At 40.2% G+C, this 72,089-nt stretch overlaps 2 protein-coding genes across 4 annotated transcripts; both read right to left on the reverse strand.

The window, feature by feature from the left end:
- Positions 1-8,944: 8,944 nt before the first annotated feature.
- On the reverse strand, positions 8,945-21,636 carry LOC148028754 (uncharacterized). Of its 2 annotated transcripts, none has more exons than XM_087688606.1 (4): positions 21,312-21,636; positions 19,034-19,118; positions 18,850-18,931; positions 8,945-9,142 (listed from the first exon to the last, which is right to left on the reverse strand). In XM_087688606.1, the coding sequence occupies exons 1-4, from the start codon at positions 21,361-21,363 to the stop codon at positions 9,023-9,025; spliced, it is 339 nt and encodes a 112-aa protein (XP_087544732.1). In that variant the 5' UTR covers positions 21,364-21,636; the 3' UTR covers positions 8,945-9,022. The 2 variants fall into 2 exon arrangements, with proteins under 2 accessions (XP_087544732.1, XP_087544733.1); XM_087688607.1 differs by having other exon boundaries at positions 19,034-19,617.
- Positions 21,637-46,778: 25,142 nt separating this feature from the next.
- Positions 46,779-52,288, reverse strand: LOC148028755 (uncharacterized). Of its 2 annotated transcripts, XM_087688609.1 has the most exons (4): positions 51,964-52,288; positions 49,686-50,269; positions 49,502-49,583; positions 46,779-46,979 (listed from the first exon to the last, which is right to left on the reverse strand). In XM_087688609.1, the coding sequence occupies exons 2-4, from the start codon at positions 49,763-49,765 to the stop codon at positions 46,860-46,862; spliced, it is 282 nt and encodes a 93-aa protein (XP_087544735.1). In that variant the 5' UTR covers positions 49,766-50,269; positions 51,964-52,288; the 3' UTR covers positions 46,779-46,859. The 2 variants fall into 2 exon arrangements, with proteins under 2 accessions (XP_087544735.1, XP_087544734.1); XM_087688608.1 differs by having other exon boundaries at positions 49,686-52,288.
- Between the last annotated feature and the right edge of the window lie 19,801 nt (positions 52,289-72,089).

A 72,089-nucleotide genomic window follows, 5' to 3' on the forward strand; every position in this document is an offset into this window, starting at 1 on the left:
AAGGAAAAAGCAGAGCTATCACTAATACATGACCAATTGCAACTACCACAAAGAAAATACATCTAATAGTGAGTGAAAAAGAGTAATGGGCACCAAGAAGTGTCAACCAAGCAGGGTTTCAAACACGAAACATCTCATAGACATAAAAGTCATGCATGTAACAAGTCTTGGGGTAACAATAAAAGAGACCAAGCATAGGCATAACTAATAGCGTAGGACAAGTAAAGCTCAATACAAAGCCATTGAAGATGCATACATAATTGACAACACCATGACAGAGATAGGTGCCTGCCCAAGAGTAGGGTCAGATCATCCCACTAAGCATGAACTTCATACATGAAGCATGTACATCCAAATCGGCCAAAATCTCCCACGTGAAGGAAAGTCAGATGTAGACATGGAGCAAGCAGTGCTCAAATACATCAAGTACATATAATCAAACATTCAGCATCCAAGTAGGGTACATCTGGAGCATAAATCCCAAAGTAGCTCAAGTCTGTAAAGCATAAAGCATTGAAGCTTCCAAAGTTGAGTAGTTGGCAATGAAATGGAGTATCCAAGATCTCCGAAATTCTCAAATGCAATCACATATGAAGCCCCAAATGTTGGTCAGACATAGACATTCCAAGTAGCATCCATTTCTAACATAAGCATCAAAGCATGAAGCCTAGATGTCAAGCACAGACAATAGGCATAAACTATCAGAAAGAATGCCAACTGTAGTCCAATACTAGTTAGTGTAGACCAAAAAAAGAGCTTAATCACTGCTCAAAAGCATTCCAAAACCAAAACAACCTCCATATATATCTGTATGGTCAAATGAATTACCCGGGAAGCACCGGTAGCAATAGGTATAGTATACACTAACCAAATAGGCTTTAGTCTTGGTTATTACAACAATAAATTCACTATCAAAACTCAATAAATCAGTCTCCAAATCAAGCTCAAAGCCACCTCAAATCATGGGCATATGTTATATCAGTGTACTAGCATCAATGGTACACATCAGTAGTGCATATAGAACACCCAAATCATCGCCAGGAGCAATAGACATATAAAATCCTTGTTAAAAAAGGTTCAACCCTACTATATATAGCAATGAATACACTATCAAATGAATCTATTTCAATATCAAAATTAGTTCCAAATCTAACCCATAACATGGGCATAGCATTCCCCTACATGTAGACATCACCCTAGCATAACCAAGCATCATAAGACCAACAAAGCTGACCACCATAGACACATGTTTTATGTCAATTTATGGACTATTATAACAACCCAAAATTGAAACTTAACACTCAAATCGAATGCCAAGAGTGGAAGGATCAATGCAAAGCATCAAAATCAAGTGTATACGTGCTTGTATAGCTACCCACCAATGAAGAAGATATGTTGTAGGAGATGAAAAACGTAACCTGCTGCTAACCAGCAAGGTGAGGGACATGGGAGGCCAAGACTTGCTCAAGAAGGCTCAAAGAGTTCCCAAGAAGAATGCAACCAATAAGAAGCTCGAATGGAGTGGCTATGGCTGCCAACAAAGAGATGACTATTGTAGGTATTTGAATGGAAGTTGAGATTCTGTTGAACTAAGCTTGAGCTTGCAAAAGAAGAAGGCTCTAATACCAATTGAAGGGAGGTGAGCCTTGAAGTGGAAGCACGAGAAAGAGCAAGAGCAATGGTGGAAGGAGGAGGAGTAGCAGTAGCAGTAGCAGTAGCAGTAGCAGTAGCAGTAGCAGTAGCAGTAGCAGTAGCAGTAGCAGTAGCAGTAGCAGTAGTAGTAGAAGAGAGAGAGAGAGAGAGTCCAAATGTGGGAACTTCAATAGTCACAAAGTGTGGTTGGCCTTTCCTTTATTCAAATGTCATTTAAATAATAAAGAATGAAGTGATAGTGATGAGTGCCCATTGTGCCTACAGTGTGCAGGCGTAGGTGCTATCCGTGTATTAATACACGAGAAACTAGATAGAGGTGCCTTACCCCCATCAGCAGGATCATCAGCAGATAACATAGAGCCAAGTTTTAAAAGGTACGGATCATTGGGAGTTCCAAGATCTAGCTCTATCACATCAGCATCACAAATCTTATCCTTTTTCTCTATTGGCTCATTTAAACATACTTGATAAACCTTCCCAAGAGTAGAACCCTCTTTAGGATAATTGGAACTTGAGGTTCCAATAGCTGAGGTTCTCTTGAGTGCCTCCCATTCTATAGTGGGAGGTAATGCGCTTTCATTCAGTGGGTGCTCAGGTATGCATCTAGAACTATTCTCTTTAACCCACATCCAAAAATCAATCGACCAACTAGGATATCCACCAAACATTCGAAATGTAATACCTACATATATCCAAGAAACAACTAATCGCTTGGTCTCCTATCAAATTGGATAACATGGAAGTCAAGGATGCACTCAATATTAGAAACCGTCACATGTACTTGTGCTATCATTCCTTTTGATTACCTTAGGTTATCATTAGCCATTTTCAGCCATTTTCAGCCTTTTGACTTCCTCTACAAAGTTTGATGCAGAGGGCTCATATTCAGTGGCTTTAGGAGCTACCCCCACTAGGTTGCACAACTTGAAAAGGGGTTGCTACCTATACTGACCTTTGGTTTACAAAAGGAGTCTAGGGTGAGCTCAATTATGGATTCTTGGGTCATCCATTGTTCTTTACTTTGGATGTTGAATTTGAGCTTAATGTAGTAGTAGTACAAGATGACACCTTCACAAGCTAGAAAGTGGATGGGGCTAGGCATGGCTTTGAGATAAGTTCCTAGTTCACATTTTGATATTAGTTCTCTAAGTGGCTCATTTTTCACCAGTTTCTCAATGTTGCTTGTGACCTGAAATTGGACATAACTCATTTTATACATGTTTATACTATTCCAAATTTGTCACACTATTGGATATTAATTTGGTTTTACCCTTGTTAAGGGTATCTTTGACAAGGATTGACTTGTTCTCGGTTTGTGGTGGTTTTTTAGACTCTTACAAGGTTAAGGAAAGTCTCATGAGTTCTTAAAAAATGCTTGAAATATCATTTCTTATTTGAAGCCCTTCAAAAACTCAACTTCCCAATCATTTTTATAATTGGATAGCATTGCATGATGAAATCTACAACTCTTACTTATCTTCTTACCATCATTAAAATAATTTGTTACTTGGTTGGGAATCATAGTTGTTGGTCTTGGCAAGTTTCTTTCTTGGTCAGGAACTTGATCTTTAGAGGTTGCAAAGATCTTGAGAACTTAGTATATTTAGTCTACCACCCTCCCCTAAAAAATAGGAGCAAGCTTCCTAGCTTAGAAGAGAAGGTGGAAGTGTGTGCAAAATGTTCTTATTTTGCAAAGTTTATAGTTTTATTGTTATGCACAATTGAAGGAGTGGCTTATTTATGTATAATAGGAGAAGGGTCTAGAATCCACCAATCATAAAAGTTGAGATTTTACTCTAGGTTGGTAAGATAATCTAGATTAGTCGGTTGGACAAGTAACTCACAAAAGATATAACGTGAGGTCATCTAAGAGTGAAGGTTTGTTGAATTGATTGATGACGTGTAGCTCTTTCTCGATCAAAAAATTGTTGAAGAGTGAGTGATGCAACAACTCTTTTGGAGGCATGAGCATATGGGATTCAATGATTGCCCATAATGAAGAGGTCTCATAGGATGTCAAGTCATGTTTCAAGAAACTGACAATCATTTTATATTTGGTGGTGGTAAAAATGCTTTGCTTCCTAACATGGTAGCTTCATGGTGAAGTGTGTATCATTTTTTTAGGATGCAAACAATTGATCTATAAAGTTATTGTAAGCTATTGATGATGTAGGAGTCGTTGAAGATTTGCAATTGGTATATAAGAAGGAAGGATTCAACATGCTTCTAACTACTTTTATGGTATCTCTTGAGCTAGTTGGTCCAAGACCATGGACTTTTTTGGAAAAAGTTCTCATGTTCCTCCCATGCAGGGTGCAATTGGGAAGCGAGCAACAATAGATTGGTGTCGACCAATCCTAAATCTATATTACAGATAGTTTCACAAAGCTACCAAATGTGGAGTCCAATTGTAGAAAGCAAATCGTGGTGGGCTTTTTAGCAAGCGTAGATAGATCCTCATCCATTTTGTAAATAGAGTTGCACTATTGCGGCACTCTTCAGGTAGCTGAGGAATGAGGTTTATGCTTGCTTGTTCTATAGGGGGAAGTTTGTAGGCATTAGCAATGATATCATTTTCCCTTAGTAGATGGCCATTGTTGGAGAACTAGGAGGTGGATTTATCTAGAATGGGTAGAGAAGGGGAGATAGGGGTGTTAGGGAGAGATGACATGGAGAAAGAGCCCCTGCTCCTAGTTATGAGTTTGGAGCATGGACTCAATGCGAAACTAGTAGCTAGTACTCATGGTGACTTTAGTTGTTGTGGATGTAATCGAAACTATCAATTGTGGGCAATCATGGATAGTTTAGGAAGACAAAGTTGGCAAGAGCCTTCAAAATAACCTTGGGCTTTTAGAAGTTTTTTTAGAATCCTTCCCGACATAATAGATGTTTTGCAATATGAGGATATTGGAATCATTGTGGTTGCCTTTGCTCATGTTTCCTTGGTGCACATTGTGGAGCAATGAGGGAAGAGGCTTTAGATTTCCACTGCCTTTGGGATGGAATGTTGACAGGGGACCTCTTGTGGGCTTAATCTATCAAAAGGTGGGCCAACAATGGTAGTGTTTCAAAAAAGATACTAATTATTCATGTGTTTGCCAAATGCATAGAGGAATGTGGTTATCAATATAATTGACATTACAATTGGTCTGGAATTTGAAAGTATGCCCTACGAGACTTTTAGTAGTAACTCCTTGAGTATTCAAGAGAACATAGAATAGGAGGGAGATGCTCTTAGTCTCAATTGTGACTGTTAATTCACATCAGCCCAACAAGGAATAAGATCGTCCTCTATAGGGGTTCAACTTTACTTTAGGGGGTTGCAATTGTGGCTAGCCTAGATTATGCTAGTAGCAATAAGGAAGGGTGTTGTTGTTTGATCCTTCATTGTATAAGAGTGTCTGTGACCATTGACTTGGTAGTAGTGAGGCAAATGCAAAGGTATGCAATTGAGATCAAGGGCTCATTCTAGTTCTATGTTGCTAATGCTAACAACTCTAATAGCTATGACTGCCTCACGAGATCTAGGAAGTGGTAGCATAGGGTGTTGATGGTGTTGGTAGGTTTGTTCCACACATAGCATGGGGCTATCTATATTTACCGTGGCATGTGAGGGATGTCTAAGTGGATAGTATTTCTTAATCCTACTTCCAACATTGAAGTAGCCAATGGGTTGGCCATCTAAGGTTTCCAATTCCATGTTCCTTATTCTATTGATTACATGGATGCAAAAGGGTCTAACGCCTCTTAGTTTCAATTTTTGTTTATGGGCTTCTATAGAATAGATAAGAACAAGGTCCTCCTTATAAAAGGAGGCTTGGAATTCCTTGGTCCATGCATAGGTAATGAGTAGCTTATAAAGTGGTCAAGCAATAGCCACATAGTTAAGTGCAAAGCAATGATAATACCCAGTATGGACAACGAAGCACTGCAACCCCTTTGAGTTGGTAGGTGGAGAGAGATTGATTATGACCTTGACCTTAGTCATATCCATTGCAATTTTATTTCTAGATATCACACGGCCCGAGTTGATGCTATCCTCTACCCAAATTTTGCATTTTAAAGGATTTGGGGACAAGTTATACTACTCACATCCATCAAAGATAAGTTGGAGTTTCTGAAGGTGCTCTTCCAAACTCGAATGGATGCAAAGGTCATTTACAAACATCTCAAGCCTTTTTCATAACATGTCATCAAAGATGGTACACATGAATCTTTGGAAGATTGTGAGAGCATTAGTCAGTCCAAAGGGTATGAGAAATTATGCAAACACTCCCCATTCAGTGGCAAAGATAGTTATTGGTTTATAACCCGGATGAACTTATATGTGATTGTAACCTGAGAATCATCTAAGAAGCCATAAGCTTCTTTTCCTACTACTCATTTAATCATATGATCAATGTAAGGTGGAGGATAATGGTCTCTCTTAGTAGTGGCATTTAGTTTCCTATAATTGATGCAAACTCAAGTCTTTTCATTCTTCTTGAGCTCCACAACAATTGGTGATACCTAGTCAGTATGCTCAATTACATATATGATCACACTTTTTGTAACTTTTTTATCTCTTTCTTAACATAGTGAGAATAATGAGGATTTATGGGATTGGCTCTCTAGTTCACAATCTTAGCAGCAAGCTTGATTGGAATTGTGTGTGTAAGGTCTTGCGGGGTATATCCTTAAGGTCTAAGTAGTTCCAAGCGAAGACATCTTGATATCCCTTTAGCAAGTCCACAAGCTCAGTTTCATCATCTGTGTCAATGGAGCAGCCAACTAAAGAAACCCCTAAGCAAAAGGAAGCATATAAAACCATCGTTGAGAAGTTGAAGGCACAACCACATATAAGGTAACTAACTTCCCTCTTTTACAGAAACTTGTAGTAGAAGAAGAGCAAGGAAACCCTTAATGGAAATGAACTGTCTATGTTCATGCTAAATACACACTATCTGTATGACAATTCTTAGAAATGAAGTTGATTTTACACCTTTGTGAGAATGCAAAGTGTCAAGTACTTATTATGGGCAGCAAAGTGGACATTTTAGTGACCCTTGATGAATTCATGAAATGAGTTCAAGTGTGAAATCTCTTTAGGCTACCCCTATGATCTGCACCACAAAAAGTGGGCTAAATAGGCACCTACTATTGATGGGCATGAGACATGGAAAAAGCATTGTGCTACATGCTGAACACAAGGTGAAAGCAAGGGAAAAGATTGAAGAAGAAACATGGTAAAAGCATTGGATGTGTAGAAGAGGATTGATGCAAGATCTTTGTGACTATTGCGGATTGTTCTAAACAATTAATATAGGTAATCTAGTACTGTTCACAAAGAGATTTCTTTAAACTACCTTGAATTTGTGTTTAACTCTTGGTTACCCCAATTAAACGCATATTAAGAAAAAATTTGAGGTTTCTTGAGCTACTATTGTAGTACGTTGAGGGATTGAAACTTTGGGATGAAAGAAGGATATTTTGAAGCTCCAAAATAGGGTATTATTGATTTGTATGAGCTGTAAGTTTTTGAACTGTGACTAGTCACTTGGCCAAAAAGAGGGTAGGAATGCCCAAGGGGGATGGGAAATTTTGAACCTTAAAAATTTATATGAAAAATATGAATTCAAGTGGAATAAGCTATTCTTGGGGGTGCTAGCTTTTGGTTCTTACATTCTTGCTTTTATCTTGCGGGAAAGAGAGTGCGGGAGAGAGGTTGAGATTGAGGGAAAGAGAGTGTGAGTGTGAGTGGTGAGGGACTAACAATGAAGCCTCCATCTCTTCTTTTGTACTCTTTGATGACTTATCTATGCTCTCCTCTTGTATGATAAATGTTGTAGAGGGTTTGACATCCTAAGGAGTGCACCTTGGATTGTGGGGTGTGTGAGAGCATGGAGATATGCCTTGCACATTCGTTATAATTGGATGTTGATTCATATGCAAGAGACTATGTGAGAGGTAGTCATCGATGTACTAGTTGAACCTCTTGAATCAATAAGGGGGTGTCCAAAGTCCCAACATTAAGCACTCGGTGCCCAACAACATTATCATTGTAGCAAAAGGGACATAAAATAAACAATTTGGTGCTAAGAAATAATCAGTGATGAATGTGTAATAGAGTAAATACAAAGATGTATGGGTGCTTTCATGGTGGCATCCAAGCACCCTTAACCATCTCATCCTATAATCTCAAGTTGCATATTCTACACATAACACCACAATATTTATGAGATATTTATGTATTCCATCTTCACAAATCTCATCAATCTAGAAGGTGTGGGAACCAACTAAAGTTGCAATATAGATATCCCATGACTTACAATGACTCTTTTATTTTAAGGTATTGTAGATTTATGAATTGTTGCCATAGATTTGGTACTTTCCCAATTATTCATGAAATTAGTTGGCATGTTTTAGATTTGAGCAATAAGTATCATGAGAAATAAAGAAATTGATCTACATCTCATGCAAAAAATTCATTATGCACTGTCATCAAAGAGAGAGAGAGAGAGAGAGAGAGAGAGAGAGAGGGAGGGAGGGAGTGAAACTCCTTAAAGGACCTATTTCTGAGTCCAAATTTTTCCTATTGGTACTAAAAATGTTGAGAGAGAAATAAAAAATTTAAATTTTCAACCCCTTAAAAATTTTAGATTTTAAAAGGAATACTACAATATCACCATATTTGCTACTACAAAATGGTCTTTACAAACAATGTTGAACTATTAATACATCTTTATGTTGGATTTTTAACCCAAACACCTCCTTTAAGGTTATCATTAATAGAAAAATCAAATCCTCTAACATAAGATAAATTCAAACATTAACAAATATTCCACATTCCTTTGATCTTCTTTTCTTCCACCAACAAGAAGAGATGCACTCTAAAAACTAGCCCAGTTCAAATATGCTATGGATAGCCTTGCATTCGAAAACAATGATTTATTACAAAATAAAAAGGAATACTTCAATAAATGACCTTCATACCAATACAATAACATGCTATAACTACAATTGAATGAGATTGCTTAAAGAATTTTGCAATATAAGCACTTCCAAGATAGGTGAATTGAGGCTGTTGGTTAACATTATGTGCTAAATGTAGACTTCAATTACTATGTGCACATGGGGCAAGTGGATAGGTGGGGAGGGGGTTGTGTGGGGGAGTGTAACATAAAAATAGGAACAATAACATATGAACTCAACAAAAGGGGTTTATAATTCATTTATACTTATCGACAATAACCATCTATAAGAGAATTTTCATTTGAAAATAAGAAATCCCATATAATGAAGATGTCTTTATCACCGTAATTGCTCAAATCTCACATCATATATAGGGGTTTCAAGAACATCAATAAAACAAAGGTGGTATTTAGCTCTTCTATGTGTTGATCCCGTCAAGCTTCAATTTTGTATTATTAATATTTTTCTCTTGGAATGCCTCACACATTTTGATGGAGAAAATGTTTAGAACTTCTCCATCATCTCCAATTTTTATTACCTGCAAAACCATTACAATAATAGGCATTATTTATCATTTGGAGAATTATTTGAATAATGTAAGGTAATTGAACATTTGATTAGGTAATAAGTTAAAATGTATTGCAAGACTTATTATACTTCAAGGTGCATGTTTGATATATTATCTACTATATTTCAATAGCCTATAACTAAATACTATTTGTGTAATTTTAACACATGCTTATTATGCATCTATTTTTCCTTATATTAAGCTATGTGAGAGTGTTTCATAATCACTATGTATAATAGTCCCTCAATAATCACAACTGTGGGCCTTCTCAATCTATGCGCAAGAATCCAACATCCAGTCCTTGTATGAAGTAAACATATCCACACCATTTTGAGAAGAAAGGGTTTTGAGTAGTTAATAATCGATGATCCATTGAAAATGAATACTTAAGAAGTATTTTCTTATGCAAGCATTTATGTTCAAGCTATTGTACAATTGATGAAAAGGAACCACGTAAGAGGTATATCCTTATGCAAGCATCCACGTTCAAGATACAACACATGGTGTATGATATTGTACAATGGATAAAAAGGAACCACATACGAAGTATGTCCTTATGCAAGCATCCATGTCCAAGATACAATCAATGCTCTATGATATACAAAAAAGACCTTTCATCTTAATTTAGAAATATCAATAATGAAATTGACACATCCACTTAGCATTGACATAATGAAATATGCCTTAGGAAGAAGTTTACATGTCTAGTGAGGGAATTGTATATAAAGGCATGCTAAGTATATAAGTTTCATATGGCCTAGTATCATTAAGCTTTTGTCTTTACTATGCCTTTAGTGTAGCATCAAAACTCACCCAATGATACCTCTAGTATGACAAATAGTAACTTAAAATACTTGCCTTTTGTATAGATACATCAAATAGTAAAAAACAATCTCACCCACCCAACTACATGCCATAGGGTATACCTTGGTACACCAAACAAGTTACAAACCATTGTAGAGGTTCACATAAAAATAAAAATGGCTTATCATTAGAAAAGTTTCACATATTTTAAAATAAAAAGACCAGTAATGTCCCCCACTTCAAGGTCTATTTGAAACAATTTCAAAATATCCCAATATTTTATTTGATTGCCATATGATGTAGATAGTTTGACCACTAAAATCGTTGATCAAACTCACTTGGAAAAGGATGATATAATAGGGGGACATTATATGAAACTCTATTGGCCCCTTTACCCTAGGATTAATGCAATGTTTTTTTAGTGGGTGTGCATGATACCATTTCCTAAATTTGTTGACTTTTTAGCTATGAAGACCCTTTACAGTAGCAATGGGTTTCACGTATCAAAATAATGGTACTCTAAGGAAGGATTATTGGTTTTCAACTTACATGCCCAATGTTGACTTAATGCATTACTTAATTGTGCATTCATTTATCCATTGGGATAAGTAGATCCATGTCTTTGGAACAGAGATGACTAACACTAATACAAAAATTAATAGCAAAATAGAAGAACCTAAAAATTTTGTGTGAGTTTTGGTTTGCCTTTTATATGTATGTTTGTACATATATCTATGAATGGATGGAGGGAGATGTGTATTTATAGAACCATGGAGAAGGACGATGTTTGTCTCCAACACATTATAATGATAGGGACAAAAAATAGCATATAAAGTCTTCAAGGTTTATTATTGGCCAAGACATGGATCTTACTTCCATGAGGCCATAACGTTTAAACCCTTTCTTTGGATAGGTTAGAAATACGTTGTGGGAGTTTTCCAACAACCATAGGCCACAAGAATTGTCTGGTGGACAACTTGATGTTAATGATAGTGATGCCAGGAGGCATATTCCACGGTGGATTCCGTGAGGTTTTACGGTGGATTCCGTAAACTTAGATGATCGGGGCTCATACGCAAAGAGGATTCTTTGTGCGAGAAGTTGATGGGGACGCCTGTCCTTTTCGGGCGTTTCATTAATTTAGTGTGTACATGGGTGATTCCATAGCGGGTGATTCCGCAAAATGCATATTAAATTAATAAACGTTTATGAGTTTAGAGTGCGCACTCGTAATAAATTAAGGTTAGGATTTATTTCTAACCAGCTGATTTATTTATGTAGCTGAAGACTGCTAGGTATTCACTTTTGTCGGTTTAATTGTGTTATTTTACTAACGATTGTGAATGCTTCAGTTGATGTGTAGAGATAGCAGCAGTGGCGGAGGAAAGCATTGGAGTCTAGCGGGTTTCCGACCTTTGGATATATTTTGATAGGCGCCACACCTATATTTTGATTATGTCTATAGAGACATCGACTATTTATTATTATTTTGTATGCGCTTATGCGCTTATGCGCCTGGATATGTTATTTTTATTTGGACATTGAGATTGGGCGTGCCAGACTCTTTGGGCACCGTCCATTAGCTTTATTTTCCTATTTTTGGTAGAAAGCAAACTCAAAAGCTAAAAGCTTGTCATATTTTTGTAATTGGGCTATTTTTGAGCAAAAAGATTGGAAATATATATTAAATACATGCTTTGTGAAGCGCTCACACAAGGCATGGGGGAGATTCAACCCAATTTGTCTTTTGTCTCATGTCGTGCTTGTTTTTACATTGGTCTTTGTGCTAAAAAGTAGAGTGCTTTGTTCTTGGGGACCTTTGGGAATTCACTACGTGAGCTACCTGCGTCCGATCTGCGCACCAGTGGTATCAGAGCGGAGCAGAGATCAAGGGCTTCCAATCGCTACCAATCTCGGGCGAAGGCGGAGCTCCAGGAACAAACGGCCTCTACAGTCAATCTCGTCGCGAACCGTCGATACAGGCAGACTTCTGGCGATCAAGAACCCCTATTTCTACTGTCAGATCGCGAAGGACCACTCTCTGTCGGCGGAGGACCACGCAATCATCTTCTTCACTAAACTCGTGGATAATACAGTAAGAAGCCATAACTTTTGCTTCAAAAAGCTTAGTCTTGAAGTTAAAAGCTTAAGAAATTGGAGGAAACTCTACAAAACTTCTCCACGAGGTATCTGAGGACGCCCGAGAAATCCGCGACGTCATCAAACACCTCCTCTCGTCCTCCACGGATCACGCCGTTTTTCAGTCGTTAATTCCTACCTAATAAGCTTAAGCAATTAAGCTTATTAAGCTTAAGCTTAACTCATTAAGCTTAAGACACTTCAAGCTCTCCAAGTCAGTTAAGGCAAACAAGTCAAAATACTCCGGGTCTCGCACTACAGAAGTCAAGTTCAGTAAGTCACTTGGAATCAAGTCCTGCAAGTTCTGCAAATCAGCTAAGTCCAGCAAGTCAACAACCCTGCAAGTCTGTTAAGTCTGCAACTCTGCAAGTCAGACTAAATCAGAACTGACTAACGCTCGAAACTCCTAGAAGACTTGTCCGTTTGCAAAAACTCTGAACTGGAAAGTTGTTCGCAGCAAGCTGTTTTACCTAACTGCAAGTTCGTTGAAGTACTTTCAGCAAACAGAGACAGAAATATTTCAGAATTTCTGAAAATTGAAGAAGAAAATACCCAAAAATACATAGCCTTGTAACCCCAAATTTGAGCTACGCTCATCCCGCTAACTGATTTTGAGTGAGAAAGGTTTGTTGAGTTTTACAGGATGACTACCCCACATATGGATGATCCTATGGCTGAAGACGACCTACCCGAGCCTACCATGGAACAAAAGCTGGATCTTATCATGTTGCAATTAGACGAAGAGCGAAGAGCTAGGCAAGCCTTGCAAGCGCAATTGACAAAGCTACAAGGAGCGTCCACTGATAAAGAAGAACCTCAAGCTGAAGATTTGATACGCCGTACCATCGACGCCACTCTTGAAGCACAAACCATTCGCAAGGAATCCAAGATAAGTAAACGAAGTTTCAAGTTTCGCACTTTCAATGGCATAAGGGAAGGAAAGACTGTTTTATCATTCATTAGCCAGTTTGATGACTATTTCCATGAGGAAACTTATCCTGAGAAAGATAAAATCAAGTGTGTTACTAATCATCTGATAGATAGAGCATCACTTTGGTGGACTGTCGTCCGCAAGAGCATAGAATGTCCTGCTACATGGGAAGATTTCAAGAAGAAGTTCATGCAAAATTTTCTTCCACCGCAATTTCATGAGAAGGCAATCAAGCAATGGGATTTACTTCAACAACGCGACCGTGAGCCTATACCACAGTATACAGAGCGTTTTTGGAATGCACTCCTACAGCTACGCATGCTTGAAGACGTACCAGAGACGACCCATAAGCGGAAGTACATGTCTGGACTTCTTGGACATTACTACGCTGAGGTGAATATGTTCAAGCCTGCTACTCTTGAAGATGCCATCTCCTTAGCTCACGACACTGAAGATAAGTTACGTGGAAGAGATCGACGACCACAGCCATTCCAAGCAAACGGTAATTATGGATCTAAACAATTCAATTCAAATTTCAGAAGATTTAATCCAGGTCGTTTTTCATCACCATCTTTCCGTAAGAATTGGCCTAAACCACCCGCATTACCATCCACTGTCAATCCAAATCCTAAGCCTATCCAACAAGCAAATCCAAATATACCCAGACTCCCAGCCATTGCAAATAATGTGACCAAAGCCAAGCCCATCGTATGTTACAAGTGTCACCAGCCAGGCCATCTCGCAGCAAATTGTCATTCAAAGAAGCCATCAGCACATATCAACTACCTTGGAGCTATGGACGAGGACGAGCATGAGGATATGCCGGATTTCACTGAAGAAGAAGATGATCCTACTACTACTTCTGACACTTTACCAAGTATGCCTACTTTACATTCATTGTTGACTATGAAATGTATGGTGCATGGAAAAGAAAGAACTGTATTGCATGATGACGGTAGTACGCATGATTTTATTTCAGCAAAATTGGTAAAGGAATTGAAATTGCATACAGTACCTACGCATTATCGCATAAAAGCTGCATTTTTAGGCACTAGGTACAATGGCACACAAGAAGTTCAAAATTTAGAAATTCAAATTGGTCCATATATTGAAAGAAGAAATTTCTTAGTTGTCCCATTACAGTCTAGCGACATTATTCTAGGAATGCCATGGAGACACCAACATAATCCTAATATAGATTATTCCACACACACAATGAATATTAATTTTCAAGGAAAAACTATTACATTATTTGGTATGCATGCATCTCATATGTTTCCACTGCTTTCGCATACTCAAGCAAAACGTGCACTACGCAAGAATACTAAATCATATCTCATTTGGGTGAATGAATTGCACGCAAAAGAAACTCATATGCACCCTAGACATAAGGAATTTCTTGCATATTTTAAGGATTGTTTTGCAGAAGACCTACCACCAGGTTTACCTCCATCACGACCAGAAGACCATAAGATTGACCTAATACCTGGCACACAACCACCTTGCAAAGCCCCATATAGGCACAATCAAATAGAGCAAAAAGAAATCCAGACTCAAGTAGAAGAATTACTAAATAGAGGTTTAATTCGACCTAGCAGTTCCCCATTCGGTGCACCTGTGCTCTTAGTCAAGAAAAAGAATAATACTTATCGAATGTGTATTGACTACCGAGCATTAAACAAGATCACTGTAAAGAATAGGTATCCTATACCTAGAGTTGATGACCTTATGGACAAACTGCAAGGATCTTCTATATTTAGTAAAATTGACCTTAAATCTGGATATCATCAGGTGAGGTTAGATAGATCCGACATATTTAAGACTGCATTCAGGACACAGTTTGGCCATTACGAATTCTTAGTTATGCCATTCGGATTAACTAATGCACCTGCCACTTTCAGTAGAATGATGAACCGTATTTTTCTAAAATATCAATATTGTGTGATTGTTTTCTTTGATGATATTTTAGTGTTTAGTCAAAGTGAAAAAGAGCATTATGAGCATTTATCATTAGTTTTTCAATTACTGAAAGAAAATCAATTGTTTGCAAATCCTGACAAGAGTGAATTATTTAAGACAGAAATAGAATATCTAGGTCATATTGTATCAGAAGAAGGAATAAAAGTTGATCCTAAGAAAATTGACGCAATATTGCATTGGCCTATTCCTAAAAATGTACATGAATTATGCTCATTCCTTGGTCTTGCTAGTTTCTATAGGAAGTTTGTACGTAATTTCTCATTACTTGCTTTACCACTGACCAAACTTCTTAAGAAAGGCATTGTTTATCAATGGACTGAAAACCAGCAGAAATCCTTTGATTTACTTAAACGTGCATTGACCAATGCCCCTGTTCTACAATTGCCTGACTTTAACCGACCATTCTTTTTAGTTGTGACTGATGCTAGCGGATCAGGAATAGGAGCCGTGTTAATGCAAGACAACCATCCAATAGCATATTCTAGTTCTAAGCTGAAACCCTCTGAGCTTAAATATTCCACCTATGACAAGGAACTCTTAGCAGTTGTTCAAGCATTGAAACAATGGAAGCATTATCTAATGGGTTCAGAATTTATGATAAAAACCGACCAGCAAAGCATTAGACATCTACTTAGCCAACCCCAAATTTCTGACCGCCATATCAAATGGGCTTCATTCATTCAAAGTTTCCATCCTATCATTCAATACCAACCTGGAAAAGAAAATGTAGTTGCCGATGCATTGAGTAGAAGACCTGCAATTCATAACATTTCTATCATATCTTTTGATTCTTTGATTGCTATGAAAGACACATATCACCAGGATATTACTTTTCATTCTGATTGGCAAAAATTAGTTCAAAATAATTTCATTCCTGTTGATTCATTGTCATATAATGATGGATTCATGTTCTTTGAAAAAAGACTGTGTGTTACTATTCCATTCCGATCTTTTGTTTTAAATGAAATTCATTGTCCCCCATATCAAGGTCATAGAGGTATCATTTCTACATTACGCATGTTAACTGAAGATTTTTATTGGCCGCATATGGATGCAGATGTATCTAATTTTGTTTCTGAATGTTTGATTTGTCAAAGAATAAAAAGACATCATGGTAAACAGTATGGGTTATTAATGCCTTTATCTATTCCATCTAAACCTTGGGAACATATATCTATGGATTTCATTACTGGCTTACCAAATACTAAATCTAACCATGACATGATTTGGACAATTGTAGATAGATTTAGTAAGCAAGCATATTTCATTGCATGTAAGAAAACTTTAACAGCATCACAAGCAGCACAGTTATTTTTGAAAACTATTTTTACTAACCATGGATTGCCGAAAGTGATTATTTCAGATAGAGATTCTAGATTTTGTAATAATTTCTGGATTACACTGTTTGCAAATCTAGGCACAAAGATTGATTTTTCATCTGCATTTCATCCAGAAACAAATGGACAAACAGAAGCCACAAATAGCACTATTTTAGATCTTTTACGTGCATACACTATCTCTAAACCTCAAACATGGGATACTCATTTACATTTATTACAGTTTGCATATAATAATACACCGCACACATCTACAAAGAAAGCACCTTTTGAAGTTATTTATGGACATAGATTATCTACACCTGTTGCATCTTTGTCTAATAGAATACAAAGTGCCGATGATATTGCTGTTATGCATAACACTATTTTTGATGAGGTAAAGGATATGATTGCTAAAGCCCAACAATCATATACCAAACAAGCCAACAAGAAAAGACAAGCCATGAATTTCAAAGTTGATGATTATGTTTGGCTTAGAATAGAAAAGCGTAGACTGCAAAGTGTAGATAGACATCCAGTTGTCAAATTAGCCCCTAGATTCTACGGACCATTTAGAATCATTCATAAGATTAATGACAATGCATTCAAGTTAGAACTGCCATCTCATTGGAAAATTCATAATACCTTTCATATTAGTTTATTGAGACCATTTAGAGGACAATTACCTATCCACCCTGTCTATGAAAACCCACCTTTACTAGAAGAAGAGACTGAAATACTTGAACCAGAAGCCATTATAGACACTGACTACATGACCACTAGAACTGGCCGAAGGTATTCTAGATATCTAGTAAAATTTAAGAACCATCCTGTAGAAGAAGCACAATGGATGCACGCTAGAGACCTAAATGCTTTCCCCACTCTGTTAGCTCCACATTGAGCTAATAGCAATTGAGGTCAATTGCTATCCCACCCCGGGGGTATGATGCCAGGAGGCATATTCCACGGTGGATTCCGTGAGGTTTTACGGTGGATTCCGTAAACTTAGATGATCGGGGCTCATACGCAAAGAGGATTCTTTGTGCGAGAAGTTGATGGGGACGCCTGTCCTTTTCGGGCGTTTCATTAATTTAGTGTGTACATGGGTGATTCCATAGCGGGTGATTCCGCAAAATGCATATTAAATTAATAAACGTTTATGAGTTTAGAGTGCGCACTCGTAATAAATTAAGGTTAGGATTTATTTCTAACCAGCTGATTTATTTATGTAGCTGAAGACTGCTAGGTATTCACTTTTGTCGGTTTAATTGTGTTATTTTACTAACGATTGTGAATGCTTCAGTTGATGTGTAGAGATAGCAGCAGTGGCGGAGGAAAGCATTGGAGTCTAGCGGGTTTCCGACCTTTGGATATATTTTGATAGGCGCCACGCCTATATTTTGATTATGTCTATAGAGACATCGACTATTTATTATTATTTTGTATGCGCTTATGCGCCTGGATATGTTATTTTTATTTGGACATTGAGATTGGGCGTGCCAGACTCTTTGGGCACCGTCCATTAGCTTTATTTTCCTATTTTTGGTAGAAAGCAAACTCAAAAGCTAAAAGCTTGTCATATTTTTGTAATTGGGCTATTTTTGAGCAAAAAGATTGGAAATATATATTAAATACATGCTTTGTGAAGCGCTCACACAAGGCATGGGGGAGATTCAACCCAATTTGTCTTTTGTCTCATGTCGTGCTTGTTTTTACATTGGTCTTTGTGCTAAAAAGTAGAGTGCTTTGTTCTTGGGGACCTTTGGGAATTCACTACGTGAGCTACCTGCGTCCGATCTGCGCACCAGATAGATGTATTCCCTTCTGAAGTTTGATATCTAGGTGAGTTGAATAGATGATTGATGACTTGAGGGCCTAGTTTTATAGCTTAATCTCTACCCCACTAATACCTAGAACATTATGTAATCCATTTAGCTTCTCTTTCAAAGGGTAAAGTATACATATTATTACTTAGAACACGTAAACGCAAGGGAGGTATGAAAGTATTCTCAACATCAATAGTATGCCGATTTTGTATGTGCATGCACAAGAAGTTTTAAATAAATTCCCACCATGACTCACACATTTTAAACTATGATAGTATCATGAACTTATGTGAGAGAGGGACCCATACCTAGTTCTGTGTGGTAAGTGGTTGGGGCAGCACTACCCTACCTCCAACCACACCTAGTTATGTATCAAGTGCTTTCCCAGGAGAAGCTCATGATATTGACCACTATGGGGGAAACAAGGGTTCGTTTGCCAACAACAATTCTTATGGCCTATTGTTACCACTAAAGGGTTACTAGGCGCTCCGCGCCGGGGGGGGGGGGGGGGGGCGGGTACCTTTCCTTAACTAATAGTATAGATGCAATCAATAAGCAATCCAAAAGTACATCACAATCATTAACATCAAGGTGTCCACTTTGGATCGCTTATTATTACTTGCATACCACTATCAGTGATTACTTGATAACAAGTAAACATGGGAAATATTAAATATGTACCTTCAGGTTTTGATCATCAAGAAGGTCGATCATAACCGGATGACGGCCTAACCGCCATGTCTGGACTCTGGCGCGTATGCGTCTGCAATTGGTTGAAATTGAATGTAATGCTGGATGGATGGATGATTCTGGTCTCTGAAAGACCTGTTCGTGCATTCAGAATTACGAAACATCCAGACGTTACCTCAGTAGCTCTTTGAGGCACGCGATGGCGTCTGGGATGCACTGGGAAACGACACGATTCCTGATAGCGCCGCGCTTCATGATATCTGTGGGGGTGTGTGTGTGTGTGTATGAGTCTGTGAGAGAGAGAGAGAGAGAGAGAGAGAGTGTGTGTGTGTGTGTGTGTGTGTGTGTGTGCGTGCGAGTGTGTGTGTGAGCGAGAGACTATGCTAGTGATCTGAGTGAGAGAGAGAGAGAGAGAGAGAGAGTGAGAGTGAGAGAGAGAGAGAGAGAGAGAGTGTGTGTGTGTGTGCCACTGTGTGTGAGTGTTTAGCGATTGTTGGCGTTTAGGAGGGCAAGAAACCGTGTTTCTAAATTCCAGACGTAACCGTGTATTACAATTTCGACAGATTCACAACGAGTTAGGCCATACTCATATGGCCATTATGGGCCTCCTCAAGTTAACATTTTGAGCGCCCAAGGATGTTAAGGGCAATTCACAACGGTCCGGGTAGATAGCCTCTCCCGGAGAGGAAGTGAGTGGGCTGGTCACTTCCACATGCTTTACAAACATTTGTTCTTCTATGGCAAAACCTCCTGCATGCTCTTTTGTCGTTGGCAAGTTAGAATTACATTGTACACGAAAAATTGGCTTCATGGTTCAAATCTTCTTGCTAGCTTCATATGCATTGTCTACATTTTCAATGGGGGGGGGGGGGGGGAGGAGTCAACTTTTTCCTCACTTAGACACTATGGCATTGGATGAGTGGATGGCAAGCTAGATGACCTTGTATTCCTTCCTTGTCTAGATCATTGAAACCATCCTTACATGAGCACATGGCAAGCTATATGACCCTATATTCCTTTTTCGTCTAGACATTGTGAATCAGGCCCAAAATTTCCTTCCTAATGCTTCAAGAGTGAAATATTCAATAATTTACCCTAACAACAACTAGCTAAGGCGCCCACTGTTATTACCATTGGAATGTTGAACTTCATGAGGAAGACAAGAGACCAAAGCGAGAGAGAGCAAAAGAGAGAGACTCGAGGCACCAGAGAGAAATGAGAGAGACCAGATGTAGAGTCCCAAAAGTATGCCAAATGAGCACATGAGATAGGATTATAAAGAGAGGACCAGGGTGTTACATATAGACACACTATATATAGGGCAACACCCTCACTCAAATGAGGGTTCCTAACTGTGGATGAAATAGTACCTTGGTCCCCTCTATTTAACCTTTCTCATATACTCAGTTCAGACACTTTTAGGGTTCTAAATACGGTCTCTCTCTATGCTCTCCGGTGCCTCACACCTCTCTCTCTCTCTCTCTCATACATAAGGGTGCCATATAATAGGGTTATTTATAATTTGAATAGAAAAGGGTTGTGTTGTACTTAAGGAAAATTCACAGATATGGGTATTTATAACTAGGCCCTAAACGCACGTGATGTAGAGGATATACATATAGTGAACCTCTCAACTAGTTACATAAAAGTAAAGAAAGTGTTCCAAGGAAACTAGGGACCATGCTTACTAATTTTGCTGGACCATGAGAGTGGTTGGCACCCAAGGACCATGGTTATTGATGTTGCTGGAAGCTTAGTGTGGCAACCATGTTAGAAGTGATGGTTTTCGCCCGCGAAATATTGTTGCCATGGAAATGCAAAAGATTCCTTTGTCCATTTTTTGTAAGAAACTTTAATATCTCACATCATTGGGGACGTGCTACTTGGTTAAAGCTTTTATCGCTAAGGTCCTCCTCCTCCACACTATCTTGCTTCAGGGCGTTTGAATTATTACAAAGATCGAAAACAATCTAAGCACGATGGATTGAGAATAATTTCAAGATCTTTTTCCAAGTGAGAGAAGGGGACTTATTGCTTTGTTGTTCGTGGATGTGAAAGTCTAGTCTCAACTTAATTATAAGGGCTCCATAGAGACAATTTGTCGTGGATGTGAAAGTGTAGTGTGCCAAGAAGTGAAAGTGTAGTGTGAAGCTCGTGGCAAATTAGCTTGTGGGTTTCATCAATTAGCCTAAAACCAAAGGGGAGTTTAGCAATCGATCAGTTGTGGAAGTTCACGGTAGATGGGAATGGCACTATAATATTTAAAAACAAGCAATGTTGTTTAAGTGTCCCAAGGGATTTGCAACCGATGAGATGGAAGTTCATGGTAAATGGGAAATGCACTATATATAAAAACAAGCCATGTTGTTAAGTGTCCCAATGGATTTGCAAGCTTTTTGTTCAATTAACCTTTGGTGTTCGGAATCAAGCGAGAGACTGGGCTTTTGTCTTACCATGGCACATGCTCTCTCTTAGACATTTAATGTCGTCAGACGGTGACATCATTTCGCGTCCAAGAAAAAGAGAGCGGGCAAGATCGAAAGGCGTTGGGCGCTACGAAATCTATGTATGTCAGGAGAAGCTCGTTTGGCAAGCGAATGAGAGCGTTGTGGACTGGGCGACGTTCAGGCAGCTTCGCGCTAGAATGCACGTCTTTTGTAGCTACACGACTCATCATAGTGTGTGATGGATGATATGCAATTATGTAGAACGATCAGAAGCAACTTTTAAAGACGCATTAGTATAATAGAGCGGGACAGACACACAGCGTCGAATGGATGGACATAATTGAAGCTCACTCGGAATGCCGCGGTGCAAGCTGGTACTTATATGACTCCGGAGAGGGTGTGCCTCACACGTTTCGCTGCCGTCCGAAACAACTCGGAAGGAGCTGGCAGCCTCGGTCGCTCTTCGTTGAAAGCTGACAAGCGTAGTGGAAGTAGCTTGCTTTGATGGGTGGTTTGATTGTAATAAGAGAGAAGCGGCCGGTGTGTCGACTGAGGCCCCAGATCATGTTTGAAAAAAGCGACGGATGACGACGTTTGTGGTGGAGGGGGTGCCACCTTGCAATACGGCAACCGCCCTCCATGCACTGCTGGCGGAAGGTTCCTGGCAACGTCAAGCGTGACTCTGACCCGAACCTTCTTCGGATTGCCTTCCACGCCGCTTATCTTGACTGGAGACTCCCCTGCACGCACCTCTCTCTCTCTCTCTCTCTCTCTCATGCGACGCGGGGAAACCACCTCCCAACTTCGAACTTCAGCTCCATGCCTTCCTGCATGATGATGACTTGCTCATCCGAAAAGGTTTGTCACAATCTTGGTAATCATTCTAAGGTTCCTAAACTCATAAATCCTTTTCCCATGAATTACGACAATCACTTGTGTCCCGAAACACTTAGCTATTGTGTGTTTCTGCATCCATTAAACTCATAAATCCTTTTCCCATGAATTATGACAATCACTTGTGTCGTGAAACACTTAGGTATCGTGTGTTCCTGCATCCATTAAAATCATGTGTGAAAGCATATCATTCTCGGCTTTTCATGAGTGGATATGCAATGCCACAACATCCAACCCCCTTTGAACCTGCACATCCTTACGGTAGCAACACTATCCATTGATCATCATCTCCACCAAGCTCTATTGTTGATTCAAAATCTTCATCTTCTACTTTAAGGTCTTCATCCTCCTTTGCATCTAATTCTTCATCTACCTTGTTTGTCATCTTGTATTTCTTTTCTCAAGCCCTCCAAACTACATACTCTTTTGTACCTCTCCTCTTAAATACTTCGTATAACCTTTTCTCTGCTCCAAGTATCCCTAAGTCAGCACTATCCAACTGTGTCAAAGCATAAGTCACATGCAGTACTTCACATCCTTCTGATTATTCAATCTCTCCCTGCCACAATATGACCACTCTACCGAAAACTATCCATATCTTTTGATTCATAACTCCGATTGCCAAGGTTTCTTATGCATAGTTGTAGCCCTGCTTCCGATCTACAAATCTCGTACAGAACTCAAAACCAAATTCCAAGGATTTTAGTCCCTAAAATTTTATGTGTAGCTTGGCAGTACTACAAGATATGAGCCATATACCGACGTTTAAGGTGACAAAATTATTCATCCTAAAATTGCTCCCATGTTGTCTTGCTCAAACTATTGGTATGCACATATCTACAAATTTGTCGCTATTCGCATCGCAAGTTGCAACGTATATAACAATACATGCAAAGTTTATTTGCAATGCTAATAGGCGGCAGTTGCATAAATGGTTTTTTGGGTGGCACGCTATGCAGTCCTGCTACTGTTCCTGCCACATGTGCTAAACAATGTTCCATAAATCATTCACGAGTTGAGCATATAGTTGTTGTCGACGCACATACATCGTGAGATGCTGGAAGGAAAGGGTTTGTTGGTTCAATTTCTAAATAAGTAGAATATCAACACTGACATCTCATAAAACTACATGGATTGATAGGGAGAAGCATCCAAAATGGACAAATGTATCAATAAAGATCACAAAATACCAGTCCAAACAAAGGATGAGAAATATATCAAAGAAACCCTACATGGAAAGAGCCGTCATGGACTATAGGGCCAAAAAAGGAAGGGATGTGTGCTCTATGAATCCGAGCGACTGCTACAACTCCTCACCCTCTGTGAGCTCGTCTTGACGCAATGGAGTGTTCAACCGACTCTACAATATAAAACAACCAAGGAATAATCTCCATTACATAATACATCACCCGAAAACTAGAAATTGAAAATAAGAAAGAGACATGACTTACTTGAGTGGCACACAACGTATAGAATCTATCGATGAGAGAAGTGAGACCATGCCTCTCTACATACCGAGTCTCCAAACCTATGGGATCACAGTATGTAATTAAGTGTTGAAAGGAAAACAAAGTAGCATTGTTAGAAATAATATCATTAGTATAAGTAGTATAACAAATAACAAAGTGAACATAACCAAAAGAAAACTTATGGAATCCTCTAAATAAGTTCTATCTCCGCCGCCACTCCGAGGATAATGGATGACTCTTTCCTCTAGTCATGTCCTCACTGCCTCCCACTACTGCCACGTCCATCATCCTTGAGAGTCTTCGACCTCCTCCTTGATTCTCTATCAATCCTCTACATCCAACCACTCAAGCTTTGCAACGCCTCTCTTGATTGCCTTGCGTACATCCAATCATATTTATGACATATATACACACATACAGTCCATCATCCATCCTATGGACAATCGATCAGTCATTGTAGGTACCGGGAATTCCTCATACAAGATACAACCACATACTCCTTACCTCCCTTCAGTATGATTTTCTAGTGGTCTAGAATGTTGTACCTAAATACCTATTGGCACAACTCTCTCATGAATGCCATCAGCCTTCTCTCCTCAATATTCATGATGAAGGCACCGGTTTTTTCATCCACTAAGTACCTCTAGCCTACTTGGGTGTGTCTAAGATGTGCCCTCTCCCATCTATGACCATGCTTTTAGGCATAACTAGGAGATCCCTATCCATCTCGTGTACGTACAAGGGTGGTATCTCTTAGAGTAGCACCCATAGGGGACAGAGGCTCTAGAGTTAGAGGAGTAGATGTCCATATAGGTCTAATAAATCCTAGAGCTGATAAGTATCCACTCGATTGACATGATGGGAATATTGCATCGGTGTTTCCACAACACACACTTGAGCCATACTCTCTAGAATCAATACGAAAGCTAGGAGTAGCAACTAGCTTCACGGTCACAACATCTGTATCTCCACAACACCCCCCATAACCATCCCTAGAATGAGAAGGAGAGAAAGTCTATGGCTCTCTGAGGCATTCACTACCCTAAAGCATCGACTTCACCTGCTGCTAGAGATGGATAACACACATTTGGTGAATTTGGAAAACTTTTAAGTCCCATTTTTTAATTATTTAGAACATTGGGACTCAAAAAAAGATGCCTTCAAGTCACCTAAAGCTACCATCTGATATATAATTGGAAACCTTATGAAAAATGGAGTCTATTGATCTATTGAATACAAAATTTGGAGCCATGGTGTGAGAGTTTATAGCAAAGAGAAAGTTTTGACCATGAGTCCTAAACTTATGGAAAATTTCCAAATTCACTAATGGCATGTTGGATGTGTTGGAGTGTGCTAAGGTAGAACATTCTAAATGCCCAAACAACAATTGACACAACTCCTGTTCTACCATATCTCTAAAGTGTGCCATCTAGTCCAAAGACATACATGTAAAGGACTCTTGTAGCTCCTTATCTGTCATCCCTTGGCTCATCTTGCTCTCTAGATCATCTATAGTGACTTGCATAAGCTATTTAAAGATGTTAGCACAAAAAACATAAGGGTAATGGTGAAGCATAATAATATATATTTACAAAGAAGGATGCTAGTTTAAAAACATATAATAAAGCACTACTATAAATAAATAGTCAATGAATTTAACAAGTAAACACAAATATGACTAGTCCTACGGCTCTATGACAAGCTATTGGCATAGAAAGAGGAGTCTACTTTATCCTCAAAGTACTATTGTACTCTAGACTCTTCACCTAGATTTCGTGTGATTGTCTCCTTTGCATGTTGCAAGCCCTCCTTGTCCTCCATCCCCCACAATAGTAACTTCTTTACTTGCATAATCTTCTTATGCATACTAGAAACATTGCTTTCATCATACACTCAAGCACTCTAAGGTATTGATGGTACAACATATCACCAACGAGGTTATCGTGGATTTGGATAGAAGATTACATGGTCAATAAGAGCTTGTCGAAAAGAATGAAAAGCATTTATGGCTATTTTGTACTATGGAAAAGTTAACAAAAAAGATCATACACATGTTCACAATGACATGACAAGAGAAACTTATTGTGTAGATCGCTTTATCTTTTCTCAAAGTCTACCTCTACGAATCCAAAGGGTCCTCCTTGAACAATTGGCCATGCTCCTTCCAATACCACTTGAAACCATTGTATATCAAATATGATTATGGAGAAGCTACAATAATCTACTAAAATAACACTTTGTAGGTTGCCAAAACACTCCATCTCATTCAATATAATGTTGACTAGCCCATCGACTTTCTCGCTCAAACTTTGCCATGACACCACAGTCAACCATGGAGTGCATTTTGTCAATGTGCTCAACTTGGAAATGTCGCCCACGTGACCACGCCATGCTAAAGATTTTGTATTGTACATTGAAACTCCTAGGTTGGTTGCTACGTACAATTGCTAGATACAACAACAAAAAGCACATGGTTATCTCTAGACTGCATCCCCTCAAGAACTCCCATTCCTCCCTAGAGACTTTCGCCCCTTAGTAAAGAAGAATGTAGACTTGGAAAAGAAGGAATGTACTACGATGATTAGATGCAAATAATATAGCCACAAGGGTGAAGATTCTAATCCATTGTGGAGATCGACAAGTGCAACTAGTATGAACAACACCCATTACAAAAGGTATTTGGGATTTTTTAAAAACATATATATAAGCATATAGATATTGTATATCAAATTACCATGTTAAGAAAGTTAGGCATTGCCACTATGCATGCGTATCAATTTTCCACCAAGTTCTTGGAGCAGTGGTAGTCTTTGTTGAATGAAACTATAATATCTAGTTTAGTCATTTCTGAAGAGCTACAAGCTATGTTTTTGGTCTCCTTTTTTCCTCTATCCTAGAGATCCTTCATCACCATGCAAACATCTATTAATATTCAAGCTTCAACCTCTCATCAATAGCATCAAGGAAGAACAAGTTATGAGGGATACTCTTTCCACTTTCTCTACCCCAGAAACCAAAGCTCTAGGTATAATTGTCTATCATTCAAAATATCTTTACAAAAAGTCTCACTTTTCATCAAAACTCTAAAATCTATCCTTGCTCTAACTTCAAAGAATATTCCTCGGCACTCCTCATAATTTACCTAATTTTAATCAATCATCCATTGATCTATAAATGGGTCCAATATGGCAACTCATAGAAAATTGAAAACCATCACACTCTGCTCGGAAGCGACTTCTCGTGGACTATTTTCTAGTCATACTAGCTTTGGGTATTCATTCATGTGGGGCGTTGTCAAAGGAATCACTCTATCAAATCATGGACCTCTGATAAGAATACAATGTGTCCCTAATAGATCATCTTTTTCATGGTTCGTGACCTTCAGGAGTCAACCTTTGGTCTACACAAGTACATCATACTTAAAACACACACACATACATCCCCCTATTTTATTAACCTCATGGCGTGGATGCAATACTTCATCAACAAAGAGATGGGCCAGGGACAGAGCACAGAAACCACGGCCACAGGACAAAAGAGGCCAGCTACTAATGCGGAATCCAGGCAAGAGCCTAAAAGGCAGAAGGTAGAAGCCTCAACCTCGCACATCCACACAACGATGACGCCATCGGCTAATTACGATGAGTACGTCGTCGAGCTGCTCTCCTAATTGGAGAAAGCTAAGGAGGAACACAAGATAGCCGTGGCTGAGTTGGCAACTGAGAAGGAATCAGTAAGCTGTCTTCCAGCTGGATAAAATGAGGATGATAGCCATGGAGTAAAGGGAGATAGCAGATCTCAAACAAGAAACGAAGGCTAAGGATGATAGGGAGGAGCACTGGAGACAACAGCTTGAAAACGAAACATAGGAGCTAGTGAAAATGCAAAGAGAGCACAAGCTTCTAATAGTGCAATACCAGGAGCTCGCTACGAAATCTGCTCAGGTGGATGAGCTTGTGGCTGAGTTGAATGCCAGAGATGAGAAAAGAAAACGAGACATAGAGGAGCAGCGAGAGGAGATCGAGCGCTTGACTGATCAACTAAACTCTGAAAAACAAGAGCAAGAGAGGCTGGTCAGGGAGTTGGAAGACCACGAGAAAAAACTCATGATACTAACCCTAAAGTAAGGAGAGAGCTTGGAAGAAATGAACAAAAGAGCAGAGGAGTGGGCTATGCACAATAAAAAGAGGGTGAAGACACTGGCGCGGTGCCTTACTCTAGTAGAGAAGGAGATAATCATTGCAGAGAGCAAGGCAGAAGCTGCCCAATTGGCCTTTAGCGCTCAACAGAAAGCCTTCCTCGACACCATCCTGGACACCACCCGCTGAGCGGCGCAAGGAGAGTCGTTGGAGGTGACGCAAAGAAAGCTCGGCATCGCACGTAGAGCCTTACATGCTCGATTGCAAATGCCACCCCTACCTGCGGAGGTTAGTGGACGAGCAACGAAAATACCTATTGCTGGCCAGCCTAACCCCCCAGGAAATCGACGCCCTCGGATTCGAAGAGGAAGCACCACAGGGAGAACGGCAGGGGGAGGAAGCAAAACTTGAAATTGACATGAACCGATTCAGGGAGGATGTAGTCCCACAACCCCCCTCACTGCAGTCTCAAGAGCCACCACAAGAGGACCCATCTGCAAAAAGAAAAGCCACATCTAGGGAAAGACGCAGAAAGCTAGTAGAGGAAGCCAGGAAACAGCTGAGAGCCAAACTAGCCGTGCTGCTATCCGCACCCCTCCCACCGTGCCCTAATGATCTCCCCACAAGATTCCATGCAGAACTGGTGCTGTGAGAGATACAAGAACAAGGAAAGGATCCATTCACCTTTAGTTTTCTCCTACCCAACAATCTGCAGAGGGTCTTGCCGCTCAAGGTGATGGATGACGTGATCGCGATCGGTGGCCGGTTGGGACAAAGATGGCTAGAAGAGCGAGAAAAAACCCCAACCTCTTGGGGCACAGAAGCGGTTTATTACTGGCAGAACAAAGTTTTTAAAGTCCCACACACTGTACAAGGCTACAAAAGCCAACCCCTGTGGAGGAGGCGAGTATGCGACATCAGTATGCTCGCCTGGATGGCATTTTGTAACACCATGCCATTCGGTCGGAACAACCCTACCTACATGGCATACCCTCAAAGGCTAGGGGTGGATTTTGATGCCACCCTCCATGGGCGGTACGACTTCCCTATTATTTATAACTCTAATGTAGTAATTATCTTAGGTTACTTAAGCTACTCCTTAAGCAGGACCCGACTCCACAAGAGCGCGGCCTACCTCCCCTCTTCTTTGACCCTAACGCTATTGACAGCTGCGCCATGGCTCATCTTATGATGAGGGCTAGTCTCCTCCCCTATTTTTGCCTAGCCCTCCTAGAAGATATGAATGACAGCCAATTCACTAGGTGCAATCACCCTTTCCTCTCCACCACTTCTCTGCATGTCCGCATGAATCTGAAAGATTACATGCAAAGTCGCCAGTTTTTGAGCAAATCCATCTGACCCCCTTCTCCTCCTCATTCAGATAAAGACAATTAGGCATGGCTGTCATTCCACAAAAAAAAAAAGAGCAAAGAAAAGAATAACATGAAAGGAAAGGCACACAAGCACTCACTTGCAGAAGCACTTAAACACCACATAGAGCACTATCACTGCACCTAGGGGTTCTCAAGTTACGCGTGCCTGGTGGCTTCGGTCGGCTGGCTCCGCTCCTAACCCCCTAGCCCTTTTTGCTTCCCCACTTCATGCTTAGGGCACATCAAGGGCAGGACATACCTAGGGAGCTAACACTCGCCTATGTTTAGACCTGTCACCCTAAGCCACTTGCACCGCACCTCCCTTAACACAAATGGGGTCCTCAAGTGTGGGGCATCACCTAGGCTTTCCTGTGGTTAGACCCCCCTCCCCATTCCACTAGCATGAGCACACTACACTAACACAGTAAGGTAGACACTCCCCTTAGGGAGAGCACCGCACCTTCTCCTTTCAGGCGTCACGCAAGCAGCAAACCACCAACTTCGGAGGCCCCCGTCATCCACTCGCTATCCATCTGGCTTCCCCGACCAACATCAGTTTCCACACGCACCTGAATCTACTTGTGGCTCTTCCCTTTACACCATCCTTGCCCAATGATGGAAAATGAAGGAAAAAGCGAAAAAAACATGGAAGAAGAGCAAAGACACACAGGCGACCTCTAAAGGCTAAGCCGAGACCAAAGGCACGATTTTAAATGAAAGGCACCTAAAAAAACTTGAAAAACTCTTGTAAAAGAGCGCCAGGCTCCCTCCTGTGCCATTTGTAAAATATTAGATGGGCATAGGCTAGAGGCATAATGATAGAAGAGGAAAATGGAAAAAGGACCTTGGCACAATGGCCGGTCATGTAAAAAAGGGATGGGTGCCCATGGGATTTTAGGGTTTGTATATAAAGTTCAAAAAGTGAATGGAAACTCATTCTTTTGGTGTGTGGCTAACAAGAGCTCTCTTCTTCTCCTCTTATTCTCTTCTTCTTTCTTGTGTGTGCTCTTGAGAGAGGGAGTGTGAGTGTGTGGGAGTGAGGGATCAAGAGGGTGAAGCTCTTCACCATCTCCTCTTCTCTTCTTCTCTTCTCTTCTCTTCTCTTTTCCCACGCGTGCGGCTATGGAGGATGGAGCTTGGAGGTGGAGGAGGCTTGAGGATGCTTGAGCTAGCATCAAGAATCGTGGAGCTACCGAGGTGTGCGAGGGAGGAGGCTACTCACATCGGCATCAAGGTAAGCTCACTACATTCGTAGGATCGACGGCGCGTTGGCTAGGTGAGAGATAGCCATTAGAGCTCGCTTGGAACGATTGAAACAATAAGCAGTCCGTGGGTCTTGGCGATTGAGCGAAAGCTCCCACAATGGGACCTTCTAATCCCTTGGGATTGGGATGTATGTGATCACACTCCATCCACAGTCAATAGGGAATTTACTGGCTCAGAGCCCCTCTAAGCTTCCCTGAGCCTCCGGAGCCATCCTACATAAGAGGGGCACTTACCACTCGGCCCTTTGCCCTCTCAAGTGCTCGAGTGATCAAATATCAAAAACATCTATCTCCCTCAGGAGCATAGGATCCCCACCCACAGATGAATTTTTCCACACTTTGTAGAGTGTAAGGGAGCATTGGGTTGGGAATCCCAATGTCCCAAACCACCACAATCCACAACTCGTTCGGCTATGCAAGCCCAGAATCATAAGTGCCATAACTCATCATTCACAAATCCAAAAGTAGTCATAACCATAAAACATTTTAAGCACAGTTATTAATGCGATGCATAGAATCTATCCCCTTCATCAATTTGTGTATTCCTTCCTAAAAGCATTTGATAATACTAACATGATTTTACAAGTCTAAGTAAGTTCTAACTAATCGTGATCCTTTTCTTATGTACTAAATTGATTATCTCCATTTGGCCATCCATCGTGATTCTAGGTTATAGACACAACCTCTGTTTGTTGTGGAATAACTGGTCCTTCGGGTTGAATGGATTTGGGGTTAACTTCTGCATCGAGAGGGATGTCAGAGGAGAATATTAGCACTATTGGGGTAAAGCAGGGATGCCCCCTCTCTCCCACTCTGTTTGGGCTCTACATGACGAGATATCAAATTATGTGGACAGACTTGGAGGGGAGGGGTCCTACCTGGGGGGGACACTGATACCCATGCTACTATATGGAGATGATATAGTTCTCCTCTCTAGCATGCTAGAGGGACTGTAGCACCACCTAAATGCATTACAGACCTTCTGCCATGATAAGGACCTCACAATGAACTTGGGGAAAACCAAGATCATGGTATTCAACACATCCACCCAATGGATCCATCAGTTAGTTTTCCCACTTCAAATACGGAGAGGATATAGTCGAGGTGGTCCAAAAATATGTTTACATGGGGATCACATTCTCAGGGCCGAGATTCACCCTGAAGAAGGCCGGCAACCAAGAGAGATAGAGTGAAGATGGAGGTGAAAGATGAAGGGTTTATGTCAAGCTGAGCTAACCAAAGATTGAGAGGAGATGGAGGAGTGATTTGTAGAGCTAATTGTGACTGGGCTTTGATACCATGTAGAAAATGTTGGATCTAGAGCATGGATATGGATGTCGAAAGAGGAAGAGTGAGCTCATGAGGTAATAGACATCAAGACCAAATGTTACACAAGTGAATTAGGTTTCAAGGTGGAAGACTCATAAACAAAATCTTGTGTAGTGGACTGACAATGACACAAGTACTTTTCTCGAAGTAAAAAATGTTAGAAATCAAGCTCCCCGTATTTCCTCGTCCTTCTTTTTGTAGTTTGTAATAGACCTCCCGACTCTAGCTAGATAGAGCTATTCATGTGTGTGTCATTGAATAAGTCGGTGTAGGATTAATCTAACCTTAGTCAGGTATTGGTCAATTAGACCTAGAGTAACACTTACTCTTACTTTGTGTGTTTCAGAAACAGTGTGGAATAATGAAGAAAAAAGAACATGAGGAAAGCTTGAATTAGTTAAGCAAAAAACCTCAAGAAATGAAATGCCATTTGTAGGGGGGGAGGGGGGGGGGGGGGGGGGGGGCGTCAGCTTTTCGGCGCCTCCCAAATCCCCATTTTTTTGGTCATTTTTTATCAAACTGAGTGGAGAGGAATCCTCTTGGGCTTGAGATGCCTCTATTCTTTGCCCTCCATCACCAGAAATGGATTAAGAATTGATGCACTGAGCAAGGGGCAGTTCATGCCCATGAAGAAGATTGAAGACTGATTAAAGAATGCTTGTCCGCGGTGTACTGGATTGCTTCCAATTCGAGTGAGGATGAAGATGGATGATTGAAGATGGACTGAGCATGAATGGTGGACTGATCTACTATCCTGAATCAGATTTTAAAAAACCCACAAAGAAGGAAAAAACCGATAATTCTATTTTACAAAGGAAAATTGTGTATTTTTTACATTTGATTGAGTCAATGTTGTTCTTATGGAGTGAAAATTGGTAGGAATGATGTTTACTGTTTATTCTATGCTTCCATGATGAAAAAATCAGAAAACATAAAGTTAAAATGCTGGAAATAATTTTTAGAAACCCGTAAAATACGGTTTTTATGAGGAAAATGGGATTTTTTGTATTTTCGAGTGGCATAAACCAATACACGTGGGATAAAATGTTGATAAAATCTATATTTCTATTGTTCTAAGAATCAAGAGCCACAACTTTGAAAATATAAAAAATTTTAATTGGAAAAGTAGAGGAAAATTGGAAAAAATAAGAGGAAAAATAGAAATATACCTTAGAAAAATACAAAAAAATATAAGAAGTGGTTGTGGATGTATGGTGGGGAAAAACATGAGGTTTGGCCTCAACTTGCCCTATCATTTTGTTATAATGTGTGATTTATTGCTATTTATACACTAAATCATGACAAAACAACCCCTATACACCTATGCCATGAAGCAAAACTTAAACAGTGAGGGGGAGTAGGATGTTTTGCAACAGTTTGAGGGCTAAAATAATACAAATTCTAATTTTTTTTCGATGCATAACATTTAGGAGATAGTTTATTTGGAAATTAGGGATCTAGTAGTACAAGGTTTGCCTTGGTGCTAGATTCTTGCAATGAAGCATATATGCGTATTAGTTGAAATTCATGCAAAGATTGTTTGCATACTAGCACATAGACTGATTTTGAAACATAACTGTTTATGCATGATGAGACATCCACTATTACATTGATCATACATGTGGTATCAACTCTTGGAAATGCATAGCAATTTTTTGAATTATGCTTGACCCACGCTTGAGAGGGTGAGGCTCCCCTTGCTGTAGGTTAGCCGTTCGTTCCTTGGGGAAGATTATTAGTGAGGAAACATGGTATCTCCTGGATCTCGCTGGTAAAGAGAGGAGTCTTGTGCAAATGTGTTTATATGTAAAAGAAGCGCATCTAGGGGCCAATCCCCAAGATGTAGGAGAGTTGCAGTGGGTTCACGGCAATCAGCCGGTGGGGTGCATCCTTCGTGTGTGATACATGGCGTTTATTGCCAATATGTGTGGGATACCCCCTCTGAGGGGTTTTGGTGAAGGTGTTGTTGGACTTTTATCCAGCTACAAACACAACATTAGAAGTATCTAGTGTGCATTTAGTTATTACAGATGCTCGTGGACCACGAGACTGGGTGGTGGTGGAGGTGTCTGTTGCATGTATGAGGTCTGGCCAGTGCTATAGCCAATGCCGGTCCATTTTTTGTCCCATCAATTATCTAACCTCAAACATTTTATGTAGCATCCAAAATTCTTTTTAGCCCATAGATTTAAATTCTAAAAACTTTTCAAATGCTTCACTTTTATGCTACATAAAGTACACCCAAGTCATGAATCTGCTAAAATCATCAATGAAAGTGATATAGAATCTACATTTTCCACTCATGGAAACATTCTGGCATGGGCCCCAAATATCTAAGTGTACCATTTCCAAAGGATAGCTGCTTATTCTCCCCCTCTTTGGAAATGGAAATCTAGACTGCTTGCCAAATTGACAAGCCTCACATACGTGATCAAAATTCACATATCCAAAATGCGGTATACCGTGGACTATCTATCTTGATTGCACCTACTTCAATCTTTGAAAATTGACATGACCAATCCTTCTATGCCATAATTCCACATCCTTATCTTGCCCATGTCCTCTCTCAACATTCATAGAGTTTTGAATCACTAGAGTACCTGCATCCAAAGTAAATAATCTCCCTTGCTTTCTACCATAAGCAATCACCCTGCCAATTCTTCCGTTATGGAACTCTTCAATGAAACATCCAAACTTATTGAATCTCACGTGCAATATTTTATCTGTCATTTGATCAACCAATGCTAAGTTCTTAGTGATTTTGGGCACATAAAGTATATCACCAAGCTTATTCTCAATCCCATCTTTAGTAACAAGTGGCACACTACCAATATGAGTAATTTTATGTAAAGTATCATCACGTGGCAACATATTCCTCATTTTGCATCTACTACTTGCTATCAAACCACTCAGCATGATGAGTCATGTGGTTTGTAGCTCCTGAATCCAAAAACTAGTCATTCTCACGAGGAGAGTGAGTCAATCTCCCAAGCACATGCTCCATAGCAAATAGGTGACCTCTAGGCGAGGTCCATAACCTGTACCACCATAAGTGCCTGCATAGTGGCCATATTGGGTCCTTCCGTGACCCCTAAACATGGCATTCTATTTGTGATAACAATCCCTCTCAAAATGACCAAACTACCCACAATAATGACAAGTGCCATCTCTCTGTGAAGGACTAGACCGTCCTCTACCTCTATGGAAAGATCTCCCCTTGCCTCTATGCATGAAGTCACCATGACCAAAGTTATACCATGACCAAGTGAAGAGCCTCTAGCTCTAGATGAGCTGCCATGACATCTCTGGTGATAGAAAACGTTGTCTCCTCCTACATTTTTGCCATTGCTAGATGCATTCAATCCCAACTTGATTTCTTCTATAAGTAGCAATAATCCAATAAGCTCCTAAAAGTCAGGCATAGAGCCTACTCTAGCTGAAATAGAGGTATCCAAAGATTTGAAAGCTGGTCCAAGTCCATTTATAGTCACTGATACCAAATCATCATCATCAACAGGTGCATTAATGGATGCAAGATCTTCTGCAATTTGCTTGATTTCTGCCACATAGTCACTGATACTATGATTGCCTCTCCATGCACCATGTAATCTCTACTTGAATTGTATCTTATGAGCCTATGTACATGTTCCATACATTTTTTCTATGATTTCCCATGCCTCCTTACAAGTACTTGCCTTTTCAATATGAGGAATTAAGGTTTTTGAAATACATATGGAGATCCAATGCAAAACCTTCATGTTCTTCCCTATCCAATCTTTGTAAGATCTCTTTTTCTCTTCAATTAGATGTTCAAGAACTTATGGACATTCATCATTACCTGTTATGAGGTCCCATAGACCTCTACCCATCAAAAACTTCTCCATCTTGTAAGACCAAACACCATAATTGTCTATGGTCAATTTGTCTCCCAGAATCTGAATGATCTATGCCATGTCGACATTATGGTTGTTGCAAATTCAGGAAAAATGGCAATACAAACTATCCACAAATGGTATTCAATAGCATGCCCCAATCGGGAACATCAATGGTTCAATTCGAGACCAAAAAGTATCAAAAATAGCCCCAAAATGCATGTAAAAATAGGTTCTAGCAGTATGATGGTCATACATGTGTCCAAAAATTGTCATATGCATCCATCCATGATGCCAACATGTCATACATTTAGTTACCAACAAAAATCATCCAAATCAGATCCCAAACAATATCCATATGACCCAAAATGCATCAAAAACACTGGTCTAAAATTGACCATTTTCTCGCAAATTTTTTGCTGTTTTTTTTGTGCCAAGCTAGAAATACATATCAAGCTGAAGCTATAAAAATTTTCCCAAAATTTTTTGAGAAAAAATCGGCCTCCAAATAGCCTCCTATAAGTTGCATATAGAAACTTCCCTTTTTCAATCTTCAAACCAATTAGTTCTTCTCTACAGTATGAAGTGACAGTCATCATCGCTGAAGTTATGGCATCTGCCATAGCCTATTTGAAGTTGACGCATAAGGCACGCTTGAGCCCTCATCTTTGCGAGTTCTGGTGCCTATCAGGGTCCCACCACTAACTATCGGTAGGTCGTTAAGCTTTGGGGTAGTTACTCTAGGCCCGTTGCGAAAGCTGCTGCCATTATCATAGCCACAGGGCTTGTTTGGACCTTTTGCAAGTCTGTCAAGGCCAGAAAAGAAGAAGGCAGCTCAATTGCAATTTTTATCTCACGAGGCTAAGCCCCGGGCCTTCTCATTGATGCCATTGGACCGTCCCTACATGCTTGAGCGACGTTGCAATCCCAACGTCGTCACATTTTAAGCATCTGATTGATAAAGACAAACACATCTAGATTCCAACAATATTTAGCTGCACATTTGCTAGCTCTAAAGCTACTCAAAGCTATCTTCTTTCACCAACTGTAGTTGACATTCCGTGTTGCATCTCCATTGCAACCATGATTGATGATTTGTTAATATCCTACTGCCACTTTGATGTCACAAAGAGGTTGCTTTGCATATGCCCATACTTGACTAACTGAAACTCATCCCACGAGTGAATCCTATGAGCCAGAGTTGACGACTATGCTATATGAATGCCTAGAGAGCGTATCACAATCCTTTGTATCTAAAAGCGACTTGTAGAAGAGTGACATGGCACACAAAGTAGCTCTGATACCAAATGAAAAGAAAGGGGGAGAGATGCGCAATGGAGACTTAGACGACATCGGATATGGAGGCTCAACCATTTTTCATGTTCATCTTCTTCTATCTCTTCATTCTTCCATACTTACAGTCTCATACAAGTGGTATCCTCAAAGTGATAGATACCCTCAATTTAGGGACACTTTACATATGCTTCTACTTTAGATACATACACCCATAGGATATGACTTAGGGTATGTCATATTTATCAACAAGAACGAAATTCTCTAAAGTGAGCAAGCAATGGGTTCCCCTCCTTCATGCAAAGATCCATTAGCTATTTAAGCCAATACATTTCGGAAGCAAGGCTCTGCTTTGCATAGAGTTCCTGAATCTTTTCCCATAGATTCCAAGAACTTTGATCTTCATCTTCAACGACATTATTTTGAACCTCTTTAGAAAGTGATAAAATAATAGTGGACTTGCATAGTGCATCTAAATCAACCCAGTCATCATCATCCATGTTCTTGGGTTTAATACCCTTGTTTTTTAGTGGCTTAATCTGCAATTTTTGCATCAAAACCTATCATATTTGAGACTTTCAATAGCCATAGGTGGTTCCATCCAACTTGGCAATGTTAAACAAAGTCATATCTTTGAGATGGCTAGTCATAATGAGTCAATCAGAGGCAGATGACGATGTAGAAAATAGGCTAATGTAATTAGTAGGAAACATGCCAAAAGCATTGCCAAAACAAGTTGAAAATAAGAGAAAGTACTAAAATATGAGCCGTCCACCACCAAATATGACCAAAAGGGTGTCAAATAGTAATGATTGCCCTCAGTAAATATTCACACTCCGCAATTTATAGCTTTTGGTAATAAATCACAACTGCAGGTAAAAGAAGGAAAAAGCAGAGCTATCACTAATACATGACCAATTGCAACTACCACAAAGAAAATACATCTAATAGTGAGTGAAAAAGAGTAATGGGCACCAAGAAGTGTCAACCAAGCAGGGTTTCAAACACGAAACATCTCATAGACATAAAAGTCATGCATGTAACAAGTCTTGGGGTAACAATAAAAGAGACCAAGCATAGGCATAACTAATAGCGTAGGACAAGTAAAGCTCAATACAAAGCCATTGAAGATGCATACATAATTGACAACACCATGACAGAGATAGGTGCCTGCCCAAGAGTAGGGTCAGATCATCCCACTAAGCATGAACTTCATACATGAAGCATGTACATCCAAATCGGCCAAAATCTCCCACGTGAAGGAAAGTCAGATGTAGACATGGAGCAAGCAGTGCTCAAATACATCAAGTACATATAATCAAACATTCAGCATCCAAGTAGGGTACATCTGGAGCATAAATCCCAAAGTAGCTCAAGTCTGTAAAGCATAAAGCATTGAAGCTTCCAAAGTTGAGTAGTTGGCAATGAAATGGAGTATCCAAGATCTCCGAAATTCTCAAATGCAATCACATATGAAGCCCCAAATGTTGGTCAGACATAGACATTCCAAGTAGCATCCATTTCTAACATAAGCATCAAAGCATGAAGCCTAGATGTCAAGCACAGACAATAGGCATAAACTATCAGAAAGAATGCCAACTGTAGTCCAATACTAGTTAGTGTAGACCAAAAAAAGAGCTTAATCACTGCTCAAAAGCATTCCAAAACCAAAACAACCTCCATATATATCTGTATGGTCAAATGAATTACCCGGGAAGCACCGGTAGCAATAGGTATAGTATACACTAACCAAATAGGCTTTAGTCTTGGTTATTACAACAATAAATTCACTATCAAAACTCAATAAATCAGTCTCCAAATCAAGCTCAAAGCCACCTCAAATCATGGGCATATGTTATATCAGTGTACTAGCATCAATGGTACACATCAGTAGTGCATATAGAACACCCAAATCATCGCCAGGAGCAATAGACATATAAAATCCTTGTTAAAAAAGGTTCAACCCTACTATATATAGCAATGAATACACTATCAAATGAATCTATTTCAATATCAAAATTAGTTCCAAATCTAACCCATAACATGGGCATAGCATTCCCCTACATGTAGACATCACCCTAGCATAACCAAGCATCATAAGACCAACAAAGCTGACCACCATAGACACATGTTTTATGTCAATTTATGGACTATTATAACAACCCAAAATTGAAACTTAACACTCAAATCGAATGCCAAGAGTGGAAGGATCAATGCAAAGCATCAAAATCAAGTGTATACGTGCTTGTATAGCTACCCACCAATGAAGAAGATATGTTGTAGGAGATGAAAAACGTAACCTGCTGCTAACCAGCAAGGTGAGGGACATGGGAGGCCAAGACTTGCTCAAGAAGGCTCAAAGAGTTCCCAAGAAGAATGCAACCAATAAGAAGCTCGAATGGAGTGGCTATGGCTGCCAACAAAGAGATGACTATTGTAGGTATTTGAATGGAAGTTGAGATTCTGTTGAACTAAGCTTGAGCTTGCAAAAGAAGAAGGCTCTAATACCAATTGAAGGGAGGTGAGCCTTGAAGTGGAAGCACGAGAAAGAGCAAGAGCAATGGTGGAAGGAGGAGGAGTAGCAGTAGCAGTAGCAGTAGCAGTAGCAGTAGCAGTAGCAGTAGCAGTAGCAGTAGCAGTAGCAGTAGCAGTAGCAGTAGTAGTAGAAGAGAGAGAGAGAGAGAGTCCAAATGTGGGAACTTCAATAGTCACAAAGTGTGGTTGGCCTTTCCTTTATTCAAATGTCATTTAAATAATAAAGAATGAAGTGATAGTGATGAGTGCCCATTGTGCCTACAGTGTGCAGGCGTAGGTGCTATCCGTGTATTAATACACGAGAAACTAGATAGAGGTGCCTTACCCCCATCAGCAGGATCATCAGCAGATAACATAGAGCCAAGTTTTAAAAGGTACGGATCATTGGGAGTTCCAAGATCTAGCTCTATCACATCAGCATCACAAATCTTATCCTTTTTCTCTATTGGCTCATTTAAACATACTTGATAAACCTTCCCAAGAGTAGAACCCTCTTTAGGATAATTGGAACTTGAGGTTCCAATAGCTGAGGTTCTCTTGAGTGCCTCCCATTCTATAGTGGGAGGTAATGCGCTTTCATTCAGTGGGTGCTCAGGTATGCATCTAGAACTATTCTCTTTAACCCACATCCAAAAATCAATCGACCAACTAGGATATCCACCAAACATTCGAAATGTAATACCTACATATATCCAAGAAACAACTAATCGCTTGGTCTCCTATCAAATTGGATAACATGGAAGTCAAGGATGCACTCAATATTAGAAACCGTCACATGTACTTGTGCTATCATTCCTTTTGATTACCTTAGGTTATCATTAGCCATTTTCAGCCATTTTCAGCCTTTTGACTTCCTCTACAAAGTTTGATGCAGAGGGCTCATATTCAGTGGCTTTAGGAGCTACCCCCACTAGGTTGCACAACTTGAAAAGGGGTTGCTACCTATACTGACCTTTGGTTTACAAAAGGAGTCTAGGGTGAGCTCAATTATGGATTCTTGGGTCATCCATTGTTCTTTACTTTGGATGTTGAATTTGAGCTTAATGTAGTAGTAGTACAAGATGACACCTTCACAAGCTAGAAAGTGGATGGGGCTAGGCATGGCTTTGAGATAAGTTCCTAGTTCACATTTTGATATTAGTTCTCTAAGTGGCTCATTTTTCACCAGTTTCTCAATGTTGCTTGTGACCTGAAATTGGACATAACTCATTTTATACATGTTTATACTATTCCAAATTTGTCACACTATTGGATATTAATTTGGTTTTACCCTTGTTAAGGGTATCTTTGACAAGGATTGACTTGTTCTCGGTTTGTGGTGGTTTTTTAGACTCTTACAAGGTTAAGGAAATTCTCATGAGTTCTTAAAAAATGCTTGAAATATCATTTCTTATTTGAAGCCCTTCAAAAACTCAACTTCCCAATCATTTTTATAATTGGATAGCATTGCATGATGAAATCTACAACTCTTACTTATCTTCTTACCATCATTAAAATAATTTGTTACTTGGTTGGGAATCATAGTTGTTGGTCTTGGCAAGTTTCTTTCTTGGTCAGGAACTTGATCTTTAGAGGTTGCAAAGATCTTGAGAACTTAGTATATTTAGTCTACCACCCTCCCCTAAAAAATAGGAGCAAGCTTCCTAGCTTAGAAGAGAAGGTGGAAGTGTGTGCAAAATGTTCTTATTTTGCAAAGTTTATAGTTTTATTGTTATGCACAATTGAAGGAGTGGCTTATTTATGTATAATAGGAGAAGGGTCTAGAATCCACCAATCATAAAAGTTGAGATTTTACTCTAGGTTGGTAAGATAATCTAGATTAGTCGGTTGGACAAGTAACTCACAAAAGATATAACGTGAGGTCATCTAAGAGTGAAGGTTTGTTGAATTGATTGATGACGTGTAGCTCTTTCTCGATCAAAAAATTGTTGAAGAGTGAGTGATGCAACAACTCTTTTGGAGGCATGAGCATATGGGATTCAATGATTGCCCATAATGAAGAGGTCTCATAGGATGTCAAGTCATGTTTCAAGAAACTGACAATCATTTTATATTTGGTGGTGGTAAAAATGCTTTGCTTCCTAACATGGTAGCTTCATGGTGAAGTGTGTATCATTTTTTTAGGATGCAAACAATTGATCTATAAAGTTATTGTAAGCTATTGATGATGTAGGAGTCGTTGAAGATTTGCAATTGGTATATAAGAAGGAAGGATTCAACATGCTTCTAACTACTTTTATGGTATCTCTTGAGCTAGTTGGTCCAAGACCATGGACTTTTTTGGAAAAAGTTCTCATGTTCCTCCCATGCAGGGTGCAATTGGGAAGCGAGCAACAATAGATTGGTGTCGACCAATCCTAAATCTATATTACAGATAGTTTCACAAAGCTACCAAATGTGGAGTCCAATTGTAGAAAGCAAATCGTGGTGGGCTTTTTAGCAAGTGTAGATAGATCCTCATCCATTTTGTAAATAGAGTTGCACTATTGCGGCACTCTTCAGGTAGCTGAGGAATGAGGTTTATGCTTGCTTGTTCTATAGGGGGAAGTTTGTAGGCATTAGCAATGATATCATTTTCCCTTAGTAGATGGCCATTGTTGGAGAACTAGGAGGTGGATTTATCTAGAATGGGTAGAGAAGGGGAGATAGGGGTGTTAGGGAGAGATGACATGGAGAAAGAGCCCCTGCTCCTAGTTATGAGTTTGGAGCATGGACTCAATGCGAAACTAGTAGCTAGTACTCATGGTGACTTTAGTTGTTGTGGATGTAATCGAAACTATCAATTGTGGGCAATCATGGATAGTTTAGGAAGACAAAGTTGGCAAGAGCCTTCAAAATAACCTTGGGCTTTTAGAAGTTTTTTTAGAATCCTTCCCGACATAATAGATGTTTTGCAATATGAGGATATTGGAATCATTGTGGTTGCCTTTGCTCATGTTTCCTTGGTGCACATTGTGGAGCAATGAGGGAAGAGGCTTTAGATTTCCACTGCCTTTGGGATGGAATGTTGACAGGGGACCTCTTGTGGGCTTAATCTATCAAAAGGTGGGCCAACAATGGTAGTGTTTCAAAAAAGATACTAATTATTCATGTGTTTGCCAAATGCATAGAGGAATGTGGTTATCAATATAATTGACATTACAATTGGTCTGGAATTTGAAAGTATGCCCTACGAGACTTTTAGTAGTAACTCCTTGAGTATTCAAGAGAACATAGAATAGGAGGGAGATGCTCTTAGTCTCAATTGTGACTGTTAATTCACATCAGCCCAACAAGGAATAAGATCGTCCTCTATAGGGGTTCAACTTTACTTTAGGGGGTTGCAATTGTGGCTAGCCTAGATTATGCTAGTAGCAATAAGGAAGGGTGTTGTTGTTTGATCCTTCATTGTATAAGAGTGTCTGTGACCATTGACTTGGTAGTAGTGAGGCAAATGCAAAGGTATGCAATTGAGATCAAGGGCTCATTCTAGTTCTATGTTGCTAATGCTAACAACTCTAATAGCTATGACTGCCTCACGAGATCTAGGAAGTGGTAGCATAGGGTGTTGATGGTGTTGGTAGGTTTGTTCCACACATAGCATGGGGCTATCTATATTTACCCTGGCATGTGAGGGATGTCTAAGTGGATAGTATTTCTTAATCCTACTTCCAACATTGAAGTAGCCAATGGGTTGGCCATCTAAGGTTTCCAATTCCATGTTCCTTATTCTATTGATTACATGGATGCAAAAGGGTCTAACGCCTCTTAGTTTCAATTTTTGTTTATGGGCTTCTATAGAATAGATAAGAACAAGGTCCTCCTTATAAAAGGAGGCTTGGAATTCCTTGGTCCATGCATAGGTAATGAGTAGCTTATAAAGTGGTCAAGCAATAGCCACATAGTTAAGTGCAAAGCAATGATAATACCCAGTATGGACAACGAAGCACTGCAACCCCTTTGAGTTGGTAGGTGGAGAGAGATTGATTATGACCTTGACCTTAGTCATATCCATTGCAATTTTATTTCTAGATATCACACGGCCCGAGTTGATGCTATCCTCTACCCAAATTTTGCATTTTAAAGGATTTGGGGACAAGTTATACTACTCACATCCATCAAAGATAAGTTGGAGTTTCTGAAGGTGCTCTTCCAAACTCGAATGGATGCAAAGGTCATTTACAAACATCTCAAGCCTTTTTCATAACATGTCATCAAAGATGGTACACATGAATCTTTGGAAGATTGTGAGAGCATTAGTCAGTCCAAAGGGTATGAGAAATTATGCAAACACTCCCCATTCAGTGGCAAAGATAGTTATTGGTTTATAACCCGGATGAACTTATATGTGATTGTAACCTGAGAATCATCTAAGAAGCCATAAGCTTCTTTTCCTACTACTCATTTAATCATATGATCAATGTAAGGTGGAGGATAATGGTCTCTCTTAGTAGTGGCATTTAGTTTCCTATAATTGATGCAAACTCAAGTCTTTTCATTCTTCTTGAGCTCCACAACAATTGGTGATACCTAGTCAGTATGCTCAATTACATATATGATCACACTTTTTGTAACTTTTTTATCTCTTTCTTAACATAGTGAGAATAATGAGGATTTATGGGATTGGCTCTCTAGTTCACAATCTTAGCAGCAAGCTTGATTGGAATTGTGTGTGTAAGGTCTTGCGGGGTATATCCTTAAGGTCTAAGTAGTTCCAAGCGAAGACATCTTGATATCCCTTTAGCAAGTCCACAAGCTCAGTTTCATCATCTGTGTCAATGGAGCAGCCAACTAAAGAAACCCCTAAGCAAAAGGAAGCATATAAAACCATCGTTGAGAAGTTGAAGGCACAACCACATATAAGGTAACTAACTTCCCTCTTTTACAGAAACTTGTAGTAGAAGAAGAGCAAGGAAACCCTTAATGGAAATGAACTGTCTATGTTCATGCTAAATACACACTATCTGTATGACAATTCTTAGAAATGAAGTTGATTTTACACCTTTGTGAGAATGCAAAGTGTCAAGTACTTATTATGGGCAGCAAAGTGGACATTTTAGTGACCCTTGATGAATTCATGAAATGAGTTCAAGTGTGAAATCTCTTTAGGCTACCCCTATGATCTGCACCACAAAAAGTGGGCTAAATAGGCACCTACTATTGATGGGCATGAGACATGGAAAAAGCATTGTGCTACATGCTGAACACAAGGTGAAAGCAAGGGAAAAGATTGAAGAAGAAACATGGTAAAAGCATTGGATGTGTAGAAGAGGATTGATGCAAGATCTTTGTGACTATTGCGGATTGTTCTAAACAATTAATATAGGTAATCTAGTACTGTTCACAAAGAGATTTCTTTAAACTACCTTGAATTTGTGTTTAACTCTTGGTTACCCCAATTAAACGCATATTAAGAAAAAATTTGAGGTTTCTTGAGCTACTATTGTAGTACGTTGAGGGATTGAAACTTTGGGATGAAAGAAGGATATTTTGAAGCTCCAAAATAGGGTATTATTGATTTGTATGAGCTGTAAGTTTTTGAACTGTGACTAGTCACTTGGCCAAAAAGAGGGTAGGAATGCCCAAGGGGGATGGGAAATTTTGAACCTTAAAAATTTATATGAAAAATATGAATTCAAGTGGAATAAGCTATTCTTGGGGGTGCTAGCTTTTGGTTCTTACATTCTTGCTTTTATCTTGTGGGAAAGAGAGTGCGGGAGAGAGGTTGAGATTGAGGGAAAGAGAGTGTGAGTGTGAGTGGTGAGGGACTAACAATGAAGCCTCCATCTCTTCTTTTGTACTCTTTGATGACTTATCTATGCTCTCCTCTTGTATGATAAATGTTGTAGAGGGTTTGACATCCTAAGGAGTGCACCTTGGATTGTGGGGTGTGTGAGAGCATGGAGATATGCCTTGCACATTCGTTATAATTGGATGTTGATTCATATGCAAGAGACTATGTGAGAGGTAGTCATCGATGTACTAGTTGAACCTCTTGAATCAATAAGGGGGTGTCCAAAGTCCCAACATTAAGCACTCGGTGCCCAACAACATTATCATTGTAGCAAAAGGGACATAAAATAAACAATTTGGTGCTAAGAAATAATCAGTGATGAATGTGTAATAGAGTAAATACAAAGATGTATGGGTGCTTTCATGGTGGCATCCAAGCACCCTTAACCATCTCATCCTATAATCTCAAGTTGCATATTCTACACATAACACCACAATATTTATGAGATATTTATGTATTCCATCTTCACAAATCTCATCAATCTAGAAGGTGTGGGAACCAACTAAAGTTGCAATATAGATATCCCATGACTTACAATGACTCTTTTATTTTAAGGTATTGTAGATTTATGAATTGTTGCCATAGATTTGGTACTTTCCCAATTATTCATGAAATTAGTTGGCATGTTTTAGATTTGAGCAATAAGTATCATGAGAAATAAAGAAATTGATCTACATCTCATGCAAAAAATTCATTATGCACTGTCATCAAAGAGAGAGAGAGAGAGAGAGAGAGAGAGAGAGAGAGAGAGAGAGAGAGAGGGAGGGAGGGAGTGAAACTCCTTAAAGGACCTATTTCTGAGTCCAAATTTTTCCTATTGGTACTAAAAATGTTGAGAGAGAAATAAAAAATTTAAATTTTCAACCCCTTAAAAATTTTAGATTTTAAAAGGAATACTACAATATCACCATATTTGCTACTACAAAATGGTCTTTACAAACAATGTTGAACTATTAATACATCTTTATGTTGGATTTTTAACCCAAACACCTCCTTTAAGGTTATCATTAATAGAAAAATCAAATCCTCTAACATAAGATAAATTCAAACATTAACAAATATTCCACATTCCTTTGATCTTCTTTTCTTCCACCAACAAGAAGAGATGCACTCTAAAAACTAGCCCAGTTCAAATATGCTATGGATAGCCTTGCATTCGAAAACAATGATTTATTACAAAATAAAAAGGAATACTTCAATAAATGACCTTCATACCAATACAATAACATGCTATAACTACAATTGAATGAGTTTGCTTAAAGAATTTTGCAATATAAGCACTTCCAAGATAGGTGAATTGAGGCTGTTGGTTAACATTATGTGCTAAATGTAGACTTCAATTACTATGTGCACATGGGGCAAGTGGATAGGTGGGGAGGGGGTTGTGTGGGGGAGTGTAACATAAAAATAGGAACAATAACATATGAACTCAACAAAAGGGGTTTATAATTCATTTATACTTATCGACAATAACCATCTATAAGAGAATTTTCATTTGAAAATAAGAAATCCCATATAATGAAGATGTCTTTATCACCGTAATTGCTCAAATCTCACATCATATATAGGGGTTTCAAGAACATCAATAAAACAAAGGTGGTATTTAGCTCTTCTATGTGTTGATCCCGTCAAGCTTCAATTTTGTATTATTAATATTTTTCTCTTGGAATGCCTCACACATTTTGATGGAGAAAATGTTTAGAACTTCTCCATCATATCCAATTTTTATTACCTGCAAAACCATTACAATAATAGGCATTATTTATCATTTGGAGAATTATTTGAATAATGTAAGGTAATTGAACATTTGATTAGGTAATAAGTTAAAATGTATTGCAAGACTTATTATACTTCAAGGTGCATGTTTGATATATTATCTACTATATTTCAATAGCCTATAACTAAATACTATTTGTGTAATTTTAACACATGCTTATTATGCATCTATTTTTCCTTATATTAAGCTATGTGAGAGTGTTTCATAATCACTATGTATAATAGTCCCTCAATAATCACAACTGTGGGCCTTCTCAATCTATGCGCAAGAATCCAACATCCAGTCCTTGTATGAAGTAAACATATCCACACCATTTTGAGAAGAAAGGGTTTTGAGTAGTTAATAATCGATGATCCATTGAAAATGAATACTTAAGAAGTATTTTCTTATGCAAGCATTTATGTTCAAGCTATTGTACAATTGATGAAAAGGAACCACGTAAGAGGTATATCCTTATGCAAGCATCCACGTTCAAGATACAACACATGGTGTATGATATTGTACAATTGATAAAAAGGAACCACATACGAAGTATGTCCTTATGCAAGCATCCATGTCCAAGATACAATCAATGCTCTATGATATACAAAAAAGACCTTTCATCTTAATTTAGAAATATCAATAATGAAATTGACACATCCACTTAGCATTGACATAATGAAATATGCCTTAGGAAGAAGTTTACATGTCTAGTGAGGGAATTGTATATAAAGGCATGCTAAGTATATAAGTTTCATATGGCCTAGTATCATTAAGCTTTTGTCTTTACTATGCCTTTAGTGTAGCATCAAAACTCACCCAATGATACCTCTAGTATGACAAATAGTAACTTAAAATACTTGCCTTTTGTATAGATACATCAAATAGTAAAAAACAATCTCACCCACCCAACTACATGCCATAGGGTATACCTTGGTACACCAAAGAAGTTACAAACCATTGTAGAGGTTCACATAAAAATAAAAATGGCTTATCATTAGAAAAGTTTCACATATTTTAAAATAAAAAGACCAGTAATGTCCCCCACTTCAAGGTCTATTTGAAACAATTTCAAAATATCCCAATATTTTATTTGATTGCCATATGATGTAGATAGTTTGACCACTAAAATCGTTGATCAAACTCACTTGGAAAAGGATGATATAATAGGGGGACATTATATGAAACTCTATTGGCCCCTTTACCCTAGGATTAATGCAATGTTTTTTTAGTGGGTGTGCATGATACCATTTCCTAAATTTGTTGACTTTTTAGCTATGAAGACCCTTTACAGTAGCAATGGGTTTCACGTATCAAAATAATGGTACTCTAAGGAAGGATTATTGGTTTTCAACTTACATGCCCAATGTTGACTTAATGCATTACTTAATTGTGCATTCATTTATCCATTGGGATAAGTAGATCCATGTCTTTGGAATAGAGGTGACTAACACTAATACAAAAATTAATAGCAAAACAGAAGAACCTAAAAATTTTGTGTGAGTTTTGGTTTGCCTTTTATATGTATGTTTGTACATATATCTATGAATGGATGGAGGGAGATGTGTATTTATAGAACCATGGAGAAGGACGATGTTTGTCTCCAACACATTATAATGATAGGGACAAAAAATAGCATATAAAGTCTTCAAGGTTTATTATTGGCCAAGACATGGATCTTACTTCCATGAGGCCATAACGTTTAAACCCTTTCTTTGGATACGTTAGAAATACGTTGTGGGAGTTTTCCAACAACCATAGGCCACAAGAATTGTCTGGTGGACAACTTGATGTTAATGATAGATGTATTCCCTTCTGAAGTTTGATATCTAGGTGAGTTGAATAGATGATTGATGACTTGAGGGCCTAGTTTTATAGCTTAATCTCTACCCCACTAATACCTAGAACATTATGTAATCCATTTAGCTTCTCTTTCAAAGGGTAAAGTATACATATTATTACTTAGAACACGTAAACGCAAGGGAGGTATGAAAGTATTCTCAACATCAATAGTATGCCGATTTTGTATGTGCATGCACAAGAAGTTTTAAATAAATTCCCACCATGACTCACACATTTTAAACTATGATAGTATCATGAACTTATGTGAGAGAGGGACCCATACCTAGTTCTGTGTGGTAAGTGGTTGGGGCAGCACTACCCTACCTCCAACCACACCTAGTTATGTATCAAGTGCTTTCCCAGGAGAAGCTCATGATATTGACCACTATGGGGGAAACAAGGGTTCGTTTGCCAACAACAATTCTTATGGCCTATTGTTACCACTAAAGGGTTACTAGGCGCTCCGCGCCGGGGGGGGGGGGGGGGGGCGGGTACCTTTCCTTAACTAATAGTATAGATGCAATCAATAAGCAATCCAAAAGTACATCACAATCATTAACATCAAGGTGTCCACTTTGGATCGCTTATTATTACTTGCATACCACTATCAGTGATTACTTGATAACAAGTAAACATGGGAAATATTAAATATGTACCTTCAGGTTTTGATCATCAAGAAGGTCGATCATAACCGGATGACGGCCTAACCGCCATGTCTGGACTCTGGCGCGTATGCGTCTGCAATTGGTTGAAATTGAATGTAATGCTGGATGGATGGATGATTCTGGTCTCTGAAAGACCTGTTCGTGCATTCAGAATTACGAAACATCCAGACGTTACCTCAGTAGCTCTTTGAGGCACGCGATGGCGTCTGGGATGCACTGGGAAACGACACGATTCCTGATAGCGCCGCGCTTCATGATATCTGTGGGGGTGTGTGTGTGTGTGTATGAGTCTGTGAGAGAGAGAGAGAGAGAGAGAGAGAGAGTGTGTGTGTGTGTGTGTGTGTGTGTGTGCGTGCGAGTGTGTGTGTGAGCGAGAGACTATGCTAGTGATCTGAGTGAGAGAGAGAGAGAGAGAGAGAGAGTGAGAGTGAGAGAGAGAGAGAGAGAGAGAGTGTGTGTGTGTGTGCCACTGTGTGTGAGTGTTTAGCGATTGTTGGCGTTTAGGAGGGCAAGAAACCGTGTTTCTAAATTCCAGACGTAACCGTGTATTACAATTTCGACAGATTCACAACGAGTTAGGCCATACTCATATGGCCATTATGGGCCTCCTCAAGTTAACATTTTGAGCGCCCAAGGATGTTAAGGGCAATTCACAACGGTCCGGGTAGATAGCCTCTCCCGGAGAGGAAGTGAGTGGGCTGGTCACTTCCACATGCTTTACAAACATTTGTTCTTCTATGGCAAAACCTCCTGCATGCTCTTTTGTCGTTGGCAAGTTAGAATTACATTGTACACGAAAAATTGGCTTCATGGTTCAAATCTTCTTGCTAGCTTCATATGCATTGTCTACATTTTCAATGGGGGGGGGGGGGGGGAGGAGTCAACTTTTTCCTCACTTAGACACTATGGCATTGGATGAGTGGATGGCAAGCTAGATGACCTTGTATTCCTTCCTTGTCTAGATCATTGAAACCATCCTTACATGAGCACATGGCAAGCTATATGACCCTATATTCCTTTTTCGTCTAGACATTGTGAATCAGGCCCAAAATTTCCTTCCTAATGCTTCAAGAGTGAAATATTCAATAATTTACCCTAACAACAACTAGCTAAGGCGCCCACTGTTATTACCATTGGAATGTTGAACTTCATGAGGAAGACAAGAGACCAAAGCGAGAGAGAGCAAAAGAGAGAGACTCGAGGCACCAGAGAGAAATGAGAGAGACCAGATGTAGAGTCCCAAAAGTATGCCAAATGAGCACATGAGATAGGATTATAAAGAGAGGACCAGGGTGTTACATATAGACACACTATATATAGGGCAACACCCTCACTCAAATGAGGGTTCCTAACTGTGGATGAAATAGTACCTTGGTCCCCTCTATTTAACCTTTCTCATATACTCAGTTCAGACACTTTTAGGGTTCTAAATACGGTCTCTCTCTATGCTCTCCGGTGCCTCACACCTCTCTCTCTCTCTCTCTCATACATAAGGGTGCCATATAATAGGGTTATTTATAATTTGAATAGAAAAGGGTTGTGTTGTACTTAAGGAAAATTCACAGATATGGGTATTTATAACTAGGCCCTAAACGCACGTGATGTAGAGGATATACATATAGTGAACCTCTCAACTAGTTACATAAAAGTAAAGAAAGTGTTCCAAGGAAACTAGGGACCATGCTTACTAATTTTGCTGGACCATGAGAGTGGTTGGCACCCAAGGACCATGGTTATTGATGTTGCTGGAAGCTTAGTGTGGCAACCATGTTAGAAGTGATGGTTTTCGCCCGCGAAATATTGTTGCCATGGAAATGCAAAAGATTCCTTTGTCCATTTTTTGTAAGAAACTTTAATATCTCACATCATTGGGGACGTGCTACTTGGTTAAAGCTTTTATCGCTAAGGTCCTCCTCCTCCACACTATCTTGCTTCAGGGCGTTTGAATTATTACAAAGATCGAAAACAATCTAAGCACGATGGATTGAGAATAATTTCAAGATCTTTTTCCAAGTGAGAGAAGGGGACTTATTGCTTTGTTGTTCGTGGATGTGAAAGTCTAGTCTCAACTTAATTATAAGGGCTCCATAGAGACAATTTGTCGTGGATGTGAAAGTGTAGTGTGCCAAGAAGTGAAAGTGTAGTGTGAAGCTCGTGGCAAATTAGCTTGTGGGTTTCATCAATTAGCCTAAAACCAAAGGGGAGTTTAGCAATCGATCAGTTGTGGAAGTTCACGGTAGATGGGAATGGCACTATAATATTTAAAAACAAGCAATGTTGTTTAAGTGTCCCAAGGGATTTGCAACCGATGAGATGGAAGTTCATGGTAAATGGGAAATGCACTATATATAAAAACAAGCCATGTTGTTAAGTGTCCCAATGGATTTGCAAGCTTTTTGTTCAATTAACCTTTGGTGTTCGGAATCAAGCGAGAGACTGGGCTTTTGTCTTACCATGGCACATGCTCTCTCTTAGACATTTAATGTCGTCAGACGGTGACATCATTTCGCGTCCAAGAAAAAGAGAGCGGGCAAGATCGAAAGGCGTTGGGCGCTACGAAATCTATGTATGTCAGGAGAAGCTCGTTTGGCAAGCGAATGAGAGCGTTGTGGACTGGGCGACGTTCAGGCAGCTTCGCGCTAGAATGCACGTCTTTTGTAGCTACACGACTCATCATAGTGTGTGATGGATGATATGCAATTATGTAGAACGATCAGAAGCAACTTTTAAAGACGCATTAGTATAATAGAGCGGGACAGACACACAGCGTCGAATGGATGGACATAATTGAAGCTCACTCGGAATGCCGCGGTGCAAGCTGGTACTTATATGACTCCGGAGAGGGTGTGCCTCACACGTTTCGCTGCCGTCCGAAACAACTCGGAAGGAGCTGGCAGCCTCGGTCGCTCTTCGTTGAAAGCTGACAAGCGTAGTGGAAGTAGCTTGCTTTGATGGGTGGTTTGATTGTAATAAGAGAGAAGCGGCCGGTGTGTCGACTGAGGCCCCAGATCATGTTTGAAAAAAGCGACGGATGACGACGTTTGTGGTGGAGGGGGTGCCACCTTGCAATACGGCAACCGCCCTCCATGCACTGCTGGCGGAAGGTTCCTGGCAACGTCAAGCGTGACTCTGACCCGAACCTTCTTCGGATTGCCTTCCACGCCGCTTATCTTGACTGGAGACTCCCCTGCACGCACCTCTCTCTCTCTCTCTCTCTCTCTCATGCGACGCGGGGAAACCACCTCCCAACTTCGAACTTCAGCTCCATGCCTTCCTGCATGATGATGACTTGCTCATCCGAAAAGGTTTGTCACAATCTTGGTAATCATTCTAAGGTTCCTAAACTCATAAATCCTTTTCCCATGAATTACGACAATCACTTGTGTCCCGAAACACTTAGCTATTGTGTGTTTCTGCATCCATTAAACTCATAAATCCTTTTCCCATGAATTATGACAATCACTTGTGTCGTGAAACACTTAGGTATCGTGTGTTCCTGCATCCATTAAAATCATGTGTGAAAGCATATCATTCTCGGCTTTTCATGAGTGGATATGCAATGCCACAACATCCAACCCCCTTTGAACCTGCACATCCTTACGGTAGCAACACTATCCATTGATCATCATCTCCACCAAGCTCTATTGTTGATTCAAAATCTTCATCTTCTACTTTAAGGTCTTCATCCTCCTTTGCATCTAATTCTTCATCTACCTTGTTTGTCATCTTGTATTTCTTTTCTCAAGCCCTCCAAACTACATACTCTTTTGTACCTCTCCTCTTAAATACTTCGTATAACCTTTTCTCTGCTCCAAGTATCCCTAAGTCAGCACTATCCAACTGTGTCAAAGCATAAGTCACATGCAGTACTTCACATCCTTCTGATTATTCAATCTCTCCCTGCCACAATATGACCACTCTACCGAAAACTATCCATATCTTTTGATTCATAACTCCGATTGCCAAGGTTTCTTATGCATAGTTGTAGCCCTGCTTCCGATCTACAAATCTCGTACAGAACTCAAAACCAAATTCCAAGGATTTTAGTCCCTAAAATTTTATGTGTAGCTTGGCAGTACTACAAGATACGAGCCATATACCGACGTTTAAGGTGACAAAATTATTCATCCTAAAATTGCTCCCATGTTGTCTTGCTCAAACTATTGGTATGCACATATCTACAAATTTGTCGCTATTCGCATCGCAAGTTGCAACGTATATAACAATACATGCAAAGTTTATTTGCAATGCTAATAGGCGGCAGTTGCATAAATGGTTTTTTGGGTGGCACGCTATGCAGTCCTGCTACTGTTCCTGCCACATGTGCTAAACAATGTTCCATAAATCATTCACGAGTTGAGCATATAGTTGTTGTCGACGCACATACATCGTGAGATGCTGGAAGGAAAGGGTTTGTTGGTTCAATTTCTAAATAAGTAGAATATCAACACTGACATCTCATAAAACTACATGGATTGATAGGGAGAAGCATCCAAAATGGACAAATGTATCAATAAAGATCACAAAATACCAGTCCAAACAAAGGATGAGAAATATATAAAAGAAACCCTACATGGAAAGAGCCGTCATGGACTATAGGGCCAAAAAAGGAAGGGATGTGTGCTCTATGAATCCGAGCGACTGCTACAACTCCTCACCCTCTGTGAGCTCGTCTTGACGCAATGGAGTGTTCAACCGACTCTACAATATAAAACAACCAAGGAATAATCTCCATTACATAATACATCACCCGAAAACTAGAAATTGAAAATAAGAAAGAGACATGACTTACTTGAGTGGCACACAACGTATAGAATCTATCGATGAGAGAAGTGAGACCATGCCTCTCTACATACCGAGTCTCCAAACCTATGGGATCACAGTATGTAATTAAGTGTTGAAAGGAAAACAAAGTAGCATTGTTAGAAATAATATCATTAGTATAAGTAGTATAACAAATAACAAAGTGAACATAACCAAAAGAAAACTTATGGAATCCTCTAAATAAGTTCTATCTCCGCCGCCACTCCGAGGATAATGGATGACTCTTTCCTCTAGTCATGTCCTCACTGCCTCCCACTACTGCCACGTCCATCATCCTTGAGAGTCTTCGACCTCCTCCTTGATTCTCTATCAATCCTCTACATCCAACCACTCAAGCTTTGCAACGCCTCTCTTGATTGCCTTGCGTACATCCAATCATATATATGACATATATGCACACATACAGTCCATCATCCATCCTATGGACAATCGATCAGTCATTGTAGGTACCGGGAATTCCTCATACAAGATACAACCACATACTCCTTACCTCCCTTCAGTATGATTTTCTAGTGGTCTGGAATGTTGTACCTAAATACCTATTGGCACAACTCTCTCATGAATGCCATCAGCCTTCTCTCCTCAATATTCATGATGAAGGCACCGGTTTCTTCATCCACTAAGTACCTCTAGCCTACTTGGGTGTGTCTAAGATGTGCCCTCTCCCATCTATGACCATGCTTTTAGGCATAACTAGGAGATCCCTATCCATCTCGTGTACGTACAAGGGTGGTATCTCTTAGAGTAGCACCCATAGGGGACAGAGGCTCTAGAGTTAGAGGAGTAGATGTCCATATAGGTCTAATAAATCCTAGAGCTGATAAGTATCCACTCGATTGACATGATGGGAATATTGCATCGGTGTTTCCACAACACACACTTGAGCCATAGTCTCTAGAATCAATATGAAAGCTAGGAGTAGCAACTAGCTTCACGGTCACAACATCTGTATCTCCACAAAACCCCCCATAACCATCCCTAGAATGAGAAGGAGAGAAAGTCTATGGCTCTCTGAGGCATTCACTAGCCTAAAGCATCGACTTCACCTGCTGCTAGAGATGGATAACAAACATTTGGTGAATTTGGAAAACTTTTAAGTCCCATTTTTTAATTATTTAGAACATTGGGACTCAAAAAAAGACGCCTTCAAGTCACCTAAAGCTACCATCTGATATATAATTGGAAACCTTATGAAAAGTGGAGTCTATTGATCTATTGAATACAAAATTTGGAGCCATGGTGTGAGAGTTTATAGCAAAGAGAAAGTTTTGACCATGAGTCCTAAACTTATGGAAAATTTCCAAATTCACTAATGGCATGTTGGATGTGTTGGAGTGTGCTAAGGTAGAACATTCTAAATGCCCAAACAACAATTGACACAACTCCTGTTCTACCATATCTCTAAAGTGTGCCATCTAGTCCAAAGACATACATGTAAAGGACTCTTGTAGCTCCTTATCTGTCATCCCTTGGCTCATCTTGCTCTCTAGATCATCTATAGTGACTTGCATAAGCTATTTAAAGATGTTAGCACAAAAAACATAAGGGTAATGGTGAAGCATAATAATATATATTTACAAAGAAGGATGCTAGTTTAAAAACATATAATAAAGCACTACTATAAATAAATAGTCAATGAATTTAACAAGTAAACGCAAATATGACTAGTCCTACGGCTCTATGACAAGCTATTGGCATAGAAAGAGGAGTCTACTTTATCCTCAAAGTACTATTGTACTCTAGACTCTTCACCTAGATTTCGTGTGATTGTCTCCTTTGCATGTTGCAAGCCCTCCTTGTCCTCCATCCCCCACAATAGTAACTTCTTTACTTGCATAATCTTCTTATGCATACTAGAAACATTGCTTTCATCATACACTCAAGCACTCTAAGGTATTGATGGTACAACATACCACCAACGAGGTTATCGTGGATTTGGATAGAAGATTACATGGTCAATAAGAGCTTGTCGAAAAGAATGAAAAGCATTTATGGCTATTTTGTACTATGGAAAAGTTAACAAAAAAGATCATACACATGTTCACAATGACATGACAAGAGAAACTTATTGTGTAGATCACTTTATCTTTTCTCAAAGTCTACCTCTACGAATCCAAAGGGTCCTCCTTGAACAATTGGCCATGCTCCTTCCAATACCACTTGAAACCATTGTATATCAAATATGATTATGGAGAAGCTACAATAATCTACTAAAATAACACTTTGTAGGTTGCCAAAACACTCCATCTCATTCAATATAATGTTGACTAGCCCATCGACTTTCTCGCTCAAACTTTGCCATGACACCACAGTCAACCATGGAGTGCATTTTGTCAATGTGCTCAACTTGGAAATGTCGCCCACGTGACCACGCCATGCTAAAGATTTTGTATTGTACATTGAAACTCCTAGGTTGGTTGCTACGTACAATTGCTAGATACAACAACAAAAAGCACATGGTTATCTCTAGACTGCATCCCCTCAAGAACTCCCATTCCTCCCTAGAGACTTTCGCCCCTTAGTAAAGAAGAATGTAGACTTGGAAAAGAAGGAATGCACTATGATGATTAGATGCAAATAATATAGCCACAAGGGTGAAGATTCTAATCCATTGTGGAGATCGACAAGTGCAACTAGTATGAACAACACCCATTACAAAAGGTATTTGGGATTTTTTAAAAACATATATATAAGCATATAGATATTGTATATCAAATTACCATGTTAAGAAAGTTAGGCATTGCCACTATGCATGCGTATCAATTTTCCACCAAGTTCTTTGAGCAGTGGTAGTCTTTGTTGAATGAAACTATAATATCTAGTTTAGTCATTTCTGAAGAGCTACAAGCTATGTTTTTGGTCTCCTTTTTTCCTCTATCCTAGAGATCCTTTATCACCATGCAAACATCTATTAATATTCAAGCTTCAACCTCTCATCAATAGCATCAAGGAAGAACAAGTTATGAGGGATACTCTTTCCACTTTCTCTACCCCAGAAACCAAAGCTCTAGGTATAATTGTCTATCATTCAAAATATCTTTACAAAAAGTCTCACTTTTCATCAAAAGTCTAAAATCTATCCTTGCTCTAACTTCAAAGAATATTCCTCGGCACTCCTCATAATTTACCTAATTTTAATCAATCATCCATTGATCTATAAATGGGTCCAATATGGCAACTCATAGAAAATTGAAAACCATCACACTCTGCTCGGAAGCGACTTCTCGTGGACTATTTTCTAGTCATACTAGCTTTGGGTATTCATTCATGTGGGGCGTTGTCAAAGGAATCACTCTATCAAATCATGGACCTCTGATAAGAATACAATGTGTCCCTAATAGATCATCTTTTTCATGGTTCGTGACCTTCAGGAGTCAACCTTTGGTCTACACAAGTACATCATACTTAAAACACACACACATACATCCCCCTATTTTGTTAACCTCGTGGCGTGGATGCAATACTTCATCAACAAAGAGATGGGCCAGGGACAGAGCACAGAAACCACGGCCACAGGACAAAAGAGGCCAGCTACTAATGTGGAATCCAGGCAAGAGCCTAAAAGGCAGAAGGTAGAAGCCTCAACCTCACCCATCCACACAACGATGACGCCATCGGCTAATTACGATGAGTACGTCGTCGAGCTGCTCTCCTAATTGGAGAAAGCTAAGGAGGAACACAAGATAGCCGTGACTGAGTTGGCAACTGAGAAGGAATCAGTAAGCTGTCTTCCAGCTGGATAAAATGAGGATGATAGCCATGCAGTAAAGGGAGATAGCAGATCTCAAACAAGAAACGAAGGCTAAGGATGATAGGGAGGAGCACTGGAGACAGCAGCTAGAAAACGAAACATAGGAGCTAGTGAAAATGCAAAGAGAGCACAAGCTTCTAATAGTGCAATACCAGGAGCTCGCTACGAAATCTGCTCAGGTGGATGCGCTTGTGGCTGAGCTGAATGCGAGAGATGAGAAAAGAAAACGAGACATAGAGGAGCAGCGAGAGGAGATCGAGTACTTGATTGATCAACTAAACTCTAAAAAAGAAGAGCAAGAGAGGCTGGTCAGGGAGTTGGAAGACCACGAGCAAAAACTCATGATACTAACCCTAAAGCAAGGAGAGAGCTTGGAAGAAATGAACAAAGGAGCAGAGGAGTGGGCTATACACAATAAAAAGAGGGTGAAGACACTGGCGCGGCGCCTTACTCTAGTAGAGAAGGAGACAATCATTGCAGAGAGCAAGGCAGAAGCCACCCAATTGGCCTTCAGCGCTCAACAGAAAGCCTTCCTCGACACCATCCTGGACACCACCCACTGAGCGGCACAAGGAGAGTCGTTGGAGGTGACGCAAAGAAAGCTCGACATCGCACGTAGAGCCTAACATGCTCGATTGCAAATGCCACCCCTACCTGCGGAGGTTAGTGGACGAGCAATGAAAATACCTATTGCTGGCCGGCCTAACCGCCCAGGAAATTGACGCCCTCGGATTCAAAGAGGAAGCACCACAGGGAGAACGGCAGGGGGAGGAAGCAGAACTTGAAATTGACATGAACCGATTCAGGGAGGATGTAGTCCCACAACCCCCCTCGCCGCAGTCTCAAGAGCCACCACAAGAGGACCCATCTGCAAAAAGAAAAGCCGCATCTAGGGAAAGACGCAGAAAGCTAGTAGAGGAAGCCAGGAAACAACTGAGAGCCAAACTAGCCGTGCTACTATCCGCACCCCTCCCCCCGTGCCCTAATGATCTCCCCACAGGATTCCATGCAGAACTGGTGCTGTGAGAGATACAAGAACAAGGAAAGGATCCATTCACCTTTAGTTTTCTCCTACCCAACAATCTGTAGAGAGTCTTTCCGCTCAAGGTGATGGATGAGGTGATCGCGATAGGTGGCCGGTTGGGACAAAGATGGCTAGAAGAGCGAGAAAAAACCCCAACCTCTTGGGGCACAGAAGCGGTTGATTACTGGCAGAACAAAGTTTTTGAAGTCCCACACACTGTACAAGGCTACAAAAGCCAACCCCTGTGGAGGAGGCGAGTATGCGACATCAGTCATCCCCTCTTTTTGCCTAGCCCTCCTAGAAGATATGAATGACAGCCAATTCACTAGGTGCAATCACCCTTTCCTCTCCACCACTTCTCTGCATGTCCGCATGAATCTGAAAGATTACATGCAAAGTCGCCAGTTTTTGAGCAAATCCATCTGACCCCCTTCCCCTCCTCATTCAGATAAAGATAATTAGGCATGGCTGTCATTCCACAAAAAAAAAAAGACAAAGAAAAGAATAACATGAAAGGAAAGGCACACAAGCACTCACTTGCAGAAGCACTTAAACACCACATAGAGCACTATCACTGCACCTAGGGGTTCTCAAGTTAGGCGTGCCCGGTGGCTTCGGTCGGCCAGCTCCGCTCCTAACCCCCTAGCCCTTTTTGCTTCCCCACTTCATGCTTAGGGCACATCAAGGGCAGGACATACCTAGGGAGCTAACACTCGCCTATGTTTAGACCTGTCACCCTAAGCCACTTGCACCGCACCTCCCTTAACACAAATGGGGTCCTCAAGTGTGGGGCATCACCCAGGCTTTCCTATGGTTAGACCCCCCTCCCCATTCCACTAGCACGAGCACACTACACTAACACAGTAAGGTAGACACTCCCCTTAGGGAGAGCACCGCACCTTCTCCTTTCAGGCATCACGCAAGCAGCAAACCACCAACTTCGGAGGCCCCCGTCAACCACTCGCTATCCATCTGGCTTCCCCGACCAACATCAGTTTCCACGCGCACCTGAATCTACATGTGGCTCTTCCCTTTACACCATCCTTGCCCAATGATGGAAAATGAAGGAAAAAGCGGAAAAAACATGGAAGAAGAGCAAAGACACGCAGGCGACCTCTAAAGGCTAAGCCGAGACCAAAGGCGCGATTTTAAGAGAGCGCCAGGCTCCCTCCTGTGCCATTTGTAAAATATTAGATGGGCATAGGCTAGAGGCATAATGATAGAAGAGGAAAATGGAAAAAGGACCTTGCCACAATGGCCAGTCATGTAAAAAAGGGATGGGTGCCCATGGGATTTTAGGGTTTGTATATAAAGTTCAAAAAGTGAATGGAAACTCATTCTTTTGGTGTGTGGCTAACAAGAGCTCTCTTCTTCTCCTCTTATTCTCTTCTTCTTTCTTGTGTGTGCTCTTGAGAGAGGGAGTGTGAGAGTGTGAGGGCGTGAGTGTGTGGGAGTGAGGGATCAAGAGGGTGAAGCTCTTCACCATCTCCTCTTCTCTTCTTCTCTTCTCTTCTCTTCTCTTTTCCCGCGCGTGCGGCTATGGAGGATGGAGCTTGGAGGTGGAGGAAGCTTGAGGATGCTTGAGCTAGCATCAAGAATCGTGGAGCTACCGAGGTGTGCGAGGGAGGAGGCTACTCACATCGGCATCAAGGTAAGCTCACTACATTCGTAGGATCGACGGCGCGTCGGCTAGGTGAGAGATAGCCATTAGAGCTCGCTTGGAACGCTTGAAACAATAAGCGGTCCGTGGGTCTTGGCGATTGAGCGAAAGCTCCCACAATGGGACCTTCTAATCCCTTGGGATTGGGATGTATGTGATCACACTCCATCCACAGTCAATAGGGAATTTACTGGCTCAGAGCCCCTCTAAGCTTCCCTGAGCCTCCGGAGCCATCCTACATAAGAGGGGCACTTACCACTCGGCCCTTTGCCCTCTCAAGTGCTCGAGTGATCAAATATCAAAAACATCTATCTCCCTCAGGAGCATAGGATCCCCACCCACAGATGAATTTTTCCACACTTTGCAGAGTGTAAGGGAGCATTGGGTTGGGAATCCTAATGTCCCAAACCACCACAATCCACAACTCGTTCGGCTATGCAAGCCCAGAATCATAAGTGCCATAACTCATCATTCACAAATCCAAAAGTAGTCATAACCATAAAACATTTTAAGCATAGTTATTAATGCGATGCATAGAATCTATCCCCTTCATCAATTTGTGTATTCCTTCCTAAAAGCATTTGATAATACTAACATGCTTTTACAAGTCTAAGTAAGTTCTAACTAATCGTGATCCTTTTCTTATGTACTAAATTGATTATCTCCATTTGGCCATCCATCGTGATTCTAGGTTATAGACACAACCTCTGTTTGTTGTGGAATAACTGGTCCTTCGGGTTGAATGGATTCGGGGTTAACTTCTGCACCGAGAGGGATGTCAAAGGAGAATATTAGCACTATTGGGGTAAAGCAGGGATGCCCCCTCTCTCCCACTCTGTTTGGGCTCTACATGACGAGATATCAAATTATGTGGACAGACTTGGAGGGGAGGGGTCCTACCTGGGGGGGACACTGATACCCATGCTACTATATGGAGATGATATAGTTCTCCTCTCTAGCATGCTAGAGGGACTGTAGCACCACCTAAATGCATTACAGACCTTCTGCCATGATAAGGACCTCACAATGAACTTGGGGAAAACCAAGATCATGGTATTCAACACATCCACCCAATGGATCCACCGGTTAGTTTTCCCACTTCAAATACGGAGAGGATATAGTCGAGGTGGTCCAAAAATATGTTTACGTGGGGATCACATTCTCAGGGCCGAGATTCACCCTGAAGAAGGCCGGCAACCAAGAGAGATAGAGTGAAGATGGAGGTGAAAGATGAAGGGTTTATGTCAAGCTGAGCTAACCAAAGATTGAGAGGAGATGGAGGAGTGATTTGTAGAGCTAATTGTGACTGGGCTTTGATACCATGTAGAAAATGTTGGATCTAGAGCATGGATATGGATGTCGAAAGAGGAAGAGTGAGCTCATGAGGTAATAGACATCAAGACCAAATGTTACACAAGTGAATTAGGTTCCAAGGTGGAAGACTCATAAACAAAATCTTGTGTAGTGGACTGACAATGACACAAGTACTTTTCTCGAAGTAAAAAATGTTAGAAATCAAGCTCCCCGTATTTCCTCGTCCTTCTTTGTGTCGTTTGTAATAGACCTCCCAACTCCAGCTAGATAGAGCTATTCATGTGTGTGTCATTGAATAAGTCGGTGTAGGATTAATCTAACCTTAGTCAGGTATTGGTCAATTAGACCTAGAGTAACACTTACTCTTACTTTGTGTTTTTCAGAAAGAGTGTGGAATAATGAAGAAAAAAGAACATGAGGAAAGCTTGAATTAGTTAAGCAAAAAACCTCAAGAAATGAAATGCCATTTGTGGGGGGGGGGGGGGGGCGTCAGCTTTTCGGCGCCTCCCAAATCCCCATTTTTTTGGTCATTTTTTATCAAACTAAGTGGAGAGGAATCCTCTTGGGCTTGAGATGCCTCTATTCTTTGCCCTCCATCACCAGAAATGGATTAAGAATTGATGCACTGAGCAAAGAGATAAAAAACCAGTCTTTCTCTCTCTTCCCTCTCTCTCCTGCAAGGGGCAGTTCATGCCCATGAAGAAGATTGAAGACTGATTAAAGAATGCTTGTCCGCGGTGTACTGGATTGCTTCCAATTCGAGTGAGGATGAAGATGGATGATTGAAGATGGACTGAGCATGAATGGTGGACTGATCTACTATCCTGAATCAGATTTTAAAAAACCCACAAAGAAGGAAAAAACCGATAATTCTATTTTACAAAGGAAAATTGCGTATTTTTTACTTTTGATTGAGTCAATGTTGTTCTTATGGAGTGAAAATTGGTAGGAATGATGTTTACTGTTTATTCTATGCTTCCATGATGAAAAAATCAGAAAAAATAAAGTTAAAATACTGGAAATAATTTTTAGAAACCCGTAAAATACGGTTTTATGAGGAAAATGGGATTTTTTGTATTTTCGAGTGGCATAAACCAATACACGTGGGATAAAATGTTGATAAAATCTATATTTCTATTGTTCTAAGAATCAAGAGCCACAACTTTGAAAATATAAAAAGTTTTAATTGGAAAAGTAGAGGAAAATTGGAAAAAATAAGAGGAAAAATAGAAATATACCTTAGAAAAATACAAAAAAATATAAGAAGTGATTGTGGATGTATGGTGGGGCAAAACATGAGGTTTGGCCTCAACTTGCCCTATCAATTTGTTATAATGTGTGATTTATTGCTATTTATACACTAAATCATGACAAAACAACCCCTATACATCTATGCCATGAAGCAAAACTTAAACAGTGAGGGGGAGTAGGATGTTTTGCAACAGTTTGAGGGCTAAAATAATACAAATTCTAATTGTTTTTCGATGCATAGAATTTAGGAGATAGTTTATTTGGAAATTAGGGATCTAGTAGTACAAGGTTTGCCTTGGTGCTAGATTCTTGCAATGAAGAATATATGCATATTAGTTGAAATTCATGGAAAGATTGTTTGCATACTAGCACATAGGCTGATTTTGAAACATAAGTGTTTATGCACGATGAGACATCCACTATTACATTGATCATACATGTGGTATCAACTCTTGGAAATGCATAGCAATTTTTTGAATTATGCTTGACCACACTTGAGAGGGTGAGGTTCCCCTTGCTGTAGGTTAGCCGTTCGTTCCTTGGGGAAGATTATTAGTGAGGAAACATGGTATCTCCTGGATCTCGCTGATAAAGAGAGGAGTCTTGTGCAAATGTGTTTATATGTAAAAGAAGCGCATCTAGGGGCCAATCCCCAAGATGTAGGAGAGTTGCAGTGGGTTCACGACAATCAGCCGGTGGGGTGCATCCTTCGTGTGTGATACGTGGCGTTTATTGCCAATATGTGTGGGATACCCCCTCTGAGGGGTTTTGGGGAAGGTGTTGTTGGACTTTTATCCAGCTACAAACACAACATTAGAAGTATCTAGTGTGCATTTAGTTATTACAGACGCTCGTGGACCACGAGACTGGGTGGTGGTGGAGGTGTCTGTTGCATGTATGAGGTCCGGCCAGTACTATAGCCAATGCCGGCCCATTTTTTGTCCCATCAATTATCTAACCTCAAACATTTTATGTGGCATCCAAAATTCTTTTTAGCCCATAGATTTAAATTCCAAAAACTTTTCAAATGCTTCACTTTTATGCTACATAAAGTACACCCAAGTCATGAATCTGCTAAAATCATCAATGAAAGTGATATAGAATCTACATTTTCCACTCGTGTAAACATTCTGACATGGGCTCCAAATATCTAAGTGTACCATTTCCAAAGGATAGCTGCTTATTCTCCCCCTCTTTGGAAATGGCAATCTGGACTGCTTGCCAAATTGACAAGCCTCACATACGTGATCAAAATTCACATATCCAAAATGCGGTATACCGTGGACTATCTATCTTGATTGCACCTACTTCAATCTTTGAAAATTGACATGACCAATCCTTCTATGCCATAATTCCACATCCTTATCTTGCCCATGTCCTCTCTCAACATTCATAGAGTTTTGAATCACTAGAGTACCTGCATCCAAAGTAAATAATCTCCCTTTCTTTCTACCATAAGCAATCACCCTGCCAATTCTTCCATTATGGAACTCTTCAATGAAACATCCAAACTTATTGAATCTCACGTGCAATATTTTATCTGTCATTTGATCAACCAATGCTAAGTTCTTAGTGATTTTGGGCACATAAAGTATATCACCAAGCTTATTCTCAATCCCATCTTTAGTAACAAGTGGCACACTACCAATATGAGTAATTTTATGTAAAGTATCATCACCAGTGGCAACATATTCCTCATTTTGCATCTACTACTTGCTATCAAACCACTCAGCATGATGAGTCATGTGGTTTGTAGCTCCTGAATCCAAAAACTAGTCATTCTCACGAGGAGAGTGAGTCAATCTCCCAAGCACATGCTCCATAGCAAATAGGTGACCTCTAGGCGAGGTCCATAACCTGTACCGCCATAAGTGCCTGCATAGTGGCCATATTGGGTCCTTCCATGACGCCTAAACATGGCATTCTATTTGTGATAACAATCCCTCTCAAAATGACCAAACTACCCACAATAATGACAAGTGCCATCTCTCTGTGAAGGACTAGACCGTCCTCTACCTCTATGGAAAGATCTCCCCTTGCCTCTATGCATGAAGTCACCATGACCAAAGTTATACCATGACCAAGTGAAGAGCCTCTAGCTCTAGATGAGCTGCCATGACATCTCTAGTGATAGAAAACATTGTCTCCTCCTACATTTTTGCCATTGCTAGATGCATTCAATCCCAACTTGATTTCTTCTATAAGTAGCAATAATCCAATAAGCTCCTAAAAGTCAGGCATAGAGCCTACTCTAGCTGAAATAGAGGTATCCAAAGATTTGAAAGCTGGTCCAAGTCCATTTATAGTCACTGATACCAAATCATCATCATCAACAGGTGCATTAATGGATGCAAGATCTTCTGCAATTTGCTTGATTTCTGCCACATAGTCACTGATACTATGATTGCCTCTCCATGCACCATGTAATCTCTACTTGAATTGTATCTTACGAGCCTATGTACATGTTCCATACATTTTTTCTATGATTTCCCATGCCTCCTTACAAGTACTTGCCTTTTCAATATGAGGAATTAAGGTTTTTGAAATACATATGGAGATCCAATGCAAAACCTTCATGTTCTTCCCTATCCAATCTTTGTAAGCTCTCTTTTTCTCTTCAATTAGATGTTCAAGAACTTATGGACATTCATCATTACTTGTTATGAGGTCCCATAGACCTCTACCCATCAAAAACTTCTCCATCTTGTAAGACCAAACACCATAATTGTCTATGGTCAATTTGTCTCCCAGAATCTGAATGATCTATGCCATGTCGACATTATGGTTTTTGCAAATTCAGAAAAAATGGCAATACAAACTATCCACAAATGGTATTCAATAGCATGCCCCAATCGGAACATCAATGGTTCAATCCGAGACCAAAAAGTATCAAAAATAGCCCCAAAATGCATGTAAAAATAGGTTCTAGCAATATGATGGTCATACATGTGTCTAAAAATTGTCATATGCATCCATCCATGATGCCAACATGTCATACATTCAGTTACCAACAAAAACCATCCAAATCAGATCCCAAACGATATCCATATGACCCAAAATGCATCAAAAACACTGGTCTAAAATTGACCATTTTCTCGCAAATTTTTTGTTGTTTTTTTTGTGCCAAGCTAGAAATACATATCAAGCTGAAGCTATAAAAATTTTCCCAAAATTTTTTGAGAAAAAATCAGCCTCCAAATAGCCTCCTATAAGTTGCATATAGAAACTTCCCTTTTTCAATCTTCAAACCAATTAGTTCTTCTCTACAGTATGAAGTGACAGTCGTCATCGCTGAAGTTATGGCATCTGCCATAGCCTATTTGAAGTTGACGCATAAGGCACGCCTGAGCCCTCATCTTTGTGAGTTCTGGTGCCTATCAGGGTCCCACCACTAACTATTGGTAGGTCGTTAAGCTTTGGGGTAGTTACTCTAGGCCCGTTGCCAAAGCTGCTGCCATTATCACAGCCACAGGGCTTGTTTGGACCTTTTGCAAGTCTGTCAAGGCTAGAAAAGAAGAAGGCAGCTCAATTGCAATTTTTATCTCACGAGGCTAAGCCCCGGGCCTTCTCATTGATGCCATTGGACCGTCCCTACATGCTTGAGCGACGTTGCAATCCCAACGTCGTCACATTTTAAGCATCTGATTGATAAAGACAAACACATCCAGATTCCAACACTATTTAGCTGCACATTTGCTAGCTCTAAAGCTACTCAAAGCTATCTTCTTTCACCAACTGTAGTTGACATTCCGTGTTGCATCTCCATTGCAACCATGATTGATGATTTGTTAATATCCTACTGCCACTTTGATGTCACAAAGAGGTTATGAGGGATACTATTTCCACTTTCTCTACCCCAGAAACCAAAGCTCTAGGTATAATTGTCTATCATTCAAAATATCTTTACAAAAAGCCTCACTTTTCATCAAAAGTCTAAAATCTATCCTTGCTCTAACTTCAAAGAATATTCCTCGGCACTCCTCATAATTTACCTAATTTTAATCAATCATCCATTGATCTATAAATGGGTCCAATATGGCAACTCATAGAAAATTGAAAACCATCACACTCTGCTCGGAAGCGACTTCTCGTGGACTATTTTCTAGTCATACTAGCTTTGGGTATTCATTCGTATGGGGCGTCGTCAAAGGAATCACTCTCTCAAATCATGGACCTCCGATAAGAATACAATGTGTCCCTAATAGATCATCTTTTTCATGGTTCGTGACCTTCAGGAGTCAACCTTTGGTCTACACAAGTACATCATACTTAAAACACACACACATACATCCCCCTATTTTATTAACCTCACACTACAAGATATAGGCCTTATACCGACGTTAAAAGCAACGAAAATATAAATAAAAAAATTTGCCCCCATCGTCGCAAAAAGCGTCGTTATTGGCGACGCCATAGAACAGTTGGTATTCGCATCACTATCAACATACCGATGCAAATAACGATGCTGATAACAACGCTTTGCAATGCTAATAACGATGCCAATAACGACGCGTGCAGGTAATTTTGCGATGCTGATAGCGACGGTAATAGGAAAAAAAATTGTGGCAGGACAGTGCACTATGTGCTTTATTTGGGCCATAAAAAATAGTTTCTGCACTGTGTACAATGCTCGTGTAAATAAAAACAAAGTGTACTTAAATCATAACACTGATACATGAAATAAATACATGATCGCATAATGAAAGTGACTGGTACAATCATGGCAATATATCACTACTACATAGAAAATGTCTACACAGATCAGGCGACCAAAAAAGAAGGGTGTGTGAGCTGTAGGGATCCAAGGGCGAGCTATATATCCTCGTCATGTCCTGCCGCAAAGGAGCATTGAACGGACTCTGCAAAAAAAGGAAACAACTACACATCAGTCCACCATACAATAATGCATTCTAATTAAACATGGTAACTAGAAATAAGAAAGATGAGTGACTTATAGGGCCGCTGCATCTATACAATCGGTCGATCAATGCAGTGAGACCATGCCTCTCTGTATATTGAGTCTCAAGGCTAGTTGGATTGCGATTTGTAATGGAGTGCTACGAAGAAAACAAAATACTAACTATTAGAAACATGATTGTCAGTACAAAGGATATTACAAAAAAATAAGCAAGCAAAACAAAAGAAAAACTTACAAAGTTCTCGAGATATGTCTTGTGGCCGCCACTCCCAAGATGATGGACCACTCTGACCTCTAGTCGTGCCCTCGCCGCCTCGCGCTACTGACTCCAATGTCCTGTATAATCTGTAGCCTCCTCCCTCAGTCGGTGCCAGTCATCCGCGTTAGCCACTCGAACTTTGAAACCCCACTCTTGAGTGCCTTGCATGAGTTCGATCGTCTATGTGACATATATGCACGCATGCATCTATCTGCTATGGCTGGAACCGAAAACTCCTCATGCAAGGATGCTACTATGTAATCCTTGCTCCCCTCCGGTATGTTTTTCCAATGATCTAAGCATTGTGCAAAAACTTGTTGGCACAACTCTCTCATGTGAGCCATCACCCTCCTCCCCTTATCATTCATGATGATGGCTTCTGACCTATCATCGACAAGATAGGCATATCCCTCTAAGTTATGCCTAAGATGGGTCCTCTCCCACCTGCAACCACGCTCCTGGGCATATGCAAGAGACCCCTGCACATCTGGTGTACCGATCGGGGTAGTATTTATCGATGTAGCACCCATAGAGGTGCCACCTGTAGATGGATGAGAAAATGCCATAGTAACTGGAGTAGACATCCTCACAGGTGTGACAAATCCTGGAGGTGACGCAACTCTAACAAAACGAAGTGGCGGAGACACCGCGTCCGTGCCTCCACAACAACCACCTGAGCCATGCTCCCTAGAACCGCCACAAGAGCGAGGAGTAGCATCTGTATCCCATGCCGACCATGGACTCACTACCTCCGTATCTTTGCAGCATCCCCCTGACCCTGAAGCACTCCCTCCCTCTGGCCCAAGTTTGCAGCGTCGACCTCATCTGCTCAAAGCTGAAGCATCTGATCTTGCCAAAGTAGATCTAATAGAGCGTCCTGACGATGTCCGAGATAGCTCCTGGTCCTGAATCTCGCCATCTGATCTAGAGACATGTACGTGAAGATATCCTGCAACTCCTCATCGCTTATCCCTCGACTCATCCTGATGATCTAAGCATTCAAAAAGGTCACCTGCACAGATAAAAAATGATGTTAGCATAATCAATTTAAATCATACAAAGCACGCTAATATAAATCCTTAAAAAATGATCTCACTTAAAATGCATATCTTATGTACCCTTATAAGCGATTAGTCAACGAATTGAGTAAGTGGATGCTCCAAGTATGAAGTATCATATGGTCCCATGTCAATCTCTTGACACAACTTCGCATACACTGGAAGGTCGATAGGCAAGTCACCACAAAAGGATGAGTCCACCTTGTTCTCAAAGAGTTCTTAGACTCCTGTATTTCCATCATTGTTACTCAATGTTGGCTCCTCTACATACTCCAAGCTTTCGGTGCCCTCCACCCCTTGCAATATCAACCCCTCTATTTGCATATTGTCCTCATCTATGCTCAGAACATCACTTTGATCATATACTCTCACACTTCGAGGAGCTGAAGTTATAACATACCACCATCAAGGTTGTCAGGGGTTTGGATAGAAGATTACCTACTCACAAACACGTACAAGAGAGATTAAATTATTGACATGTACCATGTCGTAATACAATTAACAAACAAATGAGTTCATGCACATGTTCACAATGGGCCGGCAACACAAAGGTGTCATGCAAATACATCCTTTTTTTTTTTGAATCTATTTCAAGATATCCATATGGACCTCGTCGAACTGTTGCTCCATCTCCTTCAAGTACCACTTTGAACCACTGCACATCAAATAGTATCATGGAGAAGCTACGGTAATCCACCGTAACAATACTTTGCAAGTTCCCAAAATACTCCATCTCATCTATAACTGTGTTTGGATCCGTTGCTCGTCGTCGGCTCTCTTGCTCGAACCTTGCCATGATACCATAGTTTGTTGTGGAGCGCATTTTCTCAATACGCTCCACGCGAAAATGCCGTCTGCACGATCACACTGTACTATATATTTTGTACTGTACATTGAAACACTCAAATTAGTTGTCGCATATAAAATATAGATATGGCAAATCCAAAACATGTCATCACCTTTGGACTACATCCTCTCGAGAATTTCCACTCCTCGATTGAGACCTCCGCCCCTTCGCGAGATGCTGCGGTCAAAGCTCTATGCAATCATCGCATTGACATGAACCATGGCATCTCCTCCATGCCCTCGGGGTATCAAATAGGTCGATGGCATGTATTATGTCGAATTTAGATCGCGCTTCCTCTTGATCTTGCCTAGCTTGCTGGTACCTGGTGATCCACGTCTCCAAAGAGGCATGGTGCAACATACAAAAGCGATTCACCTTCTCCTCCATTGCAGCATCCATTCTTTTTTCTACCCCATTTCCAACCACCACATCTCCGATCAGTCTATCATCATCCTTCAGTGACCATAGCATTTTGTTGTCTAGATCCACCGTTGGTAGTCATTGTGAAATATGCACTAGCGCCTCAGACACCAACCAACCTTCACCCATGCTACCTTCTGGCCGAGCTCGTTGTTGCATAAAGCCTTTTAGGGTTTTCATGAAGCGCTCCAAGAAGAAAATCCATCACATATGAACAGGTCTAGCAATCTCCACTTCATCTACAAGATGCCCAAGAAGGTGGATTTGTATCATGAGCATGCTGGTAGGCAGGTATTTCTCAAAGAGACAGACCGTCTCCACTGCTTTCCGCCTCATGGATTCAATAGAGAAAATCTTAATCTCCTTCTATGAGATCCATTGCACTAAAGTCGACAACTTGTAAATGGCCCTACGTATTTTTGGAGTAAGGCATCTGAGAAAGCATTATGAACAATGGCTACACTCCAAATAGTAAAATGCGCACACCTATTACAATCCATTCGTAGTACAAACCTGACATATCTTATGCCAGTTATGGGATTTTAGCCATGATAATTGGTCGTCTTCAGAAAATGCAGACCACTGAGAGAATGCATCATACCCATCGGAGTGCGGATAGAGTTCACTATTTGCTTCACAATGTGCTCTTCTTTAGTGGACAAAACCCAAGGAGTGTGAGGTAGCTGCACGCGACCATTAGTACTCAACTGTGGCCAAAGCACCTCCATCTTGCCTACCTCCTTCAAATCCATTCGTGCCCCTATAGTGTCTCTCTTTCCTGTGATGTGGTCCCATCGCAAGCTGCCCACATTCTTGAAAATATGCATGGGATCCAACAAGTGGTTGATCTGTAAGTGGGTCCAATACGGCAACTCGTAGAAAACTGAGAATCTCGCATTTCATTTGGATGTGACTCCGTGTGGACCATTTTCAGCTTGTACCAACTTGCAACATTCATACGTGTTGGAGTTTGTCCAAGAAAACCTTCCCTAAGTTCATGACCCTTTGGCAAGAAAGCGGTGTGTCCTTGATATACCATCTTCTTCATGGTTCGTGACCTTTGGGAGTCTAACTGTGGCCCGCACAATGGACATACATGATAACCTGAGGTAACCAGACCTGTTCCAACACCTCTATCCAATGAATACAAACTTGAATGAGCTATGATACATATTACCAACGAGAATGGAAGCTTATTTTCCTAAGCACTCTCCAAATCCCGAAAAGTCATGCATCATCCACATGAGAAGGCT

The sequence above is a fragment of the Lygodium microphyllum genome, chromosome 11 (genome assembly GCF_053477565.2).
Source record: "Lygodium microphyllum isolate KBCC chromosome 11, Lygodium_microphyllum_v1.1.10, whole genome shotgun sequence".
In the NCBI taxonomy this organism is placed as follows: domain Eukaryota; kingdom Viridiplantae; phylum Streptophyta; class Polypodiopsida; order Schizaeales; family Lygodiaceae; genus Lygodium; species Lygodium microphyllum.

Coding starts and splice junctions, on each gene's coding strand:
- LOC148028754 (XM_087688606.1), bottom strand. CDS start 21,363: ATGATGTCACCGTCTGACGACATTAAATGTCTAAGAGAGAGCATGTGC. Junction 18,932..19,033: donor TGCCTCAAAGAGCTACTGAG/GTAACGTCTGGA, acceptor AACCAATTGCAG/ACGCATACGCGCCAGAGTCC. Junction 9,143..18,849: donor TTGATGATCAAAACCTGAAG/GTACATATTTAA, acceptor ATGGTTTTGCAG/GTAATAAAAATTGGAGATGA.
- LOC148028755 (XM_087688609.1), bottom strand. CDS start 49,765: ATGAAGCGCGGCGCTATCAGGAATCGTGTCGTTTCCCAGTGCATCCCA. Junction 49,584..49,685: donor TGCCTCAAAGAGCTACTGAG/GTAACGTCTGGA, acceptor AACCAATTGCAG/ACGCATACGCGCCAGAGTCC. Junction 46,980..49,501: donor TTGATGATCAAAACCTGAAG/GTACATATTTAA, acceptor ATGGTTTTGCAG/GTAATAAAAATTGGATATGA.